Source organism: Sinohyriopsis cumingii, chromosome 15 (assembly GCF_028554795.1).
Source record: "Sinohyriopsis cumingii isolate HCF-2022 chromosome 15, ASM2855479v2, whole genome shotgun sequence".
NCBI classification, from domain to species: domain Eukaryota; kingdom Metazoa; phylum Mollusca; class Bivalvia; order Unionida; family Unionidae; genus Sinohyriopsis; species Sinohyriopsis cumingii.
The window spans coordinates 39,171,951-39,244,039 of record NC_142975.1 but is presented as its reverse complement, the minus strand read 5'-3'; the positions used below and the strand labels follow the sequence as shown (position 1 = coordinate 39,244,039).

The 72,089-nt window shown below is 37.3% G+C and overlaps 1 protein-coding gene across 2 annotated transcripts; it reads left to right on the top strand.

The window, feature by feature from the left end:
- Positions 1–15,648: 15,648 nt before the first annotated feature.
- On the top strand, positions 15,649–70,189 carry LOC149781651 (lipoma-preferred partner homolog). Of its 2 annotated transcripts, XM_089935726.1 has the most exons (11): positions 15,651–16,057; positions 29,649–29,812; positions 35,472–35,690; positions 39,081–39,203; positions 41,727–42,215; positions 44,556–44,657; positions 47,529–47,596; positions 50,178–50,225; positions 51,826–51,956; positions 53,201–53,321; positions 60,313–70,189. In XM_089935726.1, the coding sequence occupies exons 2-11, from the start codon at positions 29,686–29,688 to the stop codon at positions 60,442–60,444; spliced, it is 1,560 nt and encodes a 519-aa protein (XP_089791852.1). In that variant the 5' UTR covers positions 15,651–16,057; positions 29,649–29,685; the 3' UTR covers positions 60,445–70,189. The 2 variants fall into 2 exon arrangements, with proteins under 2 accessions (XP_089791853.1, XP_089791852.1); XM_089935727.1 differs by lacking the exon at positions 35,472–35,690 and having other exon boundaries at positions 15,649–16,057.
- Positions 70,190–72,089: the final 1,900 nt, after the last annotated feature.

Sequence of the window (72,089 nt, the reverse complement as noted above, 5' to 3'; positions counted from 1 at the left end):
GAGGTGATATCGCAGCCAAGTTAACAGCGCTGCCAGGAGCTCCGTGGGCTAAATACCCAGGAGAAAAACATCTTCCAGGATATAATTACTGTGGTCCAGGAACCCGACTTGATATCAGACTTGATGCTCAGGATCAACCAAAATCCGGCGAGTATCCGATTAACGCTATCGATGCAGCGTGCCATGCTCATGATGTAGCTTACCGAAGCAAGGATTTGCAACAGCGCCATCTCGCGGACGTGAAATTAATTCATGCGTTAAGTGCCATCCCTGATAAATCTTTCAAAGAAAGGTTAGCATCCTGGTTGATAAAAACTGCAATGAAGGGTAAATTAGCGTTAGGTACTGCTATATAATGGAGTCGATTTATTATTCCCCAAGCGGATACTGGAGAGGTAACGCGGCAATTAGTAAACTCGCTAGCGCAGCAAAGGTTACGGCGGTTACTGCCAAAAATTGGTTATCCCGACAGGCAATATGGCAAATTTATCTACCGCGCCCCAAACAAATTCACTTCGCGCATTTCAATGTTAGTATGCCAAATGAGGTTCATCAAGCTGATATATTATTTCTGCTACATGATACTATCCGAAGACGCACATACAAGTACGCGTTAACCATAGTTGATGTTGCCAGTAGATACAAAGATGCGGAACCGATAACGACTAAAACATCATCTGAGGTTGCCTCTGCGTTTGAAAGAATTTATCGGCGAGGTCCTACACCACAAGGTGGTCTACGATGACCACATCTGCTACAAGTTGATCCTGGCAAAGAATTTCAAGGTGCGGCATCATCGTTGATGAAACAACATAACGTCACCATACGACGAGGACACACTGAAATTCATCGTGATCAGGCAATTGTTGAGCGATTCAATAGAACACTTGCTGAGCGGTTATTTGGATATCAATACGCGAAGGAATTTATTCAAGATACGAGATCGCGCGAATGGGTTGCAAGATTACCAAGCGTGATAGCTGCGCTAAATAATGAAAAAACTCGAACAACCAACATGAAACCTTCCATCGCGATCACGACAAAAAATATACCCGTACGACGTGATTCTTCAGCGCAGCCGATACTGGGTAATGTTACTGTAAGATATTTATATGAACCAGGCGAACTTGAAGGTGGTAAACGAAGAGCGACTGATCCCATTTGGAGTGTTACCACACATAGCATATCCACCGTGACAAGATCCACTGGCAGACCAGCAATCTACAGGTTGGATTCAACTGCTCCTCAACGCGGATTCACCCGTGAGCAACTTCAGGTAATTCCCGAGGACACACAATTGCCGCCAAAATCACTGAAGTGACTTAACTAGCGCTGGCACGCCGACGTCGATTACACTCAAGACAGGTCAACATGACATTATCACGTGTATGACCGCGACTGTTATCTTTTCTGTCTACGATAAATTGTCTTGAATTTTTATTCGAATACTGCCATAGCATTATACAATTACAGCTCGCGCAGTGATTATTCTGTTGTTGTTTCAGCGCAACGACGAAGTCATCGTCAAGATCAAAATCGCGATTATTTTTTGGTCACTCTGTTTGTAACCGGCGAGATTTTTTCTTATTACATCACCATCGGTGATGCTGTTGTTTTCATTATTAATTTTATCAGCGTTTGATTCATTCAAGACAATTCTTCGCAGTTGAGATATTCTTCTGACTCTGGACACCGCCAAGTAGACTAAGTTTGACCATTCGATTCGATCATCAATGATTCAGACAGTTGTATCAGAGATAGTCAGTCCTTGAGAACAATGAATTGTCATTGCGTATCCTAGCGTCCACAGGGATTTATTCATCGCTAGTGCATCTTTGACAGCATCGATGTCAACTAACACAATATCATTCAATACTAACTTCTGTTTCTCTGTCTTTCCTGGAATATCAACATCTATATTTTGTAACCGCGTATCAGTTGGTCTATAACATAACGGCGTTGGCAGCATTGGAAACTTTTCTTGTTGCAACCGAAATAGCTCTTGTTGAAGTGTGTCTCTGACTATCTTTCTACTTGCCACTATCAAATCGTCTGGTTTCCACACGCGTAAAAAGTCACTCATCGAAGTTTCAGGAATCATCTCGCGCATAATTTCACATTGAATTTTATTCGGTTGTAGCCTGATTAGTGTTTTAAATTCTTTCAGCGTTGCATCAAGTGCTCGGTAATCATCAGACACTTCTTCGTGATAATCAACAAAATTCCTCAGCCAATCATGCGGAGATGCGCCGACAAACGGAGGTGGTTGACCGTGATCGCCGCACATAATCACTGCAGTATTTTTCGTTAGCAGCCAATCAAGAAATGTTTTTAACGTTTCCAGCGGCACCGTACATATCTCATCCCAAATTATTATATCATTGATATATTTTGTGCCCATTCGATCTGGCGTCCACGTACCGCCGCTGTATTTGAAAAAGCTGTGATAAGTACAAGAATTGACTCCTCGATGTTTCATCTCTCTGGCAAGTCTGTGTGTAGGTGTTAGCACAATCATATCTGAATTCCGAAATAATTCAATCGCTCGAGTTGTTTTACCAGACCCTCCCGGCCCGTTCAAATAAACAGTTTCATGTCTGGTGATTGGATCATTCACAGACGGTGCGGAAGATATTTCTGGCATCGTTGATTTATGATAATCGTCCTCGATTGCAACATCAGCGGATTCACAATACTCGTGCAACATCTCGGCTTTTATTCTCCACGAACCCCATTCATCTCCGCCGCAGAATTTCATTATATCGGTCAGTGATTCTGAATATTTCTTGTCGATGTAAAATGAATCCGTGGAAACTCTGACTGCCATACCAGTATGGTATGGGTCAGGAAATCGATTTACCATCGATAACAAATTTATAGAAACATAAGCCAGCATTGAAGATCTCAAATGTGTGTATTGAGGCGATTCTCCGTCGATATAACTTACAATTGTGCCCAACTTTTTCCCGTCGGACAAGAACACATCCTCCCTGTTACAAAATATGTCTCTGACAACCGCGTCGGCGATTATAAAATCCAATTCAGCTTCATCGATAATCAACCGCGAGTGATGCATTTTATGATCAAATGCTGCACCCTGAGTAAATTTACCGATTATTCTTCGTCCAAGATCTTTCGCTGTGATTTCACTGTTTTTGAGTTTGATCTTGAGAATTTTAGGAGCCTCACTGACAATGACATCCATTGGGGTATTTGGACACTCTCGTGCATACTCGCCGATAACTTCTTCGAGGGTAACACGCTCCGGTGTTGGCAACCAAACTGATGTCTGCGGTCGATAACATATGATTGCTTCGCTGACAGTCAACGATACCAGTATGCCGCTGTCAAGCATGTATCGCAATAACACTATTGGTACCCAGCGCTTTTCGACGAAGTGTCTGCCAAACCAAACATAACAAATCGGATGAAGTCCCGTGGCGAATTCAAACGAAGTCGCACGTGCAAATCCTGTCAGGTCAGCGTCGGGTAAAACGCCGTTTACGGCGACTCGTGTCATCGAGTTCGTGGGGTGTCCAAACCGCGCAAAGTATTCGCGGCACTCGCCGTTCCCGAGAAAGCTTCCTGGGTAACAGGCAATCATATCCACGGAAATCATATCCCGATAGTCATATCGGGTATTCCACAACCCGCCATGACCATACTCGACACAACTTAATTGTATATCTGAAAGAAACTGACTTCGGGTTGGTCTCCACGAATTTCTTTCTCTGGCGGCGTGAGCGGTAACACTTGGAACTGTAAAACAATTAACCAATAACTGCTCATCGCTAGCATTTCTCATATACGTTTTTGCGAGTTTTTTCATTTGTTGGTGCAACGATTCTGTTCTGTATAATTCTCCGTTGGGTCTCACAAATTGATCATACTCGGAATCTTCGGAGCTCCTAAATAACCACACCATCACAGGGTCGGTTTTACTCAGCGCGTAAATAACCTCGTATATGTTTCCAGAATAAAACTTGACAACACGGTCTCGTGGAAATATTGTAACCGCATCAGTCCACGCGTGCGAATTATGATCAATAATTTCAATCGGTGTTCCTGACTTTTTATAATGCTTCGAACTGTATAATATTTCCCCGGTTAGTGTTTTTACTGTTATTGAGTATTTTAATTTACTTGATAGGGCAGCAACATTATTTATTGTTGCCCCGGTATCCTTAACCGATTCACCCCATGATGTTATTTTTTTACGTCGCAGGTCGGTTAAACCGTTTCCTCGTTTTGTGTTTTTAAAATGTTCCATTACTCGCTCGGCTACACAATTTAACACCGTCGAAGTTTTCATCGGAGCGAGTTTATCAATTTTTGGTTTTTTTACAGGATATATTCCATAAATGACTGCGGTTACAGGATACGCTCGAGCGTAATATGGTATATCAATCCCGGTCAGCATTCCTGGTTTACAATTGCTGCTTAACAGAGCGGTCTTTCCGTTAGCAAGAACAGGATCGAGTTTGTCACGGATAATCCACGTATCGTCTTCAACGTTGACAATAAATTTTATTCTGAAAAAATATTTCTTTTCACGTTGATGAAAATCAATATAATCAATAATTGTTTTTGCTCGGGCATCAGTCATTGTAGCATCGATGATGTCCTCATCGTTGATATCGTCAGCGTCGCGGATAATTTTAAATGTCGACCATACATGAGATGCGCCGTCGTCGCGGAATTCTTTCTTACCCTCTTTGATAATATCGAACAGATCAGTTAGATGCCGTCGTCGTGGATACGGGTTTAGCCTGTCAAGATCGAATCTCCCGGCGCCAACTGCGGATAACCTCGAAAACTCCTCCATGTTTTATTTAAGACAAATATTTAAATAAGAAAATATTATATATACAATGAACAACTGCAGATGGTTAAAAGTTGGATCTGTAACAGTCTGTGGTAAGCCCTGTAGGAAGGAATTCTGCGGTGAACATATACAGAGCATCAAACGAGGAAGCACAGGACCTATTCGTTGCCTGCGATATGGAATTGGTGTCAGAGGTAAAACACAATTATGTGCGGGGTGTGGGGGGAAACGATACCGTGAACTCAAGCGATATTACAATAAAAAAAATAATGGAGACGCGCTAAAATCCGAGAGTGATTATATAACTAGGTTTTCAGACAAATTATAAATTAGACAAATACATTATTATATAAATGAGCCAAGAATTTGTCTCACATCCAACCATTAAAAATTATGAAGCATCACGACAGGGAATAGTGAGACATTGCAGAGTGAAAAAACCAGTTGGTGCTGTTAATAATGCTGGTTACCTCCATTTTAAGGTTGCTGGCGGAAAACACTACTATAACCATAAGTTCGTGTTCGAGTGTTTCTTTGGGATAATCAAAGACGGTCTTGTAATTGATCACATTGATGGAAATAAACTTGATAATAATTTATCTAACTTAAGAGCTGTGACGCAGAGCGAAAATTGCAAAGCTGGTAATACTGGCTGTAACAATAAAAGAGCCAAGAAGGTTGTTTCCATAAACTTAAATACAAATGAAGAAATAATATTTCGCTCAATGACCTCAGCTGGCAAGTATTTTGGTATCTGTGTGGCTTCAGTAGGAAAAGTTGCAGAAAATATTACCAAATCCGCGTTGTCAAAAACATATAATAATCAGAAAATTATATTTCGTTATTGTTAGGTAATTTACTGTAATCGAGAGAATTTTCCAACGGAGATAACTCTGCAGTGACTGTGTGAAAAGTCAATGATATAATTATTTCCCCATTGTTACCTTGACTTTGTCAAGGATGACAGCGGCTATAACACTTTACAGGTAACAGCAGACGGTTTTCTGCACAAGAAAGTAAATAACTTCCCTTTATTTCCCCTTGATGCTATCAAGGTGACAGTGCAAGAATGACAAAGTCCTTGATGAAATCAAGGTAAACTCGTATTTATCTTTTTTTTTTCACAGACAATATCGCTATTTTATTACACTTGTTCGGGTTTATGGCTCATCTGTGGTTTCCACATGATCATATTTAAGAAAATACGTTTTAAACAAATCACGCTGAGCTATTTCTGAACTTTCAAGTATCAGTCAGTTTATATACAATATCGTCCTAATACTATATTGGGGTTTCGAAACCCAACGAAGCTGCACAACTTTCTCCGTTATCGCCCCGTTTCGGGGTAACCTTTTACCCGGAAACAGTGTTGATTTCAGGGGGTACGTGTGCAACTTGTTGGACGTAGAATATAACCCCGCATTGTGTTTGTACCGTCCTAGGATAAGTTAGAATTAAGTTATATGTTTGTGCCGTCTTAAGATAAGTTAGAATTAAGTTCTACTACTGTGTAAGCTTGCTAAAATGCGGTGGCAATTTAGAAGCTTTACAGATGTAAATACTATGTGTTTGTGCCGTCTTAAGATAAGTTATACTACTGTGTAAGCTTGCTAAAATGCGGTGGCAATTTAGAAGCTTTACAGATGTAAATACTACATGTTATGTGTTGTCCCCATATGAGCCTTGCTAGCATATCAAATGGTATGCTAGGAGGTTCACAAATGGGGAATGTCTCGTCGTTTCGCAAACACACCCTCTGGGCTTTCTAGACTGTCATTTGGCAGTTTAGGAGCTCAATCGGGGGTAAGTGTTTCCGCCCCACCTGAGTTTGGTAGGATGTCATAAGACACCCTAGAAGCTCAAGGAGATGTGATGTTTTTTATTTTAAATATTTAAAAATATATATAAATATGAATCAAGAAAATATCAATAATGTGATTGATGCTATTAAAAAATTATGAAAACAAGGATTTAAAATATTACTATATGTTGAAACTATTCTGTCTGATTTTGAATCATTATACGAAGCTAAGTGCGCAGGGCGTTATATTCTTCCTGCTCAATATCGATTCATAATGATGATCCAAAATAATTTGTATAAATCGCTGGCCAGCGTAGCGGAGACACAAATAAATGAATTTGTTCCACTGTCTCGTGCAATCGAAAAGATCAGGCTGGCACTGGCAGCCGAGTATGAAACTAAAAAGATAATTAACAATCGGGTCCGGAAATTAAAGCATTGTATGTCTGCTGAAAATCCAGAGAATTTTGAAGTCAATGATAGCTTTGTCACGGATGACGAAGTCATTCACGAAGTCAACGGGAAGTAAATACCTCACCTTGACTTCGTCAGATACCTTGATAAAATCAAGGAAGTGAAATCGGGTACCTAGAAGTGAAATCGAAAGTAAAAAAGAAGTAATATTTTTTTTTACTGTGTAAATTATGCAAATGTCCGATTTCGTTGGTTTTCATAGCAAAATACCCCACAAAATTCGTGACTTTGGTCTGTTTTGTTAAATTTCACCGGCAATTACCCCTATGAATCTGTGACTTTGGTCTGTTTTGTTAAATTTTACTAGCAAATACCCCTATGAATCTGTGACTTTGGTCTGTTTTGTTAAATTTTACCAGCAAATACCCCATCAAATCCGTGACGTTGGTCAGTGGTAAAAAAATTATATATAAAGTAAAATATTTTTGAAATTCTTAGAATTTCAGGATGGAAATGTCTTTGACATTTTTAAAAATCCTTTGGATTTTCACTGCAGGATCTTATCGAGATGATCCCGTGAAATGCACGAGTGAGCAACATTGAGGATTTGGTCTGCATCACAAGTAATCATCGTGATATTGTTTTCGCGGAGTTGCTTCAACTGAAAATCTGTCAGTAAAATGTCATCATTGCCGTACTTATCGATGATTATTTTAACAACGCCCGGGGAATGATTTCCGGTAAATATTTTTCGGATGAATTCTTCAAGCGCGCTTTTGTCAACGATGGAACATTTCACGTGTTGATACATACTATTATTTTCGCGTTCATTTAATATAATTTATTATGACAGTGCTGTCGCTGATGGTGATGTCGTTGGAAACGCCAACCGGGCTATCATCGGAATCACTGGAAACACTGGAATCACTTTGTGATTCAGATTCAGATTCACAATCACTGTCAGTGGAAACACTTTGTATTTCATCATCTTCATCACTGACAACAAAATCACTGTCAGAGAGATCTTCATCGGAATCATACTGTTGGTAATTCGAAGATTTTTTGGACATTATTATGATAGCGATATCGCTAATTGAAAGTCTTAAGATGAAAGTCCTTAGGACGAAAATCCTTTAGGATTTCACCAGCAAATTAATACTAACAGTCTCCCCACGCAGGTCCAACAGTCTATGTTGCTGGTCAGTGACTTTAAAATTTATCCTTGTCAGCGTCGGATTATGACACCGCAGAAATACTGGATTGATTGGCTCTTGCACAATCAAAAATCCAAGTGGCTCTCTAGGAGTAAATGAATACAGTATAAACCCTTGCTGGGCCTGATTCGATGTTGTCGTGTCTATGTTGTAACTGCCATCGATGACATCACATACAAGATTGACCGCGACGACATCAGTGATTGCTACGATGCCCGGAGAAATGTGCCGGCCATCACTCGCTGTGGAATTATTGTGTGCTAAGATAACGGGTTCTGGTAGTATTCGCTTCCATTGTGCAAGTATGTCATCGAAGTATTCATCGACGATATCAGTGACGAATTTTCGCAAGATGACCGGGGAAACATATCCTGGTAATTTAAAATTCGGCAGTTCAGCTTCGGTCAGCGAGTACTTATCCAAAAATTGTTGTTTAATGATGGAGCTACTGTTAGTTACTACCTGAATCATTCGTTGGTTAATATATTCCATATCTGCGGCAATCTGATTTAATATTTCGATTTGCTTAATAATTTCTCCACGTGAACCTGTTACATCAGAAAGATGTTCTTGGAAGCGTTGCCGTAGATGCGCTAGTTGCGCGCGGTGCTCCACATTAATAGTTTTAAAAAATTCAGTAATTTCTCTCAGATAAACACGAAATCCTAATCCTCCCACTCCCGTTGAATATGTTGCACGAGTAAAAATCAACACAATATCGCCGCCGTCACTAAGAGGCGGGATCCACCTATCCACCGTTGCACCTTTTATATCATCCAGACGCGGCCTATAACCGGGTGTAATTCCGTGATATGACTTCGCCTCAGTGATATAATCGGATTTTTCGGGTGCAGGGGGTGGTGTCGGTGGTGCCGGTGGTGGATTTCGAGGCCATCCTAATACTGTTCTGATTGAACTGTTATAAATGTCTACGTGGTAACCCGGCGTTGAGATTTCGATGATCGTGGACAGCGTTGGCTCGTGTGCAGTGATTGATATTTTTGCTTCTTTTCCGGTGATACGTTTTTTTTGACGCTGTATTTCTTTGTTGATTTCTTCTATCTGATAACTCCCAGTGGGAAGTGTAATAGTATTCCAATCTGGTGTGCCATCAGCGCTATTCTGATATGAAAAAACAAATGAGTTATTTGGCAACTGTCCGTGAAATGATGTCGATCTGATATTGGGCCAACTGTGATATACTCGTAATTGTGTCAGTACTATTTCGGTGACTGGAATTGCAGTTGGAAAATTAATATCGAATTCAGGTTGCGTCGAGGACACTGATATCATTGTGGTCCTTACCGGAGTTGTATTTGCGGCTATCTCTTGAAGTATCTCGGTCATTATTTATCTTCATCGTTTTCAAATTAAGATTCTTCGCACGTTCGTAATCGTTGTAAATGCTGGACATCAACGCGAATTCGGAATCTGATATGTTGTTGTCGTCTACGCTGGATGATATCAACGAGGATAATTTCGAGTATGCGTTGCTGGCCGCGCTGTTTAGCCGCTCATACTCGTGTAGTTTTGTTATCGCGCACGAGGATATTTTTTTTGCAATTATATTAGCAACTCCTGCGATCGTCGTTGATGCTGAAATCGTGATTGTGATCGCGATTGCAGCAGTTACTGGTGTCAGCGCTGACAATAGCACACCCGTGGATGCAACCACCGCGGATACCGAATACACTATTGTGTCTAGCACGGTTACACGCCGTTTGTATTTTTTTATTTTTGTTACGCATCTGTCAATGGTGTTTTTCAACGTTGACTGCCATTCGCGTACCTGATCATATCGATATTGCTGAGCGTCTAATGTTGTCGTTGATGCTGACTTCATTTTTATTATTATTTACGTAACCAATTGAGGTGTTTCTGCGACGAATTCCAAACACCACCAGTAAGATGTTGCGGTTAATTTCTTGTCTGCGGCTTCAAGTATAAATATTTCTTCGGTTCAGCTGTTTAGTATTACAGTTACAACCCCGGAATACTTATCGGTGGAATGTCTCCAGGGAAACGTTGTGAAGATTTCAAATTTAGCGGCTGAAAACACAGACAATCTGTACACGCCAGTGGCTGTTGCTGTGTATTTGATAGTATTATTTTGTCGGGACCATGTTGCGAATCCCGATGATACCGTGAATACGATGTTGGTGATATGCCCGGGGGTAACTCCAGTGGGGACTTTAATCAGACATGTTTTGTTAACGATATCAGGAATACCCGATACGATATCTTGGTGTGTTTGTTTGATCGTGTCAATGTCGGTCTTGATATCAACGAGTTTCACGTCGACGACTAAAGGAGTCCCAAAGAACTTATCTACGGTCTCTCCAGTTTTTTGAGCGTTTCTTCGAAATCTTGTAAACGCAGTCACGTGAACATCATACTCTGCCCGCAACGTGGCTAGTTTACCATCAACGGTGTCTACGTATTGTTTGTTTGCGGCATCTTCGGGACCTTCCGGATTTTTTAGAACGGTTATTTTGTTGCCGTTCATGCTGAGTTCACCTGTCATTGTATCACCGGTTTTCGCTATACGTTCCCGGGCGACTTTTCGTGCATCATCTCGCAGCATCGCAATTGATATCGACGAATCTCTGATTCTGCCGCTGTCAGTGAATACAACGATGTTGTCCGTGACAGCTCCAATAACCCTGCGAATTATGTCATTCCACTTAATGTTACTGGTTCTTAGCTTGCCGTGCCTGTCCTGAAAAATAACAACCTCATCTGGGTCTATCCCGGTCAGATTTAAAAGATCATCAATTTCATCTTTGGTCGCATACTTCGATAAATCGACGTCTTCGCGGCGCTCCTTGGATCTGCTTGATCTTCCGTAAATATCAACCATTATCTGTTATGGGGTTGTTTAAATTTGGAAATCATTGATGATTTTTCAACGTGTATTCGTGCACGACTTTGTGAGGAGGAATCGCTGATTTCGAGATCGCATCAAGAACATTCAATACCTGCCGACCACATATCGGAGGATCGGTTAGTGTTTGTGTTGGTAACGTTGACTGCCAAACTGGAATTGAAAATCTTTGGACGTACCTGAGAAATTCAACTGGCGGTGCTAGCCTGTACGAATCGAAATAGATAATTCCGCGTGGATCGATCGGGTAAGCAACCCAGTGAGTTCCAGGGCCTTCCTTGTTTAATAATTCCTGTTTCTGGATTATTCGGTGTTGCTGGTAATTCATCTCGCATAAATACACCTCTGAAGGATTTTATGCGTAATTGTTTAGCAGCATTAAGTAAATCAAAATTGCTTGCTGGAAGTGTTTTCAAAACCTTTTTGGGTACCATGACGCCGGAGTTCCCGGTAGTCTTAGACCGGATCCCTTTTTTTGTATCCTTTCCCGGTGGCTTTCTTTAGTGCCATTCCAGCTGCGGTTCCAACAGCTCCTAACGCGGCTGCCTTTGCGACTGCGGGAGCAGCAGCAGCTATCAGTGCTGGTATCGCGGCGAGAAGAGGAAATATACTGCCGGTTTTAACCATATCTTTGACCGCGGCCGGAGAGAGATCAAGTCGAACTCCAGTCGTTGATTGCTTCGCTTTATTGAAATGTTTTTGTTGGGTTTTAGTCAATGACAGTTTGTTTGGACCGCCCGCTAGCTGATTGTGTTTTAGTGTTATTGATGTCCCACATGTGCTCGCGTTTTTCGATTGTAATTTCTTCACCTGACCAGGAGTCAGTGACACATTAACATGACTGTATGACATTTTATTTAATATGATGTTGATCTAATTGCGCTTTTGGAAAACCTACAGGTTTTCCACTGGTGCATCAATGACTCTCATTCGGCCGCCAGCACCTTCAAGTAACATTGCTTTATCGGAAAGTATGACCGCGATTGCTCTAGCACCTCCAGGAAGTGGTGGTACCGCAGCTGGTACTCGAGCCAGGCGAGCCCGAATAACTATATCAACGACAGATTTTCTGAATAAATCCAAATGTTCCAACGAAAAGTAATAGATCGGATACAACGTTGTAAAATCACGCTGAGATATCTGCAGCCCAGTGTCAACGTTTTGATCACGCCCATCATAGGACATCAATCGATAATATGCCCGTGCAACATCATTTTGTTCAAAATTTAGATTGATATCCTCAGCGGGTTCTTGATGTCCGTTTATTCTTAATGAAACTTCAGAAACTCCAAGTGTGTCAAATATCATTGGATTTGCTTCCTGGTTATTTATTCTAGAATTTGCCTGAAACGCGATAAATATATGTCGCGCTGCTGATACTCCCTGTTGTGATCCCAATTGCCACGTGAACAGTCCAGGAGCGTTGATAGAAGTACTATCTGTTGTCATTGCTAACCATGATAACAACGATTTTCCGCTTTGATCCATAAAAGAAAGTAATTTTTGTTCTTCAGCGATTGATGGAGTCATTGTTGGCATCCACAGAGATAGTTTTCTTAACTCTGCTTGACCAGGATCAACTCCACCAGCTCGCCATATTGCATCATTATCAGAGTTTTTTCTGACAAGCGTTACTGTGTGTTTGGCACCAAATATAACCTTTCGGACATTTCTGCAAAATCCAAAAATATGAGATAACGAAATTGCACAGGAAAACTCTTCGTCGCCGCTCAGCATTGCCCGACGCGCGGCAAAACCCAAGTTGAAATTTTCGTTCATGGCTGCAACTGCATCCCCGGCCGCGTTCATCGTTACATTTCTATTTTCGGGATGATCAGATGTGTCCTTTACAAACATCAATTTTGGACCAGCTGATCTTGTGTAATCATCAGAATATCTTGCAAGACCAAGTATTGTCGTGGCAACATCAATATTATCCAAACACGACTCAATATCTTTTCCATCAATCGAGTATGTGGCTTTGCTAAATAACGCCATCACACCATTATTAACAAAACCAACACGATCGCCTATTCCGTATCCAGTACCATCCTCTTTTAAGATTCTACCTGTGACTTCAATAAAAGCCTCACAAGGCAGAAAATATCTACTTGTGTCATGAATTTGAAACTCAGTTCTCCCCTTCATGTTAGGTGTTTTTGCATCATAAGAATAATATTGATAATCGCTCAAGGATTCATCCTTTCTGACTGGTTTATCCATATCAAGTGCTACGTTGGATATGCGCTGAAACATCTTATTGTAATACATTATTATCTAAAACGAAGACCACTTCCCGCTACTAAACTTGAAGCTATATTTTTTTCTATTTCTTTGGAAGGTATCAGCGACGCTAGTTTTTGATTTGCAGTTTCATTTATTATTTTGCTAACATTCGCAGGCATATCCGCAGTGCTTGGTAATTTTACCGGCGGAGGCTTTCTGCGTATTAATCGTGCTAGTCTGTCCTTGATCGCCGTGAACACTTTGCCGGCAGCATCACCGATTACACCAGAAGCTTTGTCTTTGATAACATCAATAGCTTTTGACGATAATTGTTTTGCAATTGGTCCCGCCTTTGGAGCTATTCTTGTAAACAATCCTTGAATAACATTTCCAAGTCCATCTCCATAATATGCACTGTAAACAGGATATCGCGAATTTACCACTCTCTCTCGTCGGGTCATATGATGAGAGTCATGTATGATCATTTTATTTAATTAGTTATTTCTCTAATCGACTTTCAATCGCGGCGACTTTCAATCGCTGTCCACGAGTTCATCAATAAGTTCTCGATAGATGTGAGTATCCATGATGCCGCCGCGAAATAGTCGCTGACAGATATCAGCCGCTTCATTAATTATTTCCGGAGAGTTATTTCCAGCTCGTTTTCCTCCGATGAGAACTTCTAGCCGTGATACATCATTGAGAACATTATCAGGACAAACAGCTAAACCAGATCCGGTTTTTGATTGTTGTTCTACAATTCTTGGGGCTAAAACGTCTTGCGGTAAACTTTCAGGAGATGTTGTTAAACCAATTATCGGCGACCTAGTTGGCTTGGATTTTTGACCACGTGGACTTTGTTCAGATGCAACCTCATATTCACTTAACGGGACTAGGTCAGTATCTTTTATCCTCCGCCGTTGTTGTTGTAAAGGTGCAGAAGGTTTCTGCTGGGAGAATTCTAGTTGTTTTACCTGTTCGTTATAAACTTCTTTTACTTCTTCAAGGAGACCTCTGTATTCTAAATCATCGTCTCTGGCTTGTTTTTTGTTTTTATATATACGATATATCCATTTAATAAAATTATCATCATTCACGGTTTCAAAACCGGGTTTTAAGATACTAGATTTATTAAATATACCAATTAATATTTTTCTGGGCAGTTCTTCTCTTGGAGTTTTTCTGATATCTTCAACAAACCCTTCTCTAAATTTTGCAATCAGTCCAGTATTTTCCGTTATTGGTTTGGACGCGAGTTCAGTACGAATTTCCCCAATACCTTCAAGTATTTCTCCGACGGCGGATGGAGGTTGAGTTGTTGGATCTCGTAAAATCTTTTTTATTTGTTTGGTTCTTCTAGCAATCTTTTCAGTCCGCGTAGCAGTTTGTTTTATCGTTGGAAGATTACCTTGTTTTCGTTGTTCTTCTTGTTCTCGCAGCATTCGTCTCCGTTCCGCAACATCCGCCACATCTTCAAAAGTCTTGGGTTGTCCCAGTAAAGCTCGCTCAGTGACCACCGCAGCTTTTTCAGTGGCTGTTGTAACGGGTTTAAATAATTCTTCTACACCTGTTGCAAATTCAACTTGTGCTAGCTGCCGTGCTTGTAATTTTTCTCTGACACTATCACGAACAGGAAGTAATTTTTTTATTGCTTCTAGTCGCTCTCGAGCTAGTCTAGCAGAATGTGATTCTCCAATGTTGGCCATTATTGTTAACTTAAATTTTTAATTCACAACAGAAATCCTAAAATATTTTACATGATAGCAGCAGAGAGACTGAGCCACAAAGTGTTTCGTCGACGTCACCCCGGTCAAGAACCTTTTTTTTTTATAGCGAGTTATCGCTGTCGAAATAACCCCGTTAGCCAGAAAAGAGGATTTAGTCATCATAGTTTCTGGCTAGAAGGGTTATTTTTGTGAAATAAGACCTTCTATCAGAAATGTTTTTGATAGATGGTCCTGTTGGACGAAACAGTTGGTGGGCTCAGTCTCTCTGCTGCTGGAGGGGCAGGGGCACCAGACATATGCCCCCACCCCCCAATTTTCCCCAAAAAATAAAAGGTGTTTTATGTGTGTATGTTGCCCCCAAAGGTAGGTATGTTTGTCTTATTTTAACAAAAGAATTTCGATCAAAAATTTAGTTAACTACTAAATATTTTGTCGGGGTATTATTTTTTTCCCCATGTGTTATCTAAAGGGTTGTTCGTCCGATTGTGGACTTTGTCTCCGGTGTCGGAGTTTCTTCCCCTTTTTTTTTTTTTTTTTTTTTGTTAATCTGTGCCAAAGATCCCTTAAGTCCCGTGTGTGCTATCTGTGTTTTTGTGTGTATGCTATTGATTTAGATGTAGGGACGGCAGTCTCAGTCAAATTATATCCTAGTTGTCTTATCATTTATTTTTATTTTTTTACGTATAAATTGCCAGTTCTAACGTACTAAATAACAGCTAACGGTGAACAATTTATAAGGTATAGTAGAGTTACATAATTGAAGGCGTGTACAGTTTCACATTCTAGAATTCTTTGGTCGGAGGTCAGGATTGACTAATAGATAGGAAGTGACGTAGCTACAACGGTACTTCCTTTTATGGATAGACGAATGGTTTCCTGTGTATATACCGGATCGGCCATACAACATAATTTGTTTTGAAAACGCAGACTCTCCAGGGAAAACAGAATATACCATCAATATATCAGGTACATCAGATATAGAAATTGGAATATATCATGTTGTGGAGGGTCAAAAATGGGTATAACAACGAAATTTTATACTTTATCAAGGGGGTGGGGTGTGAGATTCTGTGAGAAGGTGGTTCGAGCATAACAGGCTGGAACTGTCAAATGAATCCACATGGCTGACTTTAGTGCTAGTTTCGTCTCCAGTGGAAAATGTGTACGTGACGCAAACTTGACAGACATGTTCAAGCACCAGATGAGTATAAAGCCCTCATAATCACTTACATTACAAGAAATTTGTTGTAAAAGTATTGTTCGAGATTTCCCACCCCGTTTCGGATATGTTCAATGTTCTGATGGAAGGAAGGCCAGAGGGACTACCCTATCATAAAGATGGAAAACGTGCCATTGTGATATCATTTTAAATATGCAGCCCAAATGTAGCAACTTTATATTGTGTATTAAACCATACATGCCCAGTATATATATATATATATATATATATATATATATATATATATATATATATATATATATATATATATATATACACATATATATATATATATATATATATATATATATATATATATATATATATATATATATATATATATACACACCGCCATGTCAGGCAAGTACTGCGCATCAGGTAATTCTGTGCAACAATATATCATTTCTGTAAACATTGGATTACATGTTATTTTGGATCAAAACTCCATTTTGTATCAAGAAAGGATAACCATACTTTAATTAAGAAAGTGATATTCATAAACTGTACAAAAATATCCCACATTTTGACTTGAAATGCATATTAAAATGTGATTTCTAAATGTCATCATGAAGACCCACTCCATGACCTTGAACTTGCAACCCAGAAATTCCTATTTACTATGGATCTTTTATAATCATACAAATAAATGCACTATATAAAAGATGACATGAATATCTTATAAAATTCTGCATCTTAATCCAAGTTTCCAATTTTGCAAGAAGTTGTACAACACATACAAAATCATCTGCTACCCATGTCAACTTGCTGTTAGAATGGCAGTCACAAGAAATTCTCTGGCGTATAGTCTGTTTATAAATTCTTTAGTGATTCTTCCCCATACACTAGACGTTAACACATTACATCCAATTCATTGTTGTTTCTCTTCCCCATAATAGCTTATTTTTTATAAAATGTTGAACTTTACTTATTTTTTTACAAGATCGGTTTAGTAATATCTCTTGCCATTTATTGGCATTGTTACTTTTAATACTAATTTTAGTACCCTTACTCGTACCTCGTGGACAGGGTACTAACATGAGCATATACATGTTAATGGAGCAAGCCGGGTGTGATTCACACCCGGCCCTCTTTTAGCCTAATAATAACACTTTAAACATATTCCATGCATATTATCCAATAAATTGAGTAGACCTCTTATTTAATACCAGAAGTATCGAAAATCATTGTAGAAATAGTTGTAAAATCTCGTTTACCTTTTTTAGCCGATATTTTCGTTTAGATCATCCGCCATATTATTTCAAATAATGATTACTTCCGTTCTCAGCCTCGCTTGTTTGTGTGCCATATAAGGACATTGAAGCCTTATTTGGAAATGTAAACAAATCATAGTAAACATTTGGCGCCGTTTGGGTCAGAAATTTATTGCATCAAAAGTAAATACTGCTTATCAGCAACTTTCATATTTCAACCAAGAAACGATTATTCTAACTTGATTGATAATAATATGGCATAGAATATCCAAAATATTGTCTGGCAAGCCTTACGTAGAAAAGGGGTCACGGCGAGAGTCTCGCGTTATCTGTCATGGCGGACAGGATAAGGTTAGAGGAACCATGCCAATTTATTTTATCGTGTAAGGGCTTAATAAATTCAAAATAAGCCAGACTTCATTCACAACATGATTATACTTATGTAGTTGATTTCTACACTGTTTGTTTTTCTGACTTTAGTGATGATTTTTTTTTGCTCCATTACATGATATGGGATCAGTTCGTAGCCTCAACCACAACAAATCAAGTTGAGGCTACGACATCGTAGCTATGTTACTTTGAATTTTGTAAAACTAGCTATAAACCTGACCTAATTACTTGACTCAAATGCTGACAGAAACAGTCAAAAGTAATGCATTTCATTTCTATAGCTCGATGGATAAACATTGCATCTTTTCAAAGCTTTGCTTACGATAGGCAAACATATCACGAGTCATGAAAAAAGGGGGTGCTATCCTGTGCATCCAAAATTAATATTGTTTTGAACAGAATATTCTGGTGACAGTTTCCTCTTTTCAAATGGAAAGCATTTCAGTATTTTATTTTCATCAATCGGTCAAACTCAGTAAGCGTTTTGCTTTAGTATTGGAGACAAAAACCTTAGGTGTGCAGAAATGCCCAACAGCATTGTGTATATATAAGTATGTATATATATATATATATATATATATATATATGGCGAATAATAATCCTTTCAAGTGTACTGGATCCAGCAAGGGATTACATGTATCAGGGATTGATTAAGATAATGCCAAACTAGTATCTAACTAGCCTGAGCGCTTTCGACTCTTGAATGAGTCTTTTTCAAAGGCAAATACAAAACATAGACAAGACAAACAAATAAAATGGAAAGATAATTATGTTTGCAAAACTTTACTAGGCTGTTTCTACAGGAATTAGGCCTATAACTTTATTATGTTTCAGCTAGTTTCTCTCAACTTGTTGCTGATACTGGAAAATATTTGTATTGACCTAGAAATTGATGACATCTATTATTTTTGACAAATAAAATTGTATTTTGCAGCCGACACATTTTCTCTTTAAATAATTCTCTAAATTTGCTTAATAGCTTATAATAACTACTATAACAATGAAATATCCTAGATATAATTTGCGCTTAAGTAAATTGACATAAAATAACATCGAAATTTACATAAAATAGCAGATTGAAATCTTCACCTATTTAATCAAATATAATCAGATAATTAAATGTATACTTTTAGAGTTCAAAGAATTTCTTTTTTGACACATTCCCAGTGTAAGTGACTTTAAAAAAAAGTAATAAATATAATAACTTGCCCTGTTTCAGTCTACTTACTGGAGAGGGCAGTTAATTTTTATTATGTTGACACATTGTTGAAATTACTTTACTTTAATTACAGAAAAAAAATGTGTCAGATTGATGAATTTCCTGTGTTGATTTGCCTCAGATAATATTGTTCTTCTGAAATAATAAAAATGTTTTTCCCAGTCCAATACAACAGTTTGTTTCCTGGATGCTGATAAAAATCATCATGTTTCTACATCAAAGCTGGAAAAGAAAAAAACCTGCACTCAGAGAGGCTTTGGTATGTTCTAACTTCTGTATAAATCATTAAGAACAATAGTCGCCAGTTTTGTAACTAGTTTATATCAACATTACTGTCGACAAGGGGTGTGCCAGAAAGCACAAATGAATTAGCAACTGCCAGTGCTTTGAACTAAATGGATTAAAATATAGTGTAATTATCAAAGTATCTTTAACGTGAAAATGTTTTAATAGCAGCACAGTAACTTACCTGTCACTACTGCTAACTTTTTACTTCTTTGTAGTGAATGATCTCATCTATTTGATGCGAAGACATCCTCCCAGAGTGAGGAATTGTCAATAATATACTGTCCACTCACATGACCATGGACAAAACAGTCTTTTTTTCAAGGAAACCATGCTAATGGGTTTGTGTCAAATAGGTGACCAGAGACCTATTGCTTCACTTTAATACGGTCTTCCTTCAGCAGGGATTATCTTAGCAGTACATGTATCTGCTCTATAATTACATGCCTGTAAACCCCTCTCCCTTTCAGAAATTGGTTCTCAAAGGACCTATTAAGTTATCACATTGTATCTCATCCTTTAGGGATTAGGATACCCCCTCCCCTTATTTTCAAAATATAGTTGGCTATGGGTAAGTCATGTGGGTTAAGCTACAACCTAACATAGGCCCTACCTTAATTAATGGTAAGTCATAATTCCATTTGTTAAACAGTTGATTAAACTCATTTCAGTGTTTTTCTCTATTTAACCATTTTATTTTACTTTGATTCATCCTTTTTAATAAAAGACAGAAAATTCCTCATGAGTGAATCATTATTCACCTGGTAGGAAGACATTGGGATGTATGTAGCACACACTACATACAAGCAGGTGATTTTCATATGCAAAATAAGTTCTACAGAAAATAAGAACTTCAACTGCCCATATCATTCTCACAGCCCTACAGTGGCACCCTGATCATCATTCTCATAGCCCCACAGTGGCACCCTGATCATCATTCTCATAGTGCCATAGTGGCACCCTGATCATCATTTTCATAGCCCCACAGTGGCACCCTGATCATCATTCTTATAGCCCCACAGTGGCACCCTGATCATCATTCTCATAGCCCCACAGTGGCACCCTGATCATCATTCTCATAGCCCCACAGTGGCACCCTGATCATCATTCTCATAGCCCCACAGTGACACCCTGATCATGGTTCAGCATTATTCTAGACCAGTTGATATATCAACCAAGTTATCTACCTCACAGGAGGGATCTTCTGTTACAACACAGGCACCCTAGTTATCTACCTCACAGGAGGGATCATCTGTTACAACACACTCAGGCACCCTCCTACATAACAGCCCATTTATTCTCCCTCCTCATGCTTGATATCTCAAGCAAACTATCAGCCAGAGCAGGTTTTTGGCTGAGAGTTGCCAGTTGCGTCATTCAGGCCAGGAGAGCTACATGCAAGGTAGGGAATCTTGTGCTTGGGGTGGTAGGAAAATTTTGCATACTAAGCTGTCCCTCTGGAACTTCTGCTGCTAAATTTTTTTTGTGACTAAAAGATGTTTAACATTCACTATCAAGGTATATAGAGCTGCCATCCTCAATACACTACAACTTTTGGGGCACAGCAGTTTGTTAGGATTTGCACCTTGCTAATATCATGAAGTATTTTAAGGTGCAGAGACCTGTCTCCTCCTCATATGACCAGATGGAATCTACCTTGTGTTTTATGGTTTTTAACCAAAACCCACTGTGAACCATTTCAGGGCCTCATACTTAGACAGCGTTTTCACTCACTTTCATGTCTGTGAGTAGATAGATACAGGGAGATTGAAGCATTGTTGTTCGACACTGCTATGTCTGGTTTGATGGGAATCATGACTCCAAGTCTGTCATTAGTGAACTGCGAATTTTAACTTGGCAATATTGAGATCTCCAGTCTTGAATCTGGGATGATCAAAATAGGATCTTATGCCCAATGTGTTTCTATCTAAATATCCTTTCCTTCCTGTTCAGTGCTCTGTTGATTATTTCCTCCACTATCTTATGGTTTAATTGTCACCACAATCAAATGAGCTTATCGGTCTCTTACCAACAGAGACATCCTTTTATGAAACTAAAAGTCCATGAGGTTTGAGTCATTGCTACCTAATTGGCCTACCTTAATTGTTTTACATTGAGGACTTGATGAAAGCAGCATTTTGGTGATCCCATACTACCTTCTCTTTCATTGTCATCTCATTAGCACAGTTAATGCAGACATTTATTTACCTCTGGGCACCGTCAATGTGGCACAACATGTGGCCCCAAGAGACACCAATGTTCTGTAAATCAGACCCTCAGATGTTGAGTACATTCCATTTTTCTCTATTTTTGATCAGCCTACCCACCTAACTGACAAATTCAGTTACACAATAGCTACGCTTAAATTATTGCTGGTATTAATCTAGACTTACTGTAGGCAGCCCCGAGTGGTCTAAAGCACTCTTCGTTACAGAACACTGCCATCTCACCTCTGTCTTTGGCAGTTCGAGTCTCGGATTCAGCCAATGTGGGTATGTGAGAAAGCTTTTCAGTAGCTTCTCATGGGTCGGTGGTTCTTTCCGGGGTTTTCCCGGGTTCTTCCTCCACCATTAATACGGGCCGCCATGTATAGTCTATCATGTGCTGAAAAATGGCGTTAAACCCCACAACAACAACAACAATAAGAAGAAGAATTATTGTAGTATCAAGTTTGTATTCAATATCTTTCATTAAAATTTAGGCGTATTGTAATGTCGACTGTGATTTTGATCCATTGTTGTCAGGCTCATGTTGAGTAAATGTGATAGGATATCAAGTATTCTGCTGCAGTTATGTGTATGGAGCTTGCTTTGTGTGATGATATTATGATTTCTCAGCTAATATGTGTAGGCATCTTGCATTGTGTGATTATAGGGTGTTCATCTGCAGTTATTTGTAGGGAGCTTGCTTTGTCTAATTGCAGGATGTTTCTCCACTATTATCTGTAGGGAGCTTTGTGTCATTACAGAGTGATTTCAAGTATTCCTGTGCTATTTTATGTAGGCAGCTTGCATTGTGTATTTACAGGGTGTTCCTCTGCCATTGTGTGTAGTTAGCTTGCATGTGTTTATAGGGTACTTCTCAGCTATTATGTGTATGTAGCTGTGTGTGATTACAGGGTGTTTCTCAGCTATTATGTGTATGTAGTTTTATGTGACTACAGGATGATTTCAAATATTCCTGTTGTAGTTTGTGGACCACTTCACTGGCCTAGTGGTTAGAGTGCCCATCTTGTATGCAGGAGGTCGTGGGTTTAAAGCCCAGCCAAGCCATACCAAAAGACTTTGAAAAATGGTACTTACAGCTGAATCACTATGCACTCAGCATTGAGGTTAGTGTTAGGAATGGTTTGCCTGGTGTCATGATAGTGTGACTGGGTAGGACACTGCAGACATTGTAGCGATATGACTGAAAAATTCTTAAAAATCTAAATCACAAACATAGAGAGCTATTTTGTGTGGTGAGCTGTGAGCTTTCATTGTTATTACAGGGTGTTTCTCAGCTTTTATGTGTTTGGCGCTTGCATTGTATGATTTATGGGTGATTTCAAGTTTTTCTCAAGCTATTTTTTGTAGGGGTCTTGCTTTGTTTGATTAAAGATTGTTCCTCTGCTATTATCTGTAGCAGGCATAAGTTGTGTGATTACAAGGTGATTTCAAGTATTTATCAGCTATTTTGTTTAGGCCAGCTTGCATTGTGTGATTACAGGATATTCCAATGATATTATGTGTAGGGAGCTTGCATTGTGTGATTACAGGGTATTCCAGTGCTGTTATGTGTTTGGCGCTTGCATTGTATGATTTATGGGTGATTTCAAGTTTTTCTCAAGCTATATTTTGTAGGGGTCTCGCTTTGTTTGATTAAAGGTTGTTCCTCTGCTATTATCTGTAGCAGGCATAAATTGTGTGATTACAAGGTGATTTCAAGTATTTATCAGCTATTTTGTTTAGGCCAGCTTGCATTGTGTGATTACAGGATATTCCAATGATATTATGTGTAGGGAGCTTGCATTGTGTGATTACAGGGTATTCCATTGCTGTTATGTGTAGGGAGCTTGCATTGTGCGATTACAGGATATTCCAATGCTATTATGTGTAGGGAGCTTGCATTGTGTGATTACAGGGTATTCCAATGCTATTATGTGTAGGGAGCTTGCATTGTGTGATTACAGGGTATTCCAGTGCTGTTATGTGTAGGGAGCTTGCATTGTGCAATTACAGGATATTCCAATGCTATTATGTGTAGGGAGCTTGCATTGTGTGAGTACTGGGTACTCCAATGATATTATGTGTAGGGAGTTTGCATTGTGTGATTACAGGGTATTCCAATGATATTATGTGTAGGGAGCTTGCATTGTATGATTACAGGATATTCCAATGATATTATGTGTAGGGAGCTTGCATTGTGCGATTACAGGATATTCCAATGATATTATGTGTAGGGAGCTTGCATTGTGTGATTACAAGGTTTTCTTCTACCATTATGAGTAGGGAGCTTGCTTTGTGTGGTTACTGGGTGATTTATGAAAGATTCTTTTGCCTATCAATGAATGAAGTACCATGTACACATTCATGCATGTATTTTTGTCATGATTGCAGCTGGCAGTAATTATTTTACTGCACTGATGGATTAGTGATGGCCTGCGTTTTACTGATACATTGGTAAAGTCGCTAACTGTGGATTAGCAGCTTAGCATTCATTTCAAGACCTGTTGTAGTATCAAACTTGGTCTGCTACCTGTGATTAAGGTTTTGACCCATTACAGTGTCAAGCTTGTGTCTGCTACCTGTGATTAAGGTTATGACCCATTACAGTGTCAAGCTTGTGTCTGCTACCTGTGATTAAGGTTTTGACCCATTATAGTATCAAGCTTGTGTCTGGTCCTGTGATTAAGGTTTTGACCCATTATAGTATCAAGCTTGGTCTGGTACCTGTGATTAAGGTTTTGACCCATTACAGTGTCAAGCTTGTGTCTGGTACCTGTGATTAAGGTTTTGACCCATTACAGTGTCAAGCTTGTGTCTGGTACCTGTGATTAAGGTTTTGACCCATTACAGTGTCAAGCTTGTGTCTGGTACCTGTGATTAAGGTTTTGACCCATTACAGTGTCAAGCTTGTGTCTGGTACCTGTGATTAAGGTTTTGACCCATTACAGTGTCAAGCTTGTGTCTGGTACCTGTGATTAAGGTTTTGACCCATTACAGTGTCAGGCTTGTGTCTGGTACCTGTGATTAAGGTTTTGACCCATTACAGTGTCAGGCTTGTGTCTGGTACCTGTGATTAAGGTTTTGACCCATTACAGTGTCAAGCTTGTGTCTGGTACCTGTGATTAAGGTTATGACCCATTACAGTGTCAAGCTTGTGTCTGGTACCTGTGATTAAGGTTTTGACCCATTACAGTGTCAAGCTTGTGTCTGGTACCTGTGATTAAGGTTTTGACCCATTACAGTGTCAAGCTTGTGTCTGGTACCTGTGATTAAGGTTTTGACCCATTGTGTTATCAAGCTTGGTCTGCTACCTGTGATTAAGGTTTTGACCCATTACAGTATCAAGCTTGTGTCTGCTACCTGTGATTAAGGTTTTGACCCATTACAGTGTCAAGCTTGTGTCTGCTACCTGTGATTAAGGTTTTGACCCATTACAGTGTCAAGCTTGTGTCTGGTACCTGTGATTAAGGTTTACATATATTGTAGTATCAAGCTTGGTCTTCTAACTGTGATTAAGGTTTTGACCCATTACAGTGTCAAGCTTGTGTCTGGTACCTGTGATTAAGGTTTTGACCCATTGCGGTATCAAACTTGGTCTGCTACCTGTGATTAAGGTTTTGACCCATAACAGTGTCAAGCTTGGTCTGCTACCTGTGATTAAGGTTTTGACCCATTACAGTGTCAAGCTTGGTCTGCTACCTGTGATTAAGGTTTTGACCCATTACAGTGTCAAGCTTGTGTCTGCTACCTGTGATTAAGGTTTACATATATTGTAGTATCAAGCTTGGTCTGCTACCTGTGATTAAGGTTTTGACCCATTACAGTATCAAGCTTGTGTCTGCTACCTGTGATTAAGTTTTGACCCATTACAGTGTCAAGCTTGTGTCTGCTACCTGTGATTAAGGTTTTGACCCATTACAGTATCAAGCTTGGTCTGGTACCTGTGATTAAGGTTTTGACCCATTACAGTGTCAAGCTTGTGTCTGGTACCTGTGAATAAGGTTTACATATATTGTAGTTTCAAGCTTGGTCTTCTACCTGTGATTAAGGTTTTGACCCATTATAGTGTCAAGCTTGTGTCTGGTACCTGTGATTAAGGTTTTGACCCATTACAGTGTCAAGCTTGGTTTGCTACCTGTGATTAAGGTTTTGACCCATTACAGTGTCAAGCTTGTGTCTGGTACCTGTGATTAAGGTTTTGACCCATTGCGTTATCAAGCTTGGTCTGCTACCTGTGATTAAGGTTTTGACCCATTACAGTATCAAGCTTGTGTCTGCTACCTGTGATTAAGGTTTTGACCCATTACAGTGTCAAGCTTGTGTCTGGTACCTGTGATTAAGGTTTTGACCCATTACAGTGTCAAGCTTGGTCTTCTAACTGTGATTAAGGTTTTGACCCATTACAGTGTCAAGCTTGTGTCTGGTACCTGTGATTAAGGTTTTGACCCATTGCGGTATCAAGCTTGGTCTGGTACCTGTGATTAAGGTTTTGACCCATTACAGTGTCAAGCTTGGTCTGCTACCTGTGATTAAGGTTTCGACCCATTACAGTGTCAAGCTTGGTCTGCTACCTGTGATTAAGGTTTTGACCCATTACAGTGTCAAGCTTGTGTCTGGTACCTGTGATTAAGGTTTTGACCCATTGCGTTATCAAGCTTGGTCTGCTACCTGTGATTAAGGTTTTGACCCATTACAGTATCAAGCTTGTGTCTGCTACCTGTGATTAAGGTTTTGACCCATTACAGTGTCAAGCTTGTGTCTGGTACCTGTGATTAAGGTTTTGACCCATTACAGTGTCAAGATTGGTCTTCTAACTGTGATTAAGGTTTTGACCCATTACAGTGTCAAGCTTGTGTCTGGTACCTGTGATTAAGGTTTTGACCCATTGCGGTATCAAGCTTGGTCTGCTACCTGTGATTAAGGTTTTGACCCATTACAGTGTCAAGCTTGGTCTGCTACCTGTGATTAAGGTTTCGACCCATTACAGTGTCAAGCTTGGTCTGCTACCTGTGATTAAGGTTTTGACCCATTACAGTGTCAAGCTTGTGTCTGCTACCTGTGATTAAGGTTTACATATATTGTAGTATCAAGCTTGGTTTGCTACCTGTGATTAAGGTTTTGACCCATTACAGTATCAAGCTTGTGTCTGCTACCTGTGATTAAGGGTTTGGCCCATTACAGTGTCAAGCTTGGTCTGCTACCTGTGATTAAGGTTTTGACCCATTACAGTGTCAAGCTTGGTTTGCTACCTGTGATTAAGGTTTTGACCCATTACAGTGTCAAGCTTGTGTCTGGTACCTGTGATTAAGGTTTTGACCCATTACAGTATCAAGCTTGGTCTGGTACCTGTGATTAAGGTTTTGACCCATTACAGTGTCAAGCTTGTGTCTGGTACCTGTGAATAAGGTTTACATATATTGTAGTTTCAAGCTTGGTCTTCTACCTGTGATTAAGGTTTTGACCCATTACAGTGTCAAACTTGTGTCTGGTACCTGTGATTAAGGTTTTGACCCATTACAGTATCAAGCTTGGTCTGCTACCAGTGATTAAGGTTTTGACCCATTACAGTGTCAAGCTTGTGTCTGGTACCTGTGATTAAGGTTTTGACCCATTGCGTTATCAAGCTTGGTCTGCTACCTGTGATTAAGGTTTTGACCCATTACAGTATCAAGCTTGTGTCTGGTACCTGTGATTAAGGTTTTGACCCATTACAGTGTCAAGCTTGGTTTGCTACCTGTGATTAAGGTTTTGACCCATTACAGTGTCAAGTTTGGTCTGCTACCTGTGATTAAGGTTTTGACCCATTACAGTGTCAAGCTTGGTCTGCTACCTGTGATTAAGGTTTCGACCCATTACAGTGTCAAGCTTGGTCTGCTACCTGTGATTAAGGTTTTGACCCATTACAGTGTCAAGCTTGTGTCTGCTACCTGTGATTAAGGTTTACATATATTGTAGTATCAAGCTTGGTCTGCTACCTGTGATTAAGGTTTTGACCCATTACAGTATCAAGCTTGTGTCTGCTACCTGTGATTAAGGTTTTGACCCATTACAGTGTCAAGCTTGGTCTGCTACCTGTGATTAAGGTTTTGACCCATTACAGTGTCAAGCTTGTGTCTGGTACCTGTGATTAAGGTTTTGACCCATTACAGTATCAAGCTTGTGTCTGCTACCTGTGATTAAGGTTTACATATATTGTAGTTTCAAGCTTGGTCTTCTACCTGTGATTAAGGTTTTGACCCATTATAGTGTCAAGCTTGTGTCTGGTACCTGTGATTAAGGTTTTGACCCATTACAGTGTCAAGCTTCTGTCTGGTACCTGTGATTAAGGTTTACATATATTGTAGTATCAAGTTTGCATCCAGTACCTGTGATTAAGGTATATCAAGTTTGTGTCCGGTACCTGTGATTAAGGTATATCAAGCTTGTGTCCATTACCTGTGATTAAGGTTCTATCAAGCTTTTGTCCAGTACATGTGATTGAGGTAGTCTCAAGCTTTTGTCCAGTATATGTGATTGAGGTAGTATCAAGCTTTTGTCTAGTACATGTGATTGAGGTAGTATCGAGTTGTCCAGTACATGTGATGAAGGTAGTAGAAAGCTTGTGTCTAGTATCTGTGATTAAGGTAATATGAAGCTTGTGTCCAATACCTGTGATTAATGTAGTCTCAAGCTTGTGTCTTGTACTTGTGATTGAGGTATATAAAGTATGTGTCCAGTAACTGTGATTGAGGTTGCAGACCTGCCAACTCTTACAATTTTGCCCTAAGTCTTAAGAAAATTGCCCTTAAACTACGGACTTACAGCATAAAAGAAACACTATAGAAACATGATCATTGGCAAAAAATCCAGAAAATGTTATCATCTGTGTTTGATTTGGATACTGGTCTCATATTAGAATTAGTTAAATTGGTCCAGAACTTGACTGACTTTACAGCAACACATCAGATGCTTTAAACTGCACATATTTGTTAGCCTATCATGTGCTGAAAAATGGCATTAAACCCAACAACAAAGCTCATATTTGTTCATGTGAAGCATCTGCATGATCAAACTGTTGGTCATATAATTTTTTTTAAAATGTCGTCCAGCAAGCGATGTATGTTTAAGGCAAAAGGGAAAAAATAAGCCTTTAGAAAAGTGTTAATAATCAACACAGGAAAAATGAAAAGGAATATTCAGATTCATGTGAATAAAAGCTGGAATGGATACAGTTATGTTTATTGGACATCACATGCCAGTTCTAGTATGACTCATGGCAGGAAATATGATTGTCATCGTCATGCGAAATGGAAAAAGAATTTCCAGAAATTCCGTTAAGTTGAGAAACAGCAACAAGCCATTGAGCTGCATAGGTTTTGGAACTTAAATTTGTGCATTGTACTAGATGTAAAAAAAAGTTTGCGTGTACTTTTCAGTTGAACATAATGTTATTCATTGCTACACGTTCCAGATATCGAACTTTTAATTGCATTTTCCAGCTTTATCAGTTTATGATCTTTCGTTTCACCTTACGGAAAACTGGTCAAACTTACGGGGAATAAACCAACTGCCTTACTGAGACTGACTCATCAGGGTTGACAGGTCTGAGCTTGTATGCAGCTTGCAGTTGGAATATGAGTGCTATGTAGCAATAAAATTCAAGTGGTCATATGTAATAGACAAAGTCAGGTACCTATAATTACAACATAGACATTGTTGTGTACTGGCAGATATATCCCATTTACAGGCTACTTATATGTTTATACTTTGGAAGTTTAATCTTTGTTCTGTGAGTTTCTTGTAAAGGAGCTGTACCTTTAATTCAGGTTATTTTATAACTATTAGTTATTTACTTAGAGACAAGTTTATTATTAGAATCAGTAGCAGCAATGGGAAATTGATTGTTAATCTTGCGAGACCATAAGGATTGTTTGAACATGTTAAAATTTTGTAATTCGGATGAATTATGTCAACTCTTTATTGCAAGAAGAATTGCATTGTTCTATCAGATGTTTCTTAATACATTTACTGCATGTGTTTATTGCAGATTTGAGGTCACAGAGTGTCAGCTGTCTGCCACAGGAATGACTCAGCATGGACTTGAACGGGATTTTCAGCACATGGGCCTACATGACCACTTTGATGCTCGTCGCCAGTCCCCAATCCTTGCGCACAAACTCAGCACTTCAGCGCCTACACCCTACAGACCAGGTTACATTACATAGGACTGTGCTTTACAGAATTTTTTGAGCAATAATAGAACTTTTTAGTCAAAATATCCTTCACATAAAATTTACTGTGTCAGTCTGAGCATGCTTTTTATTCTGACCTGCAGTTGAACTTGGCATTTGTTTTCTCAGGGATTGACCAATGTTTGTTTTATCAGATGATACTCTTAAGTGCAATTGGCTGACAATTAGTCTTTAGATATACTACATGTATAGATTGAATAAACATATTGACCTCTGCTGTAGTTTTTAAACCTCGTTTCAACACTGATTTGTTCTGTCAAAAAGAGACACTACTTCCTTTGATTGATAAAGTAAGCAACACCAAATAAATCTGCGAAGAAAGTTATGTGTATTTGTAATGTATTCCATGGAAACTTAGTTAAGAATTTAAATACTGAGACAGAGAAATAGATATGCATTTATGTACTGAGTTGTGTATCTTGATCGTGTCAGCATCAGAAGGCATGTGCTCTGTTTGCATCAAAAGGTCAATAAGATCAGCAAGAATGATTAAATTTTCAATTGGGCTATTCATTGAAAAAGCAGCAACTTTGGTGGTTGAAAGAGTTTTCAGTTGTGATCAGATTGTAACAGGAAGGTCACTGAGGGCTGCCATTCCTGCATTAATTTTGTGTGTGCTTATGTCTTTGTAGTTATGTGCTTTCCTGGTATAGCATAATGTCATCCATTCCACTCATTAAATTCATAGTCATTGTTGTAATAGTGCAGCACGTATAACAGTTTCATTAATTTTCTAATAATTTATGGGTTCTGCCAGAAGATAATACAATTTATACAAATGAAATGGCATAATAGATTCCCTTAGTGTTGGTCACCAAGATGATTGTCTTATGTCTAACATTTCAGATACTTCCCTTAGTTTTGGCCACCAAGATATTTGTCATGTGTCTAACATTTCACATACTTCCCTTAGTGTTGGTCGCCAAGATGATTGTCTTATGTCTAACATTTCAGATACTTCCCTTAATTTTGGCAACCAAGATATTTGTCTTATGTCTAACATTTCAGATACTTCCCTTAGTCTTGGCCACCAAGATATTTGTCATGTTTCTAACATTTCAGAGACTTCCCTTAGTGTTGGTCGCCAAGATGTTTGTCTTGTGTCTAACATTTCAGATGCATATTGAAAGCAATGTCTTTGTGACCAAGACTAAGATATCCTACTTTTGAGCTCTTCCATACATGGTACATGCTTATGGCAACTGTACAATAATGCTGGATTGCTAATTTTGATTTGTGTTGGATTCGGATTCAGAAATTATATTTTAAAAAATGGTTTTGATTAGAAAATTCATTCTGAGACTCTGATAACTATGGGTTTGGGTGGAAGGTTAAGCAACCAAGTGTGAGTCAAGTATAAATTGACAAATTACAGCAGATATCAAATAGGCATGAAAGTATGTAATTTAGTCTGATTAAAATAAATATTTCTTTAAGCAAACAAATATTTGATTGTTAAATTAGTAAGAAATTGCTAGGGTTGCTTAGTACCATTCAGATGTCTTGCTAGGATTTTAAAACTAGGAGTCCATGTCTCCCATTTTTGGTAAAAATAAGAGTCCCACCAGCGGATTTTGTAGTTCCCTCCCAACAAAATATGCGAATTTTGGTTGCCACTGAGTTTAATTTCTACATTCTTTATAACACCAACATTGCTCGTGTTTGTCCGTCAGAGTGAGACTAAATTTTGTCAGTCCAAAGAATGTCCTATTCCAAGCACTACGCTAGGCATCAGACACTTTCTTACACTTAGCTACTGTCCCTTCTGATCTGTAATTTCTAGCAACTTGAGTACTCTTCTGAATCTCATTACAGTCTTTGTCAGTTTGCCGTTTAACCCCAAAATACTTACCCAAATTTGCGAAGGGCATTTTGTCTTAGTCTCAACATGTCTTGATTCCAAGGTCACATGCACTGCTTATTCCACTATGCCCAGAAATTAACACAGTAATAAAATATAAATTTGTTTATTTGATGTACTCTTATAAATGACCACGTGTACATCTCTGGGTCTTTCTGCATCTCACAGTAAATTTCAATACATTGTCCCATCCAGCTGCCAGTCAAAGCCTTTGAACCTGCTGCCCAGCTATTGCATCATGTTCTTTTGATGTACTCTATAATGGCAACATGTACATCAATTTGTATTTCAGCCACTAAATTTTGTCATTGTAAATATCAGCACAACTAATTAATCAATACATTTTCCCACTAAGCAGGTGGCTGAAACGGGGGGGGGTGTGCTTTAAATTTTGCTGCCCACCTATTACATGCGTACGGAGGACTCCCACCTAAGCATTTTTCGGCATTCAGGATAAAACATTGCATCCAAATACGCGTGATTAAGCGTTTCCGAGACCTTAGCCATTACTTATTAGAACTGAACTCTCGTGTGTTCTCATTAACGTCAGGCATCTTTGTTGAAGGTTAAATATATTGCAGAGTATGATTTGAAGTGTCCAGGAATCTGACCCCTAATTGTTCCACCTGATGGTTAGCTTACTGGTACAAACACAATCTCAGTCACTGTGTAAGCATATATTATAGATTTGTACCTAATGTCTTCCAGAAATGACCACTCCTGTGGCCTAGTGGCTAGAGCGGCAGCTCCTGGGTTTGAACCCCGGCCAAGTCATACCAAAGACTTATAGACAAAGGTACTTACAGTTGCCTCACTAGGCGCTCAGCATTAAGAGGTTAGTGTTAGGAATGGTCGGCCTGGTGTCATGATAATGTGACTGTGTGGGACATCATGCTACATCAAAGGTCTTGGAAATGCTGAATTGTGCATATATGGGTGCAGTTGTTTTTATCTGGGACACAAACGATTACTTACGCAGTAGTCCTCTGTATGTGCATGATAGCTGGATGGCAAACTCAAAGGTTTTCCAGTTCTGCTTTAACCACCTGCTGAGTGGGAAATTATGTTGATCAATTGATCATTTTAGCTGTGCTGATGGTTATAATGAGAGAATTCTGTGGCTTAATGACCCCCAGATGTACATGTTGTCATTGTAAGAGTACATCTGAAGAACATGATGCAATAGCTGGGCAGCCAGTTCAAAGACTTTGTCTAGCTGCTTAGTGGTGGCAAAATGTGCTGATATTTACAGATACTGAATTCAGAGGCAGAAACACCCAGTGATATACATGTGGTCTTTATAAGAGTAGATCAAATGAACAACTTCAGCTTTCATTATCGTGTTAGTTTCCAAGTGCAGAACTGCCAGCTCTTATGAGTTTGCCATAAGTGTTAAGAAAATATCCTTAAAACGGAGACTTAAAGAAACATTGCTGCTGTTCACAAACTTGTCAAAACCCTATAATGCATATGGCTTAAACATTTTTATTCAAAGCAATGATACACAATGCCTTGTTCTCTTACATGCATCTAGCATCTTCTTGATTTACCTAGTGGTTGTTCCATGTCCTGAGCAGCTTAGCACAATAGGCCTTTCCACTGCAGTCTTCAAACATATTCTCACTAGCAATTGTCAGACAGTTCAGTAATATGTGAAATGGTACTTCATGACCTGACCTCTTTGCCTTTTAATTACCAGTATTTAACCTGCCATAAGGATAGTTTTACATCAGCTCCAATCATGACTGTTTACTGTTTATATATGCTACATGTATCCGGCATATATTGATAGTGGTGTTATTTTTTCATTTTTCAAAGATTGCTGAAAATTGTTCTCTTGAAACACAACCGTGTTAGGGGTTTGGGAGTACAAATCATTTCATTCGCAATACATGCCGTGCTATAATTTGATTAACATCAGATCAACACTTCACATATGACAGTGGTGAGCTGATTTTAATCACTTTGCGCTGTATCATAACAGGTGTGTCAACATCTTGAAAATTCATTTCTGCATTTCATCAGCGTGATCACAATTTTCGCTGACAAATGTATTTTTTTACAAGCCCGATAGAAGACAGGGCAGACCCAATGTGAAATCAGATGGGTCCCAGGTTTTGGATCATCGGATTTTTTTAGCACTGCTGTTACTTCTCTAGAGACTAAATTCTAATAAATCTGTTATTCTAATAAGTATATATTATCAATGCTCAAAGAAATTTTGTTCAGGCATATGCCCAGGTTTGGTTACTTTAAAAAAAAATCAGAAGCCCGGACTCCAATTCTATATGCTCAAAAAGGGCACTATTTCTTGCTATTTAATAGTACTTAAAGAAACATCAGGGCTGGTGATTTAAAAAAACTTTCAAGTCTTAACTCCAATTCCATGTGCCCAAAATGACCCTATTTGTTACTATATATAAGTCCTTAAATGATATTTTCTCTGTTACATGCCCAGGACAAGTTACTTTAAACAAAATCACTTAACTCTGATTCAATTCCACCTGCCCAACCTCCAATTCCTTGTTCTCAAAATGGTACTATTTTTTGCTAATATTTTGACACACTCTTGAAGAGATTGCAATAATTTAAATATGAAAGAAATAAACAAAGTCATTAAATTGACTTGTGCCTTTATCTGAATCTCAGATTATTTTGTGTAAAGTTTTCCTCCAGTTTCTGATGTCTACGATTGTCCAATTGCTCTAGTACACAAATTTGATTGAGACAGAGGCCTTGGACAAGTGACCTTCATTAAAAAAAAATCATTTGCTTTGACTCAAAATCCTCCTGTCCAGCAATTCCATATCTTTTACACACCCAACCCATGCAAACAAATTAAATCATCAGTCCCTTATATTCGTTACATTGTTCTCAAGATTGAACCCTCATTCACATTCTGCTGAAGACAGCTCACATTTAATGAAATTTCCAACAATTTCACGATTTTTTTTTCATTCTCAGGTGGTGAATTCTCAATAATTATGGCACACGTCTCTGCTCCTGCAATATCCAACTGTATAATTTCTGCTTTGCCATCAGGTTGAGGATCAGTCTGTATTTCATTGCAATGTGCTGTTGCCTTTGAGTGTAGTTTTGTTTTCTTCTGAATGCTGAAAAAATCGCTGTTTCTCATTCAAGGTTGAAATTAGAAATGAAGTTGGAGAGCCATTGATCGTTTTTTTTATCTTGCTGCATTTTTTCTGTTTCTGCAAAGATGTACAAGAATAAAGAAACTTGAACACTTGTTCTTATATTTCTACAAATGTTTTAATTTTTGTAAAATGTTATCAGAGATTTTGTTAAACGGGTTGATGCTAGTTTTTACTAATAAAATTTGTACCTGTAAAGGATAAGAAGTGAGACTGCTGTCATTATTTGTGTACCCAACATATATTCTTTACATAATTTAGTTTTTTCAAAGTTCTTCATTCAGTTTCGACCACATTTGGGTATAATAAGATTCAACACTGCCCTTTCTTCCTTTAGCAATCCTGCCACTAAGACAGCAGAACCTAGAAATATAATAACATCCAACACTGCCCTTTCTTCCTTAAGCTTTCCTGCCACTGGGAGAGCACCACCCAGGATAGAACCATTGGGTTGTGCCCTTTTATAGATATATGATGTCTTATGGTCATAAAACATTTTGTATCTTTTAAATTCCAATAAAGATTTATATTGTAGAAAAACAGCACAGTCTAAAGTTATGATATCACCAGTATTAACTGTAAAAAATTATTTTTCACATTGGCAGGTGTTTCAGGGTACAGAGGGTTTAGAGACCAGGAGTCAGATTTTCCCCCTCCCCCACCCCAGGGGGGATTTGGGGATTCATTTCCTCCACCTCCACCTGATCCTACAAAGGAGAACATTTATCATGAGATAAGGGATGAGCTTCCTCCACCTCCACCCCAGGTTTCACGAGGTTTGGACTATGGAGGTCATGATGCCATGCACACAAGAACCTCTGCAGGTGTGTATCAGCCAAAACACTACTCACATCACATCATATGTGATTAAATTACAATTACTGTTATGACTGTGATGCGCAGTCAGTGTCACATGACAGTACAGGGGTTGACTTTACACAGATGTTACAAATGGCCTTGCAGAAATAAAATGGGTGTCCCAACAGGATAGAAATGACATAAGATTATTTACCTAGTTCCACAGGCCTATGGCTATCATTACATGTTTAACTAACCCTCCTTAAAACCCAAAGGCCATGGGCCAGCAGGCTAGTGGCAGAATTGACCCTTGAAGGACAAGCAGGGTTTTGACCCAGATGTGCAATGAGTATGACACCAGCACATGCAATCACATTACAATAATTTCTTGTGATGTGATGTGCCATATGGTGTAAGAATTATGACCCCTTTTCCCAATTAAGAGTCTGTACGTCTCTAATAAACTTGCCTCACACCGATTTCTTGCTATATTTTTTCATCTGTTGAACCCTGCTTTTTTAATGCAAATTATAATTTACAGTGGATGTGTGCCTTTATTGATTTATTTCCAGTGGATGCTTGCCTTTATCAATTTATTTTATTTCCAGTGTGTGTGCACTTATTGATTTATTTTATTTCCAGTGAATGTGTGCCCATATTGACTTATTTTATTTCCAGCGGATGTGAGCTGTTATTGATTTATTTGATTGCTATCATATCAGGATGGTTTCTGCATTTAATGTACAAGATGAAGTTTTCTTTTTACTCATTCGTAAGCTTTACTTTTGTGAGCATTAGAAGGATTGTATTAAAGCTTTAGTTATTAGTTTTTTGATTCTACAAAGGAACTGATTTTGATAGTGAAGAAAAGTATCTTTTAAAATGATTACTTTCAGTCTAACAATAATGCAGAGTTCTATCCCATACATGTATATTGCATTGTATTGTACATTTCTGTCCTGTACATGTAGATTGCATTGTATTGTACACTTCTGACCTGTACATTTATGAGGTATATTGAATTGTTTTGCACTATTTTGATCCATAAATGTATATTTTATTTTAGTGTATTGTTCTTACCTGTACATGAATTTTGTACTGTACTGTTTTGATCTATAAATTTATATAATATTGTATGGTACTGTTTTCATCTATACATGTCTATTCTAGTCTGTTCTATTATACTGCTCTGACCCAAACATGTATATTGTATTGTACTATACTGCTCTGACCCACCGCTTCAGTGGCCTAGTGGTTAGAGCATCTGCCTTGGATGCACAAGGTCATGGGTTCGATCCCTGGCCGAGTCATACCAAAGAGTTACAAAAATGGTACTAACAGCTTCCTCGCTTGGCATTCAGCACTACAAGGTTAATGTTAGGACTGGTCGGCCTGGTGTCAGGATAATGTGACTGGGTGGGACATCAGGCTACATGTCTGTGACATGATGCCCCAGTGCTAGACATCACTGTAAACTGCCACACTGCAGACATCATAGCAATATGACTGAAAAATTGTTAAAGCTACGTTAAAAATCCAAATCACACACACACACACTGCTCTGACCCATACATGTATATTGTACTGTACTGCTGTGACCTTTACATGTGTATTGTATTGTATTGTACTGCTCTGACCTTTACATGTATTTTTATACTGCTGTGACCTGTGCATGTATAATGTAGCATTTTACTGTACTTCTCTGACCCATACATGTATATTGTACTGTACTGCTCTGGCCCATACATGTATAATGTTGCATTTTACTGTACTGCTCTGACTCATACATGTATATTGTTTTGTACTGTACTGCTCTGACCCATGCATGTATATTGTACTGTACTGATCTGGCCCATGCATGTATATCGTGGTATTATACAGTTAAACCTGTTATGAGAGACTGCCCCTTATGTCATCCAAAAGTGGTCTCTCAAGACAGGTGGTCTCTCATAAGAGGTGTGTGAAAATGAACTGGTTTCCAGGGTAAATAGTTAGCATTGTTGAAGAAGAAAAAAATACCCATACTCAGTGTACATGTATCATATCCTTTATTGATAAGTCTTGTTAAATATTGCATGCATTATTTTCAAATTAACTTTATATAATAAAGATATACATTTTCAAACGTTAACGTGAATCAAATTAGTATATGTATACATTTTGTGAAATAATTGTAATATTTATCAGACCCATAAGGTAACTTCACATGGCCATACATTTTAGAGTTGTTTCAAATGTAACAGTGTTAGAATTTTTCTTTTTTTCATCGGAGGTTCTGCCATTGTTATTAGTGTTGATGTAATAACGACTAGATGGATTTCGGTTTTTATCAGGTTTTGAGACAAGTTTAAATCACTAACCTTATAGCTCCATAAACAAAAGTTGTGACCATCTGCATCTGGGTAAACAGATGGTGGCTTGGTGAAACACTGACCAAAGCAAATTTTTTGAAAAAAGAATCCAGAAATGATTATCACTTGCTAGTATAAAAGACAAAGAGCTCATTACCCCACCCTCCAGCATTATGGATTAACTGGAAAGACAAACAATGTACTCAACCCTACACTGAAGCCCTTTCAAAATATTTCTAGGACATTAAGACTACCAGCATTGTGTGGGTTTTCACAAAGATGGTTAATCTTACTGGCTATTCACATGGCATCAGCACTACAATGGCAGTTAGTGACATTTACGTTTGTCTGGTATACTGCAGTTTAAAAATGAACACCATATGCTGGACTTGTAAATTTCACAAAACTGGTAGCTAGCCAATTTGTTTTTATAAATAACTTATTAGAACAATCTTTACTATTTATGCAGTTGTTGTTACAAAGGATTAAATGATGGTTAGTGGTGTTTGTCTTGCTATATGGTTTTTCAGCTGTAGTGTTATTTATTATGCACTTTGTTTGCGTACTACAGAGGATTAAGTCAAGGTCAGTGGTGTCTGTTTTTTTTACGGTGCAGTTGTTCATAGCAGTGTCAAAATGCATATTTTGCCAAGACATCGCAGTTGCTGGTTGCATTCAGCAGGTGGTCGATTATAACAGAGCATTTATATAATAAAATTGATCCATGCATTATGCTTGTGGTTGGAAATGACTGGTGGTCACTCATAGCAGATGTCACTCATAACAGTTTTTACTGTAATATATTGATCTGTAAATGTATATAATATTTTATGGTACTGTCTTCATCTGCACATGTGTATTGTACTGTACTGCACAGTCTTGATCAATATGTGTATTTTTGTATTGTCAAGTACTGTTCTGACCTGTACATGTATATTGTATTGTACTGTACTACTCTGACCTATACACATATATTGAATTGTACTGGACTGCTCTGACCTGTACACATATACTGTATTGTTTTATAGAGCTCCGATCTAAGGTGTATGTTTTATTGTATTTCAGGTTTCCCATCATCCACAAGTTACAGCAGCACATTTGAGAACCGGGCAGAGATGTCAATGCCATCTGGTGGTGGGTATGAGAGAGTAATCAAGCAGGCCACCTACAGTGTCCAGTCCTCGGATAGTAAGTTGTGCAATAACAGCGATCTTTTATACCAGTTGAAGTACTATTGTATGTTATTTTGCAAAAATATTACTTTATCTGAAAAAAATGGCAAACGGTTTCAGACAGTGTGCATTTAGAACAGATTCTGATTGGTTGATTGGCTTTTAATGGCACTTTCAGCACATTATTAGATGCTTCATACAGATGAAATAGGAGCTAAGTTAGTGCCTTTAAGAAGGACTCGCTGAGGCAGCTGATTTGGGCTTGCCTGAGTGGGTATCCCAAGGATGCAGCAAAGCAGCTGACCTGGTCTGTCCTAGGTGGGTATCCCAAGGACACAGCAGAGCAGTTGACCTGGTCTGTCCTGGGTGGGTATCCCAAGGACATACCAAGGCAGCCAGTCTGGGCTGGCTTGAGTGGGTATCCCAAGGACTCAGCAAAGCAGCTGACCTCGGCTGGCTTGAAATGGTGTCCCAAGAACATACGGAGGGAACCAATCTAGGCTGGCCTGGGTGGGTATCTAAATGACACACCTAGGCAGCTGACCTGAGCTGGGTGGGTACTAAGCCTCACTACAACATATGTTAGCAAGCTATACATCTTGCATCCAATGGACAGTAAATTATATTACCAAAACTATTCTGCAGTGTGAAATTATTTGAATTTAAGTTATCTTACAAAATTCTTATTTTGAAAAACATGTTTTACTAAAGTGGCAATAAAAACCCAACCAACAACAACACATTCAGTCAAAAGATGGTATGTATGACAACTTCGTATAACATTCAGCCAACATATAGTTGGTTCCTAACCAATAAACCAGCAACAAATTCATATTATATGGCAACTAATAAACAGTGAAAACTTCAAATAGCATTCAGTAATAAAAAAGTTATCAACCAACCAACGGCAACTTCATATAACATGCAGATTCATAAAATACTAGGTTAGCAACCAACAGTAGCAACTTCATATAGCATTTATTCAAAAGATAAAAAGTTACTAGCCAACAACAACTTCCAATAATATTCGGTATGGAGATAGGTTAACAGCCAACCAACAACTGCTCATAAAATTCAGTCAAGAGATAGTAGGTTGCCAACTTCATTTAATACTCGTTCAGAAGATAAGAGTTACCAACCAACCAAGAGCAGCAACATCATACAACATTCATTCAACTGATAACAAGTTACAAATGAACTTACCAACAGCAACAACTTCATACAGCGTTCATTCAAATGATAATAAGTTACAAATGAACTTACCAACAGCATCAACTTCATACAGCGTTCATTCAAATGATAATAAGTTACAAATGAACTTACCAACAGCATCAACTTCATATAATATTCAGTCTGACTAAGGTATGTCATCAGTATTATTTCCTTCAAATGTAGTGCATATTCATGGATCCCTCTCTGTAATGCTATTCTAGAGATCCATACAAGAGTGCTTTGTTACATTATCCCTCACTATAGTGATGTTGAAGAGATGCATACAAGAATAACGTTACATTGATCATTAGAAAAGTTTGTTTTTTAATAAGTCATCTTATGAAGTAGTAGATTTTGATTTATTCTATAAAAAAAGGTTATTGTAGCAAACCTCCATTTGTTGACCTTATCAAAGGTTTTTCCTACTGCATACAGAATTATTTTTTCTTGGTACTACAATTTTTGGGTTTTGTGAAAAATAAACTTTTCTTTCAAATTTAAATTCACAGAGTCCAGTTTTTTCCGTAAGAAGATCATCATTTTTGGAATTTTTAATTTATAGCAACCACACAATCCATAGAAATTGGTACTATGTAACAATAATGAACTGACACTATTTGCTCATGCCACGAAAACTCTGGCCCAAACTGTGAGTTTTGTCCAGTAGTGTGACTGCCCAATGCTGTGGATTCATTACATTTTGTGGGTATCAGTATAATTTATGGCTTTTGGGAAATAACATTTTTGTTGATAATCAAATTTGTGGTGCAAGATCCTATTTTTTTTTACAGAAGAATAATTGTTTCGTTTTTAACTTCATGATTTATAGTAACTTTGAAATACGCATAAATTTGTACCCAACAAAAATAATGAATTAACCTGAGACATTTTGTGGGAATGCGAATTGTCCACAAGGGGAGTCATCTTTTCATTTATGTTCATGACTTGAAAATCTGCTTTCGGTCAAGATTTTCAAGAAAATATGAGTTTAATTCTTAAGATATGTAGTCCATGGTCCACTTTATTAGATTTAAGCCCATTGACTTAAAGTGGATTTGAAAAGGATTTACTTTGTATTAGGCAGATAGAGTAAAATGTGTACACCTAAATATTTAGTCATTTTGTATATTTTTTAATGTATTTTAAAGTCAGCTGGAACACTAGAACATCTTTTTTATATTGATGACTTAAATATGCATCACAGTAGGATAATTAAATTGTAGACTGTTTGAAGCTGATGTCCTGAAAGGGGTCTTTCACCAATTAGAGCTTTGATAACAGAGGAATTCAATTTCTTGATATTAAGACCAGATCTTTGTTTTTGCAGGCAGTGGCAGGTCATCACCTTACTCCAACCAGTATGCCAATCTCCCAAGTATTCAAAGCTCATACAACAGTATGCCTAGCCCACAGACCTACCCATACAGTAGCAAACCTGGTAACTATGGATACAGTCAACAGATGTCACCACATAGTCACCTTGACAACCACACTGACTCTACATACCAGCCACACTCTCCCCATTCTCACCTAGACAACCGAGTGAGCAGTGCTTACACACAGTCTTCATCACGCTTGCTAGGAGAGGATCTGGGCAGTAGGAATTATTCTTCACGAGGACCGATGAGTGATTATACTGCGAATTATGCCAGCCCTCTGTCACGATCAGAGAGACCAGTTCCTGGACCCCAGGTTCCAGTGGTAACAGGATCAAAGCCATCTTTGTCTCCAAAATCTGATAAGGAAGCGGAAGTGGATGCTTTAACAAACCTGCTGATGCAGAACATGGAGTCGACCTCTGATCCAGACTTCTTTGGTAGAGTTATCATCTTATGATCTGTGCCCTTCTTTATTATTAATATAATAAATATTGATGACTTTGTTGCCTTTTTTGCCAGGCATTATTACTGTTGCTATTGCTTAGCAACATCCATTATTTTTGCTGTTTCCTCATAATTATTCCACTGTAAGCTGTCAAGACAACGAGAAACAAAATACAGCAGATAGGTTGTTTGTTTACCATTTCTTGTATTTCATTTTGTTTAAACAATGTCATGCTTGCCATGAATTTTAAGTTGCCTCATTTCCCACAGGGAATTTTAGGTTGGGGTGATTTATTATATTTGAACGATGTCAAAATTCCTATGCAGCTTATTATGTCTTTTTGATTGGGAAAAGTTACTATAAAATTGGGGTGATATATATATATATATATATATACACACACACACACACACATACACACTGGAATCATGTAAAAAATTACCATGAAGTTTATTGTGTCTTTTGATTACCACAGTGAATATTAGACTGATGTGATTTAAAACTGTGTTATAAAGTAATCCATCAGAACTGATAGATCTTACTCATTATTGCTTACCAAATGATAATAAATCACGAAGTTGTGAGTGATAAAATCATTAAAATCATATCTAACACAAGTTATATGTGATAAAACCTTATGGGACTCAATGTATAATGGTAAATGAAAGAGTTGTTTGTGATCAAATCTTATGGGACTCAGCTTATAAGACTGAGAGAGTTGTGTGTGTTAGAATCTTATCTAAGACAACTTATAAGAGTAATAGAGAGTTGTGTGTGTGTGTTTCATATCCAAGACAACTTATAAGAATAATTTAGAGAGTTGTGTGTGATAAAATCTTATGGGACTCAACATATTAGGGTAATTGAGATAGTTGAGTTATAAAATCTAACACAAGTTATAAAACTAATTGTCAGAGCTGTATGTGATAAAATTGTTTAGAATTCAAGTTATAAGACTAATTGAGAGTTATGTATGTTTAAGACAAGTTATAAGACTCATTGAAGTAAGACTAAGAAGTTAGGTTTCACAAAAACTGATTTTTGATGTCCTTCAAAAAATAAGTCATTATACCACCACTGTGAAGTGGAGGAGGACTGTTGTACTATCTCAAGCATTGGTGTCTATGAAGTAATGGAGGACTTTTTTTGCTAGTCACCCAGACATTGATGTATGTGAAAAAAAGGACTTTTGAACTCTCCCAGGCATTGGTGTCTGTGATGTAAAAGAGGACTTTTATTCTATCCCAGGCATTGGCGTCTGCACAGATTCAAGTTTATGCATATGGACTGCATTTCAAGGCTTTAAGTTTGAAACGCTTAGATGTTTGACATTAAAATTTAGTTGTCTGGCCAGGCTTTAAGTTTGGGAGACTTGGCTGTTAGACATTAAATTTAATTGTCTGACCAGGTTTCAGTGTTTGAGACACTTTGTGTTCGACATTAAATTTAGTTGTCTGGCAGGCTTCAAGATTGATACACTTGGGTGTTAGACATTGAAATTGAGTTGTCTGGCAGACTTCAGGTTTGATACACTTGGGTGTTTGACATTAAAATTGAGTTGTCTGGCAGGCTTCAGGTTTGATACACTTGGGTGTTTGACATTAAAATTGAGTTGTCTTGCAGGCTTCAGGTTTGATACACTTGGGTGTTTGACATTAAAATTGAGTTGTCTGGCAGGCTTCAGGTTTGATACACTTGGGTGTTTGACATTAAAATTGAGTTGTCTCGCAGGCTTCAGGTTTAATACTTTTGGTGTTAGACATTAAAGTTATTTGTCTGACCAGGCTACAGGTTTGATACACCTGGTGTTTGTCATTAATATTTAGTTGTCTGGCCAGGTTTCTAGTTCGAGACACTTGGCTTCTGACACAAAAATGTATTTATCCTAAGCTACCAGGCAAAGGCTGTTTCTTCCTCTGATGTAATCTTGATCACCCTTTTCAAACCATGTCAGTAACTGCTCCGGTGGCCTAGTGGTTAGAGCATCTGCCTCGGATGCAGAAGGTTGTGGGTTAAATCCCTGGCCGAGTCATACAAAAGACTTACAAAAATGGTACTAACAGCTGCATCGCTTGGCACTCAGCATTAAGATGTTAGTGTTAGGACTGGTCAGCCTGGTGTCAGGATAATGTGACTGGGTGGGACATCATGCTACATGTCTGCTGCATGATGTCCCAGTGCTAAACATCACTATAAACTGCCACACTGCAGACATCTTTGTGATATGACTGAAAAATTGTTAAAGCTACATTAAAAATCCAAATCACACGCGCTCAGACCATGTAACATGGATCAAATGTCAGCATAATGCTTTTTCTTTTTATGTGATCAGGTATGTGTTCCAAGTGCGGTAAGAAGGTGTTGGGTGAGATAAATGGATGTACCGCAATGGACCAGATTTTTCACATCAGCTGCTTCGTCTGTGTTAGTTGTGGTAAGTTATTTTTCTTTAAAATCCTGTATCATCTATTTACAGAAGTGTTGGATAACTGGTAAGTTTTTATCTGTGAATATCCTTGTCATCTACATATGGGATTGTTGGGTTTCTATATTTAACAGGACATTTTTAAACTCTCATGAAGAATTCCTGACTGAAAATTGTGAATTCTGTCTGGGAATCTTATGTATTTAAACAGAAAGGAGACATTGACATCACTTGCACAATGGTAGCAAGGGTTAAATCAGCAGGTTTTAAAATCAGTTTTGTATTATCATATGTCATTGCAGGTGATATTGAGTATGGATTATAAGTCTATGGCATACTATATGGTTGACATGGATTATAAGTCTATGGCATACTGTGTAGTGGACATGAATTATGAGTCTATCGAATACTGTATGGTACACATGGATTATGAGTCTATGGCATACTGTATGGTAGACTGATTATAAGTCTGGCTTACCATATGGTAGACATGGATTATAAGTCTATGGCATACTGTATAGTGGACATAGATCATAAGTCTATCGAATACTGTATGATACACATGGATTATAAGTCTATGGCATACTCTATGGTAGACATGGATTATAAATCTAGCATACTGTTTGGTAGACATGGATTATAAGTATGGCATACTCTATGGTAGACTGATTATAGTCAATGGCGTACTGTATTGTGGACATGGATTATAAGTCTGTGGAATACTGCATGGTACACATGGATTATAAGTCTATGGTATATTGTATAGTAGACATGGATTGTAAGTCTGGCATAATGTATGGTAGACAAGGAATATGTCTAAGGCATGATGTATGGTACACATGAATTATAAGTCTTTGGCATACTGTATGGTACACATGGATTATTAGTCTATGGAATACTGTATGGTAGAAAGGGATTATAAGTTTGTGGAATACTGTATGGCTATATGTTTTTCACAGACACCAAGTAAAGTGATTTTGCCTCAAAATGCTGGTTTTTAAGTTTAGTAGTTGTAGATCAAGGGATGTTATGATGTGGAAGACAATTACTTTTGATGGGCTTTATTTTGTGTGATTTTACTCTTTAACCAGGAAATCAAACATTCATGCAGCACTAAAACTTTGCTATGCAGTATTCATTCAAGCTGTGCATCATCATAGGTCTTAAAGGAATTGATAACCTGCATTCAGTAAAGTTGTATCCTGAGGTTGTTCTTTTTACATGCAGTTACTTCTGTATACAGTGGGCCCAGAGCAAAGTCAGTGTGATAAGACAAATGTTAAAGAATTTTGCTGAAATTTTTCTAAGATGGTTGAAGACCCAGAATCTTTAATCTGTCACTGTCATGTTTAAACCATAACATTTGTAAGTTTTACCTCTTTTATACTGAGTCGCTACTTAAGTGATTCTGTCCTTGAACATTAGCACTGCTACGGTGGCCTAAGTGGTTAGAGTGTCTGCCTTGGAGGCAGGAGGTCGCTGGTTGGAACCCCATCCGAGTCATACCAAAGACATAAAATAGCACTAGTATCTGCCTTGCTTGGCACTTGGCATTAATGTTTAGTGTTCTGACTGATTGGCCTTGTGTGGGGATAATGTGACTGGGTTGGGGATCATGCTATATGTCTGTGATGTGATGCCCCTGTGGTAGACATCACTATAAACTGCCACACTGCAGACATTGTAGCAGTATGACTTGAAAATTGTTAAAGCTACATCAGAAATCCAAATCACACACACACACTTTGGCTGATGTACATGTTTGCTGTGTTTTGGTTATTGGATATATAATGTGTACCAGAGGCCATAATAATTTTCAAGTCTAATGTAAATGTAATGTGTAAACTTATTAATCAAATGTAATATGCAAGTTTATTGATCAAATGAGATGTATGAGCTTATTGATGAAATGCGGACCTGCCAACTCTTACAATTTTGCAGAAAGTCTAATGAAATTACCCTTAAAATACAGATATACAGCATACTAGCAAAAATTATGAGATAATGATCGTTGCCAAAAAATCTGGATAATTGGTTCCTATGTGTTTTATTTGGATCTGAGTTTATGTTGGACTTAGTAAACTTAGGGAACCAGACTAACTTTATAGCAGCACCCCAGACGCTTTTAACTGCACCTATTTGTTCATGGAAAGCATCTGCATTATCAAACTGTTAATCATTTAAAAAAATGTAATGGCATCCAGAAAGCGATGTTTAAGACGAAAGGAAAAATAAGCTTCTAGAAAAGTGTTAATAATCAACACAGGAGAATAAAAAGGAGTATTCAGATTCTTGTGAATAAAAGTTGGATAGGACACATTTATGTTTATTGGACGTCACATGTCAATTTGAGTATGTCTCATGGCGGGAGATTTGATTGCCGTCATCATTTGAAATGGAAAAGAATTTCCAAGAATTATGTAAAGTTGAGATATAGCAACAAGCCATCAAGCTGCATAGTGTTTAGAACTAGAGATTTGCAACTGTACTATTAGTAAATAAAGTCTATGCATACTTTAAAAACTTTTCAGTTGAACCTAATGTTTATCGTCAATGCGTCAAACTTTTAATTATGTTTTCCAGCTTTACAGTAACAGTTATTGATATTTTGTTACACTTTACTGAAAACTGGTAAATCTTATGGGGAAAAATCAACTGCCTTACTGAGATGGACTTGTCAGGGTTGGCAGGTCTGCGAAGTGTAAAATGGGTGCAGTTAGTAAATGCATAATACATTGTTAGAATAGTTTATACAATTTATGATATCAAAAGATGATGAACACTATAATTTATTGATGTCATTTGATAAATTTATTGACAGAGTGCTTCTGCTATGAGCTTGTTGATGTGAAAGTAACAAAACTTTGATTTTTTTTTCAGGCACCATGCTGAGAGGGAAGTCATTTTATGCCATGGAAACCAAACCATATTGTGAGTCGTGTTACATGGTAAGTGTTCTGGTAGTCAGTTTACTTGGTTATTTTGTCTGGTATTAGTGTTGCATCAAAGTTTCCAGGTTGTCAAGTTACATGGTTAATATTCTGTGACTTATTTTGCTAGGTAAAGGTACTGGTAGTCATGTTACATTTCAAAATGTACTGTGAGTCACATTACTTGTTAAGCATTCTGGCAGTCAAGTTATTTGGTATGCATTCTGGCAGTCATGTTACTTGGTACGCATTCTGGCAGTTATGCTGCTTGATAAGCATTCTGGCAGTCACATTACTTGGTATGCATTCTGGCAGTCACATTACTTGGTATGCATTCTGGCAGTCAGGTTACTTGGTAAGCATTCTGGCAGTCAGGTTACTTGTTAAGCATTCAGGCAGTCAAGTTATTTGATAAGCATTCTGGCAGTCACGTTACATGGTATGCATTCTGGCAGTTATGCTACTTGATAAGCATTCTGGCAGTCACATTATTTGGTCTGCATTCTGGCAGTCACATTACTTGGTATGCATTCTGGCAGTCAGGTTACTTGGTAAGTGTTCTGGAAGTCAGGTTATTTGGTAAGTGTTCTGGCAGTCATGTTACTTGATAAGCATTCTGGCAGTCACATTACTTGGTATGCATTCTGGCAGTCACATTACTTGGTATGCATTCTGGCAGTCATGCTACTTGGTAAGTGTTCTGGAAGTCATGTTACTTGGTAAGTGTTCTGGCAGTCACGTTACTTGATAATCATTCTGGCAGTCAAGTTACTTGGCAAGCATTCTGGCATCATGTTACTTGGTAAGTGTTTTGGCAGTCATGTTACTTTGTAAGTGTTCTGGAAGTCACATTACTTGGTAACCATTCTGGCAGTCAAGTTACTTGGCAAGCATTCTGGCATCATGTTACTTGGTAAGTGTTTTGGCAGTCATGTTACTTGGCAAGTGTTCTGGAAGTCACATTACTTGGTAAACATTCTGGCAGTCAAGTTACTTGGCAAGTGTTCTGGCAGTCATGTTTTTTGGTAAGTGTTCTGGCAGTCATGTTACTTGGTAAGTGTTCTGGCAGTCACGTCACATGGTATGCATATGACGAGTCTTTTTAGATAAGCTTTCTGGCAGTCATGTAGTGTGGTAAGTGTTGCTGATTTTACTTGAAAGGCTTTTGATGGTCATGTTTTGTAATCATTTTTGGGATTGTTTTACTTGATAAGTTTAGGGTGAACCTTAATGTACTTGGTTTCTTTGCACAGGTCACATTATTTATTAAGTCTGTTCTGAGTGTATACTGAGCCCTGTTATTAATCATGTGTCAGTCATGTTATAATATCAGAGTATGAAACCCAGTACTGTGTGAGATCTGTGGCATAAAATATTTGTATATGTCATGGATAATTCACACATTTTGTGTATGTCTTGGTAATGCCAACAAATTCACATAAACTTTTTCTTTGTCATGGTAATGTCAAAACTTCACAAATTTTGTTATGTCATGGTAATGCCCCCAACAATTTGTACAAATTTGCATATGTTGTGGTAATGCCCCCCAAAATTAATACAAATTCGTATATGTCATGGTAGTCCACCCCCCCCCGAATTATTACATTTTTGTATATGTTGTGTCAATACCTCCCAAAAATTGATACAAATTTGTATATGTCGTGGTAATGCCCTAAAAAATTCATAAAAATTTGTATGTCATTTTAATACCCCCCAGAATTAATACAAATTTGAATCCCCCAAAAATTAATACAAATTTGTATATGTCATGGTAGTGCCTCCCCAAAATTAATACAAATTTGTATATGCCGTGTTAATGCCCCCCAAAATTAATACAAATTTGTATATGCCATGGTAATGCCTCCAAAAATTAATACAAATTCTTATGTCATGCCCCAAAACATTAATACAAATTTGTCTGTGGTGGTAATGCCAAAACATTCTGTGTATATCATAGTAATGCCAAATAATTATGTGTGTATCATGGTAGTGCCAAATTATTATGTGTATATCATGGTGATGCCAAATAATTATGTGTATATCATGGTAATGCCAAATAATTGTGTATATCATAGTAATGCCAAATAATTCACATAAATTTGTATATGTCATAGTAATGCAAAAAATTCACACCTTCTGTGTATGTCACCATAATGCCAAACATTCACACAGATTTGTAAGTGGTTATGTTGATGTTTTGCAGTAATTTTTTTAAGGCAATGTTTTTGATGATTTTTACTTCTAACAGTATCATAAAATGTTGAAGCAATTATACAAGAAAGGCGTCATAACATTTAAAAAAACAAGATTATCTTAATGTCATGATTTTCTAATTTTCATTGATGGTAATTATTTGTAATAAAACACATCTGACTGAAGCATGATAAATGAATATTGGTTGCAAAATATAGAAAGACAGTGGCTGTAATTGTGTAAGACAATTTTAAAAATCGGCATTCCATAGAAAATATAAGCATCATTCCTTTTGTTTGAAAAATTAATATGGGACATGATTTAAAGCAAGACAAAAGAAACCCCGGATATGATGTTTCGTATTCTTCGTTGCATATTGTAAAGGATCGGTATTTGTTTGTTTCAGAACACCCTTGAGAAGTGTTCAGTGTGTTCCAAGCCAGTTACTGACAGGGTATGCCTTATTCTAGAATTGATTTCCTGTTGATTGTCTAGCAGGTTTTAGTTACTCTTTTAAAATACACTTTACACTGAATGAAATGGAGGGAAGTCTGGTATGGCCTTTGATTTGGGCAAAACCAGTAACCTTTTGAAAACTATAAACTATTGATAGGCTGTGATTGACCCATGCACATGCTGGAAGTGAGGATCAGACATAGAAGCTTAATGGTGCATAACATGTGGTTATCCACTACAATATTCTGGCAAGGAACAGCGTAGAATATGGATATCAAAGATAGCTCCCTTCTCATTGTTTTGTTACTGCTGGTCCTAAGAAATGCACAGAAAGCAACCATTCTCTGGCAAATGAATTGGTATTGGTTTGAAAAACTACATATCATAAACTATATAAGATATCTTATAAACAGAGTTAATTGACTTATCATTCATATAAATATATATATATATATATATATATATATATATATATATATATATATATATATATATATATATAAACTTTATAAGATATCATGCATACCTTACAAGATATATTAATATAGAAGTTATCTGTAAGGTACATTGTGAAGTGTATAACATATCTTGCATTCTCATCTTCAAGTCCTGGTCATGGGAATTATATACAAGCATCAAGGGTTTCTTCCTTATGTTAAAACATTGGTCCTAAGAACTACAACTGCAGGCTTTTTTCCCATTGCCTTGTAACAGTGACCCTAAGAATTATACAGACACCATGATTTCTCCCTTATGTTGTAATAGTAACACTGGTTGTGGGAATCCAACAAGCTTTTTTCACTTTTATTGTAAATTTGGTCATGAGATTTGCACATGTGACAGCCTCTTCTCCCTTTATAAAAATTGGAGATGAGAATGCAAAGGTAGCTGTCTTTTCCCACCTTATCTTGCAATACTGGCCCAAATAATTTTTTACACCACACTCTTTTTTTCTCCTTCAGAATGTTCCCTCATCATATTCATGTTATGATATAGGCCTGCTATCTCCTGAAGCCACGCATACTAAATAACGAAAATACATCTATTCTATATCTTATGCTAGATTTTAAGTCTTGTACGGCAGCATTATACATCAGTTCAGGAATTTGGATTTATTTACAACTACAGGTGGATACATTTTTCTGTCATTTTCATATATTTGTCACATTCTTAGACATTATCTATTTAACCCTATGGTGTAACACATTCTTGTTAATGCATGTTGTGATTCAGTTATCCTGCACTGTGCCTATTTTAGCTTACTCTGTGGGTGTTGTTTTAATGACTTGTTAAGACACTGTATTGTTAACTGATCCATTTTTTGTGTAATAAATGCAAAATGTTCAAGGCTTCAGCTTATTTCTTGGTCTGTTTTAGTTATCTATTTTTATTATATAACAAATTACACTAGACTTTTACTGTTCTCCCTTTATTTTAAAAGGCTTCTTATAACTAATATACATGACATAATAATTTAAACTTGATTAGTACTTTGTTTTATATTAAATCATTTTTGCCACATATAGATTCCATTGTTATTATGGATGTACATGTCAGGGAAAGCTGGTATTTAATTGCTTTGTTTATTCATGTTTCAGTTACTGCGAGCAACTGGAAAACCATATCACCCTGCATGTTTTGTGTGTGTGGTGTGTGGTAAGAGCTTGGATGGGATACCATTTACAGTAGATGCTACTAACCAGATACATTGTATAGAAGACTTTCACAAGTAAGTATACATTGTATAGTATTTGTACTTTTAGTTATTCAGGATGTAATTTATACTTTTAGTTATCCAGAATGCATTTCTCTACTTTTAATTATTCAGCATGTATTTCGCTAATTTTAGTTATCCATCAAGTATTTCTCTAATTTTGGTTATTCAACATGTCTTTAATAATTTGTAATTTTTTTAAAAAAATTGAATTTTTATAAGTTACTGATATGACTCTACTGGGATTTATATCCATGATCTCCTGCATCCAAGGGGTAACTTATTTAAAAAAGAAATAATTTTTTTTGTGTAAAATATGTTTCGTGAATACATACCCAATCATAATACACATTCACCCTTCCAGCCTCCATCCATATAGAAAGCGTACCTTACACTTCCAGTAATGACTGAAATATTAATGGGTTTTGCTGCCAATCCCTATATCATTGGGAGGTCACTCTGCCCAACCATCACCAAGGTGGCAGATAATGTTTAGCTCTTTAGCTAAAAAGCTTTATCTGGGAGGGCTGGATTTGCAAGGTAGTAGCACTTATCCTAACATGTTAATGATTGGGGAAGTGTTTGTAAAGAAACATATTTTACTGGAAAAAATTAGTTTCTTTATACCTTTTAACCCATCCATACAATGATATATGGAATGATCCAAATTCTTGTTTGAATTCCAGTCATCATATCAGATTAACTTTACACCATTGTGGTATTTTTTTCTTATGGAAAAGACATTCTAAATTTATTCGATTGCACGATTTGTTTTTCTTCTTTTTTCATGTAGTCAAGAGTAAATCAACATACACTAAAAGACAGTTTTTGTAGGAATAAAAAATACTAATGCTTGTCATCATTAAAATAAACATGTTCTTAAATCTGCATTTTCTATAATATGGATAGCGAAAATAAAAAAATCATTAATTTTTTTATAGCAGAATTGCTAAATTTTCTGTCTGCAAATGTAGCCATTATATCGTTTATAAGAAATGAAAAATGACCTTGCAGTGTGCTTTATAATGTCCAATATTTTATTAGATCCAGTTTTGTTATGATGGACTTGTCTTTTAATAAAAGTCATGCTTGTCATAGGCAAAAGGAGGAAAAACAAATTTGTGTCATACATATCTAGTAGTTCTTAAGTACTTAATATGAACATTTTGGATACATGCGGAAACTTTCTAATCACATGTGCATTGAATTCAATTAAAGGTGCAAGATTAAATGTTTAACTTAGACATAATAATTAACAGAAAATTTGCCCCACGGTGCTGTGTGTGCCAGCGGCCCATCATGCCAGAAAAAGGACAAGAGGAAACTGTTAGAGTTGTAGCTATGGACAGAAGCTTCCATGTTCAGTGTTACAGATGTGAGGTAGGTGTAACATACACTTTAATGTCTACTGTTATGCATGTAACATAAGTGTAATATAAAACTTTTACATTGTGTTACAGGTACGGAGGTGTGATGTAAGGCATTGATTTTCAAACTTTATTTTTCACAATCCACTTGAACATCACTGAGGGATTTGGTTGGTCACTTAATGATCTTTGCTGATGTCGGTTGTACTGTTAGTTAACTATTGTAAAGTACTTTGCATAAAAGTGCAACATATAACAAATACTTAACAATAATTAACATTTGCACAGTGGCACACTGCACATATTTTAGTCTTGCCTTTCAAATACAAGTGATAAGCATATTTATAGAGCACAATTCAGTTTCTCGATTGGACCACATGAATGGAGCTGCGGACCCCAGTTTGAGAACATCTAATGTAAGATTTCTACATATAGTGCACAATACATGTAATCCACATTTCCATTTGATAGATATAGAATACAAATCCACTTGATAGATATAGTATACATATCCACTTGATAGATATAGTATACACATCCACTTGATAGATATAGTATATGCATCCACTTGATAGATATAGTATATGCATCCACTTGATGGATATAGTATACACATCAGCTTGATGGATATAGTATACACATCCACTTGATAGATATAGTAAACAAATCCACTTGATACATATAGTATACACATCCACTTGATAAAGTATATGCATCCACTTGATAGATATAGTATACATATCCACTTGATAGATATAGTATATGCATCCACTTGATGGATATAGTATATACATCCACTTGATAGATATAGTATACACATCCACTTGATAGATATAGTAATCAGATCCACTTGATAGATATAGTATACATATCCACTTGATGGATATAGTATATACATTCACTTGATAGATATAGTATAGTATATGCATCCACTGGATAGATATAGTATACGTATCCACTTGACATAGTATATACATCCACTTGATAGATATAGTATACATATCCACTTGATATATATAGTAATCAGATCCACTTGATATAGTATACGCATCCACTTGATAGATATAGTATACGCATCCACTTGATGGATATAGTAAACAGATCCACTTGATAGATATAGTATATGCATCCACTTGATGGATATAGTAATCAGATCCACTTGATAGATATAGTATACACATCCACTTGATAGATATAGTATACATATCCACTTGATGGATATAGTATACATATCCACTTGATAGATATAGTATACATGTCCACTTGATAGATATAGTATATGAATCCACTTGATGAATATAGTATATGCATCCACTTGATGAATATAGTATACATATCCACTTGATGGATACAGTATATGCATCCACTTGATGGATATAGTATACACATCCACTTGATATAGTATATGCATCCACTTGATAGATATAGTATACATATCCAATTGATATAGTATACACATCCACTTGATGAATATAGTATACACATCCACTTGATAAAGGATATGCATCCACTTGATGGATATAGTATGTGCATCCACTTGATAGATATAGTATACATATCCAGTTGATATAGTATATGCATCCACTTGATAGATATAGTAATCAGATCCACTTGATAGATGTAGTATACATATCCACTTGATGGATATAGTATATACATTCACTTGATAGATATAGTATAGTATACGTATCCACTTGATATAGTATATACATCCACTTGATAGATATAGTATACATATCCACTTGATGGATATAGTATATACATCCACTTGATAGATATAGTACACATATCCACTTGATATATATAGTAATCAGATCCACTTGACATAGTATATGCATCCACTTGATAGATATAGTATATGCATCCACTTGATGGATATAGTAAACAGATCCACTTGATAGATATAGTATATGCATCCACTTGATGGATATAGTAATCAGATCCACTTGATAGATATAGTATACACATCCACTTGATAGATATAGTATACATATCCACTTGATGGATATAGTATACATATCCACTTGATAGATATAGTATACATATCCAATTGATATAGTATACACATCCACTTGATGGATATAGTATACACATCCACTTGATAAAGGATATGCATCCACTTGATGGATATAGTATGTGCATCCACTTGATAGATATAGTATACATATCCAATTGATATAGTATATGCATCCACTTGATGGATATAGTATACATATCCACCTGATGGATATAGTATACATATCCACTTGATAGATATAGTATATGCATCCACTTGATATAGTATATATATCCACTTGGTGGATGTAGTATATACATCCACTTGATAGATATGGTATACATATCCACTTGATAGATATAGTAATGAGATCCACTTGATAGATATAGTATACAGATTCACTTGAATGATATAGTATACAGATCCACTTGATTGATATAGTATACACATCCACTTGATAGATATAGTATACAGAGCCACTTGATTGATATAGTATGCAGATCCACTTAATAGATATAGTATACAGATCCACTTGATACAGTAATCAGATCCACTTGATAGATATAGTATACACATCCACTTGATATAGTAAACAGATCCACTTGATATAGTATATGCATCCACTTGATAGATATAGTATACACATCCACTTGATTGATATAGTATGCACATCCACTTGATTGATATAGTATACAGATCCACTTGATAGATATAGTATACAGATCCACTTGATATAGTATACATATCCACTTGATAGATATAGTATACATATCCATTTGATAGATATTGTATACATATCCAATTGATAGATATAGTATACGTATCCATTTGATATAGTATATGCATCCACTTGATAGATATAGTATACACATCCACTTGATAGATATAGTATACATATCCAGTTGATAGATATAGTATACATATCCACTTGATAGATATAGTATACATATCCACTTGATAGATATAGTATACAGATCCACTTGATTGATATAGTATACAGATCCACTTGATGGATATAGTATATGCATCCACTTGATATAGTATACATATCCAATTGATAGTTATAGTATATATATCCACTTGATAGATATAGTATACAAATCCACTTGATAGATATGGTATACAGATCCACTTGATTGATATAGTATACAGATCCACTTGATAGATATAGTATACACATCCACATGATGGATATAGTATATACACCCACTTGATATAGCATACATACTGTTATGTGTATTTAATTACATTGTCAGTTTTTAATTTGTAAAAAAAAATTTATTTCATTATATGATACTGATAATGTGACATTGTATGTTGGACGTGTCCAAATTCAAGTTAATTTTCAACCTGACCTGAATTATTGAGTTTGGTTTTGTTGTAAACATATTTATCTCAATCTTGGTCTTGAACTTTTGAAATTCCCTATGAATTGCCTGGTCAGCCTGTTGTTTACTACATGTTTTATATTATAATTTTAATAACAGATGACATATTTTATATTATAATTTTAATAACAGGCTTCTGTTTATGGCAGAGTCATATTAGAGATTGATAAAAATGGTACTAGCAGCTGCTGTGCTTGGCACTCAGCATTGAGAGGTTAGTTGTAGGACTGGTTGGTATGGTGTCAGGATAATGTGACTAGTTGGTACATGATGCTACATGTCTGCGGCATGATGCCCCAGTGCTAAACGTCTCTATAAACTGTCATACTGCAGACATCATAGCAATATGACTGAAAAATTGTTAAAGTTACATTAGAAATCCAAATCACATGCACACATAGACTTCTATTTGTAACAAACATTTTATTTTGTAAACATTAGGTTTTTAGAAGGTTATAACCATTAGGTAATAGTGTTTTTTTTAGAAAATTCTAATTGTGACCTGAGGTCAAGTGGAAGATCATATAATCTTGCTACTGGAAAAATTGTTTATTTGTGCATTACGATTGTGTCCTGTAATTCATTTGGTCTGCCTTACCAAGGTCTTGTTAGGATTGGTCTGCCTTACTGACTTCTTGTTAGGGTTGGTCTGCCTTACTGAGTTCTTGTTGTTAGGGTTGGTCTGCATTACGGAAGTCTTGTTAAGATTGGTCTGCCTTGCTGAGGTCTTGCTGGGATTGGTCTGGGTTACTGAGGTCTTATTAGGGTAGTTCAGCCTTACTGAGGTCTTGTTAGGATTGGTCAGCCTCACTTAGGTCTTGTTAGGATGGGTCTGCCTTATTGAAGTCTTGTTAGGATTGGTCTGCTTTATTGAGGTCTCATTAAGGTTGGTCTGCTTTACTGAGGTCTCATTAGGGTTGGTCTGCCTTACTAAGGTTTCATTAGAGTTGGTCTGCCTTAGTGAGGTCTCATTAAGATTGATCTGCCTTACTGAGGTCTCATTGGGGTTGGTCTGCCTTACTGAGGTCTCATCAGGGTTGGTCTTCCTTACCGAGGTCTTGTTAGGATTGATCTGCCTTACTGAGGTCATCTTAGGATTGGTCTGGCTTGCTGGGATCTCATTAGGATTAAGTCTGCCTTATTGAGGTCTTGTTAGGATTGATCTGCCTTGCTGAGGTCATCTTAGGATTGGTCTGGCTTACTGAGATCTCATTAGGATTGGTCTGCCTTACTGAGGTCTTGTTAGGATTGTTTGGGCTTACTGAGGTTTCATTAGGGTTGGTCTGGCTTGCTGAGGTCTCATTAGGGTTGGTCTGGCTTACTGAGGTCTCATTAGGGTTGATCTGCCTTACTCAGATCTTATTAAAGTTGGTCTGCCTTGGACTTCTAGATTACCACTAACATGATTAAACAAAAATTTCTTCAAGTAGACAAATAAAACTTGGTAGGCATGTTTCTAAATATATGTAGATGATTTTGTTTTGATGGTTTTCATAGCATTATATTAACATACATGTCAACTATTATGCTTTTGGTGTAATCATTATGCTTTTTTTCACTAAATTATGCCTTATGCATAAATGTATTTGGATTACCTGATTACACATTTTCAATATATCCCCCTTCCAAACAAATTAATAATTTGTTTTCTCATTTTATTATCATCCCATTAATCCCACAGACAGAAAAGACGGCTTCTATCTATGACTTAAGAGTACACTTGTCCGTAGACTTGCATGCACTTTCCTAACAGTATTATGTTCTATTTATAGCAGCTGCCCCATTTCCAAGAAACAGGCTGTTCTACTTTCAAACTTTTGATCTCAGTTTCTATTTATAGCAGCTGTATGGCTTAGTTAGGAGAGAACAGACTGGTTTTCTAACTTGTAATCTTTGCTTGCAGATTCTTTGTTCAATTTCATATCTGGTACAGAATCAGTCTGTAGGTATTTGGTGTTAAAAGTCAAGGTGGATTTATTCTTGTCAATGCATGTGTTTGAGCAAAAATGTTTTTCAAATAATTTCACAGATGGATTGGAGAAGATGAAAATTCTATTCAGAGATGAATACATGAATTACATATCACAGTGTTCCATTCTAGGGCAGCTTCACGCAACTTGCAGGCTGTGTGGAAAGGATTTCAGTATTGGTCTTGCTGGTAAAACAAAGAAACATTGAATTAGCTCATTTTACTAACTCCAATACTAAGGTAACTCCTTTTTTTACAGTAGAACTAAATTGTGGACACGAATTGTATAAATGCAGAGGCGTTATGTACCGAATTCTTAATAGAACACTGACTACCCCTAGTGGTAGAAGACTGCTTTGGTCCTTTGTTAAGACAGATATTTCCTGAAAATATGCATGTGCAAGAACAAAGTCATCTAATATTGTTATGTGTTTAGCAGAAGATACTTCACTTAAAATTGCAGAAGCCATGAAAATTGGGCCATTTAGTATTGCAACAGACAGGAGTAGTGATTATGACAAAAGTTGTACCCAGTCTGTGTAAGAGACTGACAATGGAAAGGGCAAAGTCAGAGTGCTCTTCCTTCATTACCAGAATTAACAGTAGATTTCACTGGAGAAAACAATATTTTATTTGCTTGATAATGCTTTGAATAAATATAAGTTGGCAGAATTGTATGGGGTTTTCAGCTGATGCTGCATCAGTGATGACTGGTATTCATAAAAGAGTTGCATTCTCTATTTTGAAAAATGTCTCCATCATTGTTCATATCAGTTTGTCTCTGTCATATGATGCACCATGCTGCAGGAAAGGCTGCTGATAAAATATAAGGAGAACTCCTGATGTATCAAGTTGGCACTCTACCTGACAATGTACTTCACGAGGACAGAGTTGATTTTTTTCATCTTTTTTCCCAGCTAAAAGACCCAATAACTGGAAGATTTAAATTTCCTTTTCTTTGTCAGGTTATGACAGGAATATTGGTTCTTTACCATTCTAATGCTGACTGAGAGATTGTTCAGCATTATTAACAAAAGTAAAGCTGAATTCAGATCCAGGCTCTGTAATCCTGCACTTGGTGCTCTACTGGTGTGCAAAACATTTATTGTCTCAGCTTGTACAAAGTGTTTTGAAATGCAATATGAGAGTCTCTTGCTCAAAGTGTTATATATGAAAACTTGAAGCAGTAATTGATGTTAAAAGTCCAGAGGGATAAATAAATCATTTTGTACATATGCTCGTTGAATTTTTGTCATGTTATTTGTGGATTTCTCTTTTTCTGCTCTGATTACTCTTTTTGTCCACTTGGATTGCACTTTTACCTCGCCAGGGGTTGGCATGTATGATAACATCAGGGACAGTACCACATCAAGCAAAATGAAATCAGGTATATTGCCACACTGCAGTATCCCTTTCCCTGCCATCATTCCTAATATGAGATTGGTTAAAGTTTCACATTAAACAACATGAGATCAGGTACTGTACAATACTATTATCAACATTTAATCTTACATGACTGATCTGGCATTTGATGTTCCATTTATGATTCAAATGACACATGTGTAAAATTTCCATATTGCACACCCAGCCTAGAACTACTTTTACATTTCAAAGCTGAGAATTGTATTCATTTTGTTTCTTGTTTTTTCAGGACTGTGGGTTGTTGCTGTCTTCTGAAGCGGAAGGCCGAGGGTGTTACCCTCTGGATGACCATATTCTCTGCAAGAACTGCAATGCCAAGAGAATTCAGGCACTAACCACCAAGATGGCTACAGAACTTTGAACGCTGTGCTCAGCAATCAGCAGTACTGTTTACTGCTACAATGCTACCAGTTCTTCAAAAACAGTCAACTATCTTGCCAGTTTTTTCATACTGTCAAGTTTTATAATGGCTTCTTGTCAGCATTAATTGTTGATAGGGTTTTAGTCGTTTGTTGCAAGTGCAGGTAAAGGTATTTAAACCTATTCTGAACAACCATCAGCTTCTAGTAAACTTGTAAGTGCTGCTCTGTGCTGACAAATATTTGCATTCATTATCATTGATAGGGTATGGGAATATATATCTGTAAATTTGTAACTCCAAGAATACTTCCATTTATAACAGTAGATGTCAACTTATTTTGTGTTTCACAGTTAATTTTGTACGTTCCCAAACACGGCAGTTCTCATTCGCATACAAGGTAATACATACTTGGTACAGTCAATTAATATAACCACATGAAAACTCTGGCACATACAGTGTAGTTAGTACTTGCTACAGAGGAGTAATGTAATCAAACATAAAAACTCTGGCACAAACAGTGTAGTCAGTATTTGCTACAGAGAATTAATTTAGCCACAAATGAAAACTCTCTGGAGCTTTGAGTTGTAATTACTTGATAAGGAAATGTTGTAACTGCTTGCAGTACCTCTATACTTGTAATGAAGAAATATTGTAATTGCAGATTATCTTATTATGCTGTGATGGGAAATCTAGAACTTTTTTCTCTTTCAAATACATTACCCAATCATATTACATTAGGGATATTAGCCTGCTACCTTACCCAACTAAAACATGAAAATAATCTTGTCCTGTAAATCACATATAGATAAAGGGCAATAGCTCTTTCCAATTACCTCCCCTTGCCACTGCCGTTTGTCACTAGTGTTTAGCTTTTCTGCTGTACTGATAACATCATACATTTTCCCTCTGACAATCCAAGGCATTTTAGTGACCAAATTGGACTGTCCAACTTTCATTTCGATTTATTGTGCGGGACAGTTATTTTCCTGCAGGTTGTATACATTATTTTTACAATTTTTGACAATTTTGAGTGACTTTGTCACAATTTTGGACTTCATCTATTTAAGACCATGTATAACCATGCTGTCATTGACCTATGTTGTCATTAACGAGTTAGTGTGACACTGACTGTTTTCGATTACTCTTTTACTAATGGAGTTGGTTTTAGCAAGTTATTAACATACTGCATTGCTAATTCATGCTTTGTTTTCCCTTCTGTTGTCGTATCAGTGTCAACCAAATACATGTGGTGCATAAGTTCAAAGCATAGTCAATAAGCACTGAATGTGAGACAATTTTTGATTACTATTTAGTAACGAGGATATATATATATATATTAGTGAGCTAATAACTTGATGAATTAGTAATTTATGCTTTGCTTTCTCTTCTTTTGTCCTTTCTTCAGAAATGTCAACTTCATGCTCTAAAATGCAACTTCAGAGAATGGAAGTATACCATGACTCTTGTTTTGTATACACTAAGTATATCATCTGTGACATGCAGTGTGTATAATACATGGTTAGAGGAAGACTGGGCTACAGTATTAGGTAGTTCCATGTTGAATTGTTAATTTATGCTTTGTTTTCTATTATTGTGTCATTTCCTGAGAAATGTCTAATAAACACATGAAATGCAAAGTTCAGAGCAATAGTCCACAAGGCATCGAAGGGAAGGAAAGATGCAATAAGTCAAGGAAGTTAACCTAAAGTTTGTTTTTGGCAGTTCTGACTCATTGGGGGAATGTCCCCCAATTTTAGACGGCCCAGTGGCATAAGCCCCCTACATGTCCAAGCATGGCCTTTGGGCCTGTAAGTCGGGATGCAGGGGGTTTGTACCAGATCGATTGGATCAAACTCATTATACCACCACACTGTTACTAGCCATCCAGCATGGGATATTGTTTGAGAAGATGGTGCAGTCAACTAGTTCACTGCTTGCAATTCCGACTGATTGAGGGAGTATCCCCCCAATTCTAGACAACCCAGTGGGCACATATCCGAGCATGGTCTTCAGGCCTTATTAAGTCAGGATGCATAAGGCTTTGTACCAGATCATCTTTGGATTTAATGCTATATACAACCACACTATCACTGGTCTTCTAGCCGTCATCTGTGATTGAGATGGTCCGGCCAGTCATGATTGATGGGGATCTATGTGACAGATCCATCTAGCCATTCTGTCGACGGGATACCCTTACTATAATAAGAAATCTGTCCATCCAACCAGGCCCTTGGAGTGGCATGTGATAGCCAGACCATCATCTATACTGCCAGCATCCAGCGCCATTAGATCATGACATGGAGGAAGTCACTCCATCCTTCTGGTTCCTTCCCTTATTGGCTAGAATTAAGGAGACCAGTGATAGGCTTTCGGGTTGTATTGGTGACCCAGGAAACTTGAAGGCTTTCATCTCAGAAAGCCAAATTCTAGTGACATTTTCATCTCACAGGTATAAAACTCAGACACCTTCATTACTGATCTTCCCACCCTTGACAAGAATATAACAGCTGTTCTTATGTCCACTATTTGACAAAGTGGTCAAAATGTGTTCTCTGCCACATCAGAGCTGGTTTGGAAAGCAGTTGCTACTTCTTTAATGTTAGATTTGGCCTCATTTGGAATTTTCAGACTTGCAGAAATCTGGCAGTGGCCATGCTTGGGAGGTGATGGGCAGGATTGCTAGGGTCATATACTTGGCAACTTAGCATACCTTGAAGTCTTTGGCCAACCTAAACCTGATAATGATGTGACACATGTCTGCAATCCACATCGCTCAAACCTCACTGTACCCTCACTTTACAGACAACCGTGTTTGGGTCACCAATGCTTTTAGAGGAAGAATCAAAGAAGTTTGGAGGCTGGTAGCTCAGAAACTACTCATCCAATTTATCACTCAACCCATACAATCATTTGGAAACACCCAGCCCCCACCCCACCCCAGTGTAAAGGGATAATAATCAGCCTCAGGACTAGGGATCTTTTCAGTGAGATGTGCACCAATATGGATTCCATCCCAATTCCAGGAGACAAGTCTAAGCAACCTAGGAGACAGTTGTACAGAGGCAGTGAGAAATCAAATTTCTCCACCTCTCCTAACCGTAAACATGGTCACTCATTGAAAATCAGGCTGTGGAGATTGAATAAAGGCCACAATCGCTTGGTTTTTATTCAAGGCTATTTTTTATTTGGAAAGCAAATGGCAAGTTTAGGCAGATCATTGACTTGAGTCACCTCAACCAGTTCATTGCCTCACCAAAATTCAAGATAGAATGGTGAGAGCAATCCTAAAGGACGAGTGTGCCATTAATCTGGATCTGACTGATACCACACGGAATTTCTTCATTACCATGACACTGTTTCCCAGTTCCAAGTCCAACCCTTTGGCCTCAGTATCAGCCCTTGGTTTATTACCAAGGTTATGGATTGCATTGTCACCCTGTTCCAGTCAACTGCATCTACAGTGAAAACAGAGTATCTAGATGACATCCTCCAGAAACATATGGTAAGTTCTATTCTCCATTTAGGCAGAAATAATCTTCTCTTTTAATCATATAGGTTTTCTAGTGAAATGAGAAAGTCCGACCTCTGTCCATTCCAGCTTTTTGCCCATCTAGGTATGGAGTTATTCACCAGCCTAATTTTGGTATGAATTTCCTTGTGTTCGTCAGACTTGACAAGTCAGTTTTCAATAAGACTTGGATTTCACAGAGAGAGGGAGTTCTTGCATCTCCTTGGATTTTTCGGTGCAACAGTGGACTTGATTCCACTTGGCTGTCTTTTTATGTGCCCCTTACAAATGACATGGATAGCATAGTGTCAGCATTTTCAAATCACCTCAATTAAACAGTCATGATCACACTCAAGATACAGTCATTCCTGAGTCAGTGGCACGACCTAGGTTGACTGACCAGGGAGATCCTGCTGGAGAAGCCCCAAGTGGAAATAATGGTATGTACTAATGCCAGTACATACAGTTGGGATGCCCACCTGTTGTAAACTTCACTCATGTCAGCAGTACATGGGAGCCAGGGAAGCATCCTCTCCACATCAGCCTTCTAGAAATGAAGATGTCGTCAATACCTTTCACTTCTGGAAAGGTCAACTCTCGGCTCAAATGGTCCTTATTATGTCCGACAACTCAACAGTTTCTGTGTTAGTGCCTCAACTCCATAACAATGTACAAGTCAGGCACATTCCTAGCAGTCTCAATAATCTTGACCCACCTTCCATCCAGGAAAGGTGAAGTCCTTCACATGGAATGGTCTCTCCATCATTCGGTCTTCACTCAGATGTGCGCACTTTGGAGGCATCTGATGATCAACCTTTTTGCGACATGGTGGAAAAACAAGTTCCCCACCTTCGTCTCTCCAAAATCCTAGAACCAGAAGCTTTGGCTGTGGATGCACCTTCAGTCAGTTGGCAGGGGTTGTGGACATTTGTTTATCCTTCCACGGTCCTGATACCAAAAATAATCCAGAAGTTATGGGGTCAGAAATGCTAGATGATTCTGATAGCCCCTCTCAGATAGGACAAATCTTGGGTCACTGATCTGTTCTATCTAGCGATAGATCTTCCCAGGAAGATTCTAGCCCACCTAAATCTTCTCAAGCAACCACATCATGGGTGTTTTTCCCTTCCTGGACCATCTTCTTCTGCACACTTGGCTGTTATGAGGGTAGCCTTGCAAGATAAAGATTTTAAACTTCAGATTGTGGAGAGAAGCTCGAGAGCAAGAAGGCCCTCCACACTGAAGGCTTATGAGGAAAAGTGGCATGTTCTCAGGGTTAGTTGCCATACCAATAACATCACCCCTCTGAGTGCCTTATTTGGCCAAGCTTTTTCTCTGGCCAATTTGGATTTCAATTGACCAAAATCCCTGACTCTGTTTCCAGGTGGAATCTGTCTGGGTTTTAACACAGCTCAGTTCAAATAAATTTGAGCCTCTAGCCCAAACATAGGTTACCATCCATTGGTAATCAAAGAGTGGTCATTCACTCGCTCTCTTCTGTAGACAGATTGAGATACAAGATCCTGTTCACGCAACTTAAGCACTACTTGAAACACACATAGACAAGATGTGACACACACAAACACCTCTACCGTCCAGTGAAAAGTGGGAAACTGGATTTCACCCCTCAAGCCTTTCATCGCTGCACAGTGGCACAGACCCAGTTAAAACAATGATCACAGCCTATCAGCTCTGCTGGATTCGCCAGTGAAATTTGTTCAGCAAGAAAAATTCCATATTTGTCATCTTTTCAGTATGTAAGGGTCACAGGTAAAGTGACCCTAGCCTGTGTTGGTTTTGTAATTAGGAGAACATTTTATTATTCACATGGGGAATACAGCCATTATTCCCTTGAAAGATACCCGAGCTGGAGGTTAGGTGCTCAGCATTCCCTCCTCTTTCTACATATTCTCCTAGCATAATATGATTGGGGAATATATATGAATGAGAAAGCAAATTTGTAAGTAAATTATATTTCTCTGAGGATACTTGCCCAATCACATTATATAAAACACTCCCAACCAACTGCCATGTGAACATCCTGATTAATATATTGCTCAGCTTAAAAACTACAGACACTTGGCAGTGGCAAGGGTAGGTAATATTCAAAAGTTATTACCCTTTGGCTGTATGAGATGGACAAGAGAAGTTAGTTTTCATCTTTTAGTCAGGCTGGATTTGTGAGGTAATATTCCTAACATAATGTGATTGGGTAAGTATTCTTGGAGAAACATAATTTATTGAAAATTTGCTCTCCACAGCAATCTTAGCACCCACTGGGAATATCCTGGTGGCAACCAAGTTTGTGTGTTACAGGGAATTGGTTAGTGCAGACAGTAACTTTTTACTTGTTGAATTGTGAGTTTAGCCAGGGGTTCTTTGCACATTTGAAAATGAGAAATTATGGACAATAATTTTCATCATGTTGCAGAGATTGTTATTCTGTTATTACAGAATGGACTGGAAGATCTCCGAGTGTGTGAGGTTAAAGTGTGGTTTCTTGTTTTATAAATAAATTTGTATCCACACATCATTTGTATTTCTGGAAGTGAACAGCTTGATGCTGCTTAGTTTAGATCCTACTTCCTAAAGATAAAGACTGAGGTATTTTGACCTTAGTTTTTCTTTTCTGCTGATTTCCCAACATATAAAAAAAAATTGTTTCAGAATTTTTTTCTCATTGTCTTGGTAACCAACTTAGAAACAATAAACAGCATCTGTAAAAACCTCATATACTTGTTTTTAAGTCAAATACAACTGCAGACAGCATAGACCCTGATCTGCTGTCACATAAATTTTCAGCAGACCGGGGTCTGTGTTGTTTGTTCTACTGCTTACTCCTGACAAATTCAGAAATCCAGATCTGCTGGCATATTATACAATGGCCAATATTGGTCTTTGTAGTTGCAGGAAGGAAATATATAGTATAACACTTACTATCATACAGTACGTGGTTGTGATGCAGCTTCTTTTGCAGGTAGAAATAAAAGTCAGTACATCTAATCTGTATACAGTATGCAAGATACCAGTCACTATAAACAGTAACATTAAAATAAAGGGTATGAGGCTACATTGAAAATATTATCTAATTCATAAAAATGTAATGTAAATACAATATAGATGTTATCAAATATATTTAAACATGATATGCCACACTATCAAAATAATAAAAAATGACTATAATATTTCTGTAAAATTCATATTCTAATTGCTCTTTAAATGTAGTCAGAGCACTCACATTTGAAATTATATGTAATTATGAACTTTATTAAATATTATAAAGTCTTTTTTTTATTCACACTACATTATTTTGGAATATGTGGCAGATAATAATAAAAAGAAATTATAAATTCTACTTGCATTACATTTTTATGATTCAGAAAATTTGTCACTAGTTCAATCCCATTTTTTTAATAGCTAGTTGTGTACTAGTGTGTATTTAAACACTACATAGCTAGTTGTGTCGAGGTGTATATGAACCTATATTCACAGCATACATATCTTATTCAACTTTTCACCATCTGTGAGGCATTATTTATACTCAAATGTGTATCATTATCATTTTTATTTGTGTTGGCTAAGGTGCATGCTTTTATCAATTTGATTTATTTATTTTGAGATTGATAATATTCAAGCCATGTGATTAATATTTGCTACTACTATGTAAATCATTTTTGTAATACTTGTTTCACAATTCATTTCCAATTATTAGGTGGAAAGATGAGATAGAGTACTAACTGTACTCGGATATGTTAATGTGTTACCAAACTGTACTTCGATATGTTAATGTGTTAACGAACTGTACTTGGATATGTTAATTTGTTACCAAACTGAACTTGGATATGTTAAGGTGTCACCTAACTGTGCATGGAAGTTTTGGGGGCATAAATGGTATTTCATTATGGACAAATTATTGTGATGTAATAGAGTAAAATAAGTTTTGATTTTATGTACCTTATACATGTTATTTTTACAGATCTTTTTAAATATTCTCTTTTTCTCTTTTTCTTCTTCTCAATTACAGCCCTGGACCATTGATGAATACTCCCTAATAAGTCCTCAAATTCTTCACACTTGGGGGGGAAAAAACAAACTGCAACTCATACATTTTTTAGTATAAAGAACTTTTGTCTTGCTCACTTATATTCTGGTAATAAATTTATAAAATGGATTCCCACTCAGTTGAATGAGTATGCACATTCTTATGTATTTTATCTCGTAATATCCGTTTTTGTTAGCATCATGGCTTCATGTCATAAATTAATTCTCCACACTGTGGCGTAAGTCAACAACTTCACTTAGCAATGTCAATGAAATGCATCTTGATATCATGTTTGTTAATTAATTAATGAAGCTCACTGCAAGCAGTTTATGGTGTAATACCAGACCTGCAAACGCTTACGATTTTGCCGTAAGTCTTACGAAAATTACCCTTCAAATACGGATTTAAGGCATAAAAGCAAAAACTATGTAAAAATGATCATTGCCAAAAATTCCGGACATTTTTTTCATCTGTGTTTGATATGGATCCGGGTTTCATATTAAATTTAGTTAAATTAGTCAGGGAACCCGACTAACTTTACAGCAGCACCTCAAATGCTTTAAACTGCACCTGTTTGTTCCTGCAAAGCATCTACATGATCAAACTCTTGATTTTAGAATTTTTTGAAAATGGTGTCCAGCAAGATTTGCATGTTAAAGACGAAAAGGAAAATAAGCCTCTTGAAAAGTGTGCCGGTTCAAATCAGCGCTGTAGAATAAAAATGGAATATTCAGATTCTTGTGAATAAATGTAGGAAGGAACACAATTACGTTTATTGGACATCACATGCCAATTTGAGTATGACTTGTGGCTGGAGATATGATTGCCATCGTCACGTGAAATGGAAAAAGATAAAGATTACATCAAGTTGAGAGACAGCAACAAGCTGTTGAGCTGTATAGGGTTTGGAACGTGAATTTGTGCAACCATACTAGTGGTAAATAAATTCTACGCATACTTTACAAACTTTTCAGTTGAACATAATGTTTATTTTCGCTGCATGTTTCGAGTACCAAACTTTTTATTATGTGTTCGAGCTTTACAATATCAGTTTATGATATTTTTTTACACCTTACTGATACTGGCCAAACTTACAGAAAAAAATGAACTGCCTTACTGAGACAGACTCATCAGGGGTGGCAGGTCTGTAATACACTATGACACCACAGTCTGTAATACACTATGACACCACAGGCTATTTGTGGTACAATGCAGTATGACACTTGATTGTGTTATAATGCAAGATAACACTTCAGACAGTTTGTGTTATAATGTAAAATGTGACTACAAGCAGTTTGTGATATAATGCAGTATGACACTTGAAGCATTTTGCATTATAATGCAGTATGACACTTAAAGTATTTTGTGTTATGATTGGAATATGATACTTACTTAAAGTATTTTGTGTTATAATGCAGTATGACATTCACTACAAGCAGTTTGTGTTATAATGCAGTATGACATTCACTACAAGCAGTTTGAGTAGTAATGCAGTATGACACTTCAAGTATTTTGTGTTATAATGCAGTATGACACTTCAAGTATTTTGTGTTATAATGCAATATGACACTTCAAGTATTTTGTGTTATAATGCAGTATGACACTTCAAGTATTTTGTGTTATGACTGGAATATGATACTTAAAGCAGTTTGTTATAATACAATACAACACCAAGTAGTCTGTGTTATAATGCAATATGACACTTAAAGTATTTTGTGTTATAATGCAGTATGACACTTCAGGTATTTTGTGTTATGATTGGAATATGATACTAAAAGCAGTTTGTTATAATACAATACAACACCAAGTAGTCTGTGTTATAATGCAGTATGACACTTCAAGTATTTTGTGTTATAATGCAGTATGATACTTCCAAGTATTTTGTGCTATGATTGGAATATGATACTTAAAGCAGTTTGTTATAATGCAATACAACACCAAGTAGTCTGTGTTATAGTGCATTATACATTCACTAAAAGATCTAATCTGTGTCATACATTTCATATGAAATAAACACTTGTACAAGATTCTTGATATAAAAATACTGTCTTTTATTTTTGTGCAATGTAATAACATCGAATTTAGATTTGACTGATCATTGGATAACCTTCATTTTAATGTCTTATTTTTACATGTAAGAATTTCTACTTATATTTTACATAATAATTGTATTTATAATAAAATATTTTATCGCATTCATACATATTTGCTTATTAAAGTCCTGTGCTAGTTTTGTCCATGTATCAGTATAGCCACACAGTTTTGTAATTCAGGTTTTTGTATGATAGACAAAATAAGCAGAGAACGTGTACTTAATTATTGGGAGGCCCCAAGTGGCCGAATGGTCTAAAGCACTCTCCATTATGGATCACTGCCATCTCACCTCTGTTTGTGCTGGTTCGAGTCTCAGATTCAGCCAATTTGGGTATGTGAGAAAGCTTGCCAGTAGCTTCTCATGGGTGGGTGGTTCTTTCTGGGGATTTCCTGTGTTCTTCCTCCACCATTAATACTGGCCGCCATGTATAGCCTATCGTGTGCTGAAAAATAGCATTAAACCCCACAACAACAACAACAACAACTTAATTATTGGTTGATTATTTAGTGTTTTAGCATCACAAGAACTTTTTTCACCCAGCATTGTGTATTGGCAGTTGTGCAAGCACTTTTGTACCTTTCTGGTAATTTACTGGTAATTTGTTGACAGATACTGCTTTCTTGACATTTTTTTTATCACTATTCCTCTTGAAGGATGGTCTATCAAATGGGTGTTTATGAAGACTAGTTTCGTGTAATGTCTAGTTGGTATTAATGGTGCTATTCAGACATTTGATATGCCTGCTGCAGTGGCCATCTATCACTATTTCTTCAGAATAAATAGTCATATCACCATGGGTTTTCACTAAAAGAGTTTTTATGATGTCTTGTTGGTCATAAATGAAAATGGTGCCGATCTGACTCCTAATTTGACTTGAAAATCTTGTCACTACATGTCTTAGATGGCTGCTCATGTTGACATTGTGCTTTCACCACAAGACTTCTTATGTCTAGTTGCTACTAAATAGAATGGTGCCAGTCTTATAGCAAATATAGCCACCATGGCATCCATCTTGAAAATCTTGTTATCATTGGCTGCTCCTTCTAAATGGAAAGTTATATCAGCATGGGGGTTTTACTAGCAGACTTAATGTGATGCCTTATTGGTCCTAAAGAAAAATAGCTCCATATTGACATCCAATATGTCCAACACTGCAGCTAATCTGATAATCTTGTCATTGCTGAAGACTATGAAAGATGATTTCAGCACTTTGCCATTTCAAAAACTGCCTTTATCTTGAATTCCTGGAAATTCTTTTCAGACATTAGAGCATCAGTCTGTTAAAAGGACTCTTGTTTCTGTTTAGGCTTTAGTGCTGCTTTTTACTGAATACGATGGTGATGAGCCAAAGTGTGCAGATCTAACACCCACTGGTTAGTCCATCAATTCATTCTTCTGTAACTCGCTCGGTGGTGGAATTGCTGTCATCACAAAGAACTCCATGATCAAATGTCTTAACCACACCACAACATTCAATTTCAACCACACATCGTTTGAACTAGTCCAAACCACACTCACACTGGAGCAAAGGTCAGTCCATTTTTTCTGCCTATAGCACCCTCCTTCTAGTAGAAAAAACGAGCTGGCTCCTGGAGTATGGAAATTTGATAGGTGGCTGCCTGATTATTCTTGGAGATTTCAACTTTCACATTGACTGTCCCGGAAACCCAAACACATAAAAACTCATAGATTCCATTAATGTTTTCAACCTTAAACAGTCAGTTAACCAACCCACCCATAAACATGGTCACATTTTAGACTGGATTCTTCATAGACCTGATGATAACATTCTACAGTCCTCCCTAGTATCCCATGACCTTGCATTAGATCACCTCTGCATTATATGCCATCTTGATTACATATACAAATTCATTTGCAGCCAAATTTACTGATATACATAAACTGTGCGCTATTTGTCATAGTATGATGCTGTGGCAGACTTTAACTTCCTTAATTGGGTGATGGTAAATTTGTTTTCAAAACAGTTCAGGCTTCTTGCC

Bases quoted from the DNA above. Each gene is read 5' to 3' on its own strand.
- LOC149781651 (XM_089935726.1), top strand. From the start codon at position 29,686: ATGACTCAGCATGGACTTGAACGGGATTTTCAGCACATGGGCCTACAT. The intron at 35,691-39,080 runs GTGTGTATCAGC...ATTGTATTTCAG, and splicing joins GCACACAAGAACCTCTGCAG to GTTTCCCATCATCCACAAGT. The intron at 51,957-53,200 runs GTAAGTATACAT...AATAATTAACAG, and splicing joins TGTATAGAAGACTTTCACAA to AAAATTTGCCCCACGGTGCT.